This window comes from Monodelphis domestica, chromosome 2 (genome assembly GCF_027887165.1).
Source record: "Monodelphis domestica isolate mMonDom1 chromosome 2, mMonDom1.pri, whole genome shotgun sequence".
NCBI classification, from domain to species: domain Eukaryota; kingdom Metazoa; phylum Chordata; class Mammalia; order Didelphimorphia; family Didelphidae; genus Monodelphis; species Monodelphis domestica.
The window spans coordinates 43625430-43683773 of record NC_077228.1 but is presented as its reverse complement, the minus strand read 5'-3'; the positions used below and the strand labels follow the sequence as shown (position 1 = coordinate 43683773).

At 36.8% G+C, this 58344-nt stretch overlaps 1 protein-coding gene across 1 annotated transcript; it reads left to right on the top strand.

Moving 5' to 3' along the window:
• Positions 1-5236: 5236 nt before the first annotated feature.
• Positions 5237-52566, top strand: CLCA1 (chloride channel accessory 1). Its single transcript, XM_001365327.4, has 14 exons — positions 5237-5395; positions 9939-10079; positions 10243-10390; positions 17943-18048; positions 19519-19696; positions 20854-21075; positions 21315-21542; positions 24506-24680; positions 30151-30257; positions 35233-35448; positions 39097-39358; positions 48993-49157; positions 50898-51131; positions 51965-52566. Exons 1-14 carry the CDS (start codon positions 5237-5239, stop codon positions 52309-52311), a joined length of 2688 nt encoding a protein of 895 aa, XP_001365364.3. The 3' UTR covers positions 52312-52566.
• The last annotated feature ends 5778 nt before the right edge of the window (positions 52567-58344 follow it).

The following is a 58344-nucleotide window of genomic DNA, read 5'->3' as shown; positions in this document are numbered from 1 at the left end:
AACCCTGGGAGGTAGATGCTTCAATTATCCTCATTTTTCAGATGAGGAAACTGAGGCAAACAAATTAGGTGATTTTCCCAGGGTCACACAACTAGTAAGTATCTGAGGTTGGATTTGAAGTTGGGTCTTCCTGACAAAAGGTCCAGAGATTCTTCAGGTTAAAATAGAAACTGCATCACTTTTCTCTTTACCTTCCATGTGTTATATATATTGATTTATAAAAGTACATGAGTATATACACATCAATATGTGTGTACAAATACACACTTTCATACACATATAGATACTAAAATATATCATTAACCATCATATCTTATTAACACATGAATAGGCCCATTGTTTCCATTTCATGCCCCACATCTTTTTCATTATTAGACTTTTTTGTAGCTTTATAATTCATATCTATGCTTTAACAAACTGGGGATCAAACTGTATATAGATAAGTGGATTCTGGACTGACTCCAATATCATGGAGTCTTTTCTTCTTATCTGTAAATACCTGTAAAATATATCAATTTCATTTTTTGTAATATATTTATGTTGACTATATGCAGTGCCTAATAATCCTTTTCCCATGGTGTACATGCATGAGGCTTCTGTGTAGTATCTTGGCTTTCTCCCATTCCTCTTTCCTTGTTCCTATCCTACTTTTTCCAATAGATTTCTTGATACCATTAACTATTTCCACTTTTGTATTGAAGTCGCTGAGTACCAAAGACTATGTTGACTTAATTTGGAGCATCTTATTAAGTAATTAGTAGAATTGCTCTACTTTTTCATCCTCTGACATGAGTAGAGGCTTATAAGCCACAAGGAGTTTCATGGTGGTCCTTTTGTAAATATCCCATGAAATTGTTATTGCCTTCTTCAGGCATATGGTAAAACCATCTCTGCCGACTGCTTTCTTTGTCTGTCTAAGGAATATCTGTGAGGCCTCTTTATATCTAATCAAACCCTTCTCAGAAAAAAAATAAGAATAAGATAGTTCTTTTCTCTGCTGACAATTATTATCATCCCATGTGGCTGAACATGGACTCTCTATGTATTATCTCTATGTATATCTCTTTTCTCAAATATAGCGACAACAGAAAAGTCCTTTTAGGTTGCCCTTAGGTCTCTTTTCCAACTTCAGATCATTCTGAACTTTAAAACAACCTCAGGCTTTAGTACTTCCTCTTATTGGCAGGCAAGTTCTCTAAATGTTCATATTCACATATTACATTGTGCTAATTACATTAATTCCTAGAATACTGCAAATATTCCTCAGCAAAAGACACAGCGAGAAACTATTGGTCTAACCAAGTATAGTCGATAAACAAATTGGATGAAAAACTCCCATTTCCCAGATGTGCTGGTGGATTGGCAGTCCATTAGTGGAATTACTCCATCAACTTGTATATTTGTATATGTCTGATAGAACAACAATAAGCTCTTCCCTAAACTCAACAAGCTTATGCTCATTTGAAAACAGGTGATTTTTAGAGATCGCCAATTGTTTGCTATAGTGAAAAGCAATTTATATAATGTTGTATTTTCTAAGTAACTGTCAATCATAAAGCACCATGATCTCAGGAGAATTAGGATTAGAAATAGCCCAAAAGTTAATAGACATGTAATGACAAAATAGTTAACATTTAGATAGTACCTACTATGTGTCAGGAACTGCACTAAGCACCTTGCAATTATTATCTCATTTGATTCTCACAACAACCTTAAAAGGGAAGAACTATTATTATCTCCATTTTACAGATGAGGGACCTGAGGCAAACAGAAGTTAAATGACTTGCCCATGGTTACAGCTATTAAGTGTCTAATGTCAAATTTGAACTTGCGTCTTCCTGACTTCAGATCTTTATCCATTGTGCCACAGAGACACAGAGCAAAAAATAAGTAAATTGAAGCTTATTCCCAACATTGAATTCAAATTAAGAAGGGACCTAAAAGATATCATGGAGGACTTGGATGACCAAAACCAAAGTTAGGAATGAGTGATAAAAGACAGGCTGTCTAAATAGTACAGTGGTACTTCTGAGGGATAGAGATCCAAATTGGACCTGCCATTTCATTGGTATAGGGAACTACCAGGTGAAGTACATATGTAGTCGGGCACTCCCTCTGCAACTTACAGTCTTAGAGAGTTGCCTAGAGCACTCAAAATTTACATGTCTTAACCAGGATGACACAGTCAGGATATGTTAGAGGCAGAATTTTACCTCTGATCTTCCTGACTCTGAGGACTGTTCTCTATCCATTATACCAGGTTGCATCTTGTTACTACAAAGACATGAATAAATTAAAAGGAAGGTTTCTAGGATGCTAAATAGATTTCTTGAGGGATTTGTGGAAAACTTGTAAAAGAATAGCACAAAATAGGGAGATGTGGGGGACTATAATCTGCATCAAGGAGGACGCACATACAATCTTTCCTCCTGAATCCCAAACAACTAAATTAAAAAAAGGAATAATTGTCAATCCATTAAGGTCCTTATCTTTAGAAGGCAATTAAATTCTGATTTTGAATTTCCCTGGCTCACAAATATCCCCTAAGAATCGATATTCTCTGTTAGTGCTTTAATATTCTTATACTTTTGACTCATTTATTGTGTATCTTCCAAATCTATAAGACTTTTACCTCTGGAAACAAATAAATTATTCTTGATAAACTACACCACTACATCCACAAGCCATTCCTTATTGACCTTGACAACTCTTCCATCATTGTTGTTGTTGATCCTTCATTTCAAAGAGGACCAGTGACATCACAGGGCAATTTCTTTTGACTCCTATGTGAATTGGGTTTAAATAGAGCAGAGTTGCACAAAGTCATTGACCTCACTTTCTCTTTTCCAAAATCATTGAAGTCCAATGGCAAGACAAAAGTCAGGATGACTCCAATGGCCCAGGATGACCATCTCATGTTGGATGTCTAACCAAGCTCTAAGCACTCCACAGCACCTGTTTCAGCCAGTTTCATGACCATGGGTATACGGGGTGTTCAGAGAGGACTAGTCCACCTCTGGTGTGAGCCAAGCCCTTTCAGAGATGTTCATCAACATTTGATAACTCCCTGTCATGCCACTCTCATGTGCAGCTCAAGAACAGTTTATATTGTAGCTGTAATAGCATGAATATTCTGGTTGGGGTTGTATAGTAACAATCTGTTTCAATCAAGGCAACATCATGTGATTATTGAGTCTATCAGTGCTATGAAAAGCCCAATGGCAACTATGTATAGGAACGAATGAAAAAAAAATAACTTAGTTTGAATGTTGGTAGAAATAGTTTCCATATTATTGCTCATCTTTCTTTTTCCAGTTAGTTCCTAGTTGTGATTCAGGAAAACTTTACCAATTTTAGGTAGTTCTCTTATCTTATTTGTTATGGCCCCATATCAGTTTATCTCTTTTTCAGACAAAACCCACTAGGTAAATGTTAGAACTTCTAGTTATGGCACCTAAGAGGTGAACATTTAAAATATGTCCATAAATCATTTATTGCTATTATTTTCATGGTATTTGCTCATAGCTTCATTTCAACTAGAGTGAATTGACTGATAATAATAATAATGACTAGCATTTATGTAACTATTTAAGGTTTGCAAAGATTTTTTTTATCTGTGCTACCTCGTTTCAACTAAAGGTAATATTGCAAAGGCCATTAGTCTTGGGTTCTTTCTGCCATTAACTAACCCTGTGACTTTGTTCAAGTCACTTAACCTATGTTAAGGGAAAGTGCTGGAATTCAGGTTATAGTCCTCCAACTTTCCCTTCCAGCCAGTTCCTCCAAAACTTTGGTCAACTGAACAATAAGATGCCAGCAGTGGACTAATCCCTGAAATAAAGTATATTTGGATTTCCTTAAGAGGAGGGAAATTTTGAGAACTGAGATGGAAAACAAAACCTTATAAAGTCTGGAACCATTTTCTTCTTTTATGTAATGAAGGAATGGAGAAAAGTATGAGATTCTCTGAAAGCAGCTTAGGGTCAGTGTGGTCTAAGGATGAGAGGAGGGGCAGAGTTGTAATTTGGAGGGAGCAGAGAAGAGTAATAATAAGATAGGGCTGGTAAATAAAATGAAACGAAAGCTGTGGACAGCTTTCAATGCCAGCAGGCATTCAACCAAGCACTTGAACATTATCAGTTGGAATGCTTTGATCAGACAGGGTTGACAGAGCCAAAGATTTAGAACTTGATTGGAAATTAGAGACCATTAGATCTAACCATTGTAGTTTACAGCTAAAGAAACAGAGGCACACAGAGATCGATAAATAGATATTAATAATAATATTTAGTATTTCTTTGGCACTCTAAGGTTTTCAAAGTACTTTACTAATGATAGCTCATTTGGTCTTCACAATCTTGGTGCTACTATTACTGCCACTTTACTGTTGAGGAATCTGTTGCAGAGAGAGGTTATATAGATAGATAGACAGAGAGACAGAGAGACAGACAGACAGACAGACAGACAGACAGACAGATAGATAGATAGATAGATAGATAGATAGATAGATATGGATAGATCGATAAAAGCAAATAGACAGAGAAAGCATTTTAAGTACCCTGCTAAGTGCTGGGGATACAAATACAAGTAAGCAAGAGAGGTCCTGCCCTGTTTTAAATCTTATATTCTAAAGGGGAAAGACAACACGGACACTGATGTCAAGAGAATTAATGTAATTCACCCAAAGCCTCAAGGAAGTGAATGGGGGGGGGAGGGGCACAATTCAAACCTAAGTCCCATAATTCCAAATTTCATGCTCTTTCTACTACATCTTTTTCACCCTGATAACTGTTAGTTAAATTCAGCCAGACATCTTTGGGGAGGATTCGAGGTCCCAGAAAGGGCAAACAGTTGTAAGAATAATATCTGCCTTGGCTAACCAGATGTTCTGATTGTATATGAGTGTGGGTACCTTCTGGTGAACTAGGTGTGGGACTCCCACACCCTCAATCCCAACATATGGGTGGGGCATATTGGTTATAGCACAATGCCTTGTCTGAAGTGAAATATTTGAGTGTACACAAAATTTGGGGCCATGTTATTGATCCCTGAATTTGAGACAAGCATAATAGTGATAAAAATGTAGAATATTTAGCTGGAAGAGGGTTCAAAGGGCAATAATAAACCAACATTGAAAACTTGGGAAATGATATATATATACATATATAAAGACAGAGTAAGAGAAGGACACCTTAAGAAAGGGGTCTCCTAGATAAATCTTTGCTGGCATGCAATGATGGGGTCCTTTAAGAATTTTATCTTTATCCTGTCTTCATGCCTACTGCAGGGGGCAGGTGCTTCCCTGATTGAGTTAAATAATAATGGCTATGAAAATATTGTCATTGCTATTGACCCGGCTTTGCAAGAGGATGATAAACTCATTCAGCACATAAAGGTAAGAGAATTGAAATAATACATGTGTTCTCATTGGGAGAAGTTTTGCTTTCAGCTAAAGAATGGTTTGGGAAGATGTAGTTGGTCATAGGAAAAAGAGAAGACCTGGGTTTTCCCTCTATTTGTTTATTAACTCCTCAGAGCATCATCAGTTGTATCAACCACAAGACAGGGATAATAATGTCCATTGTGCTTTCAGGCAGAGATACAACTTCTTTGGGGACACCACAGTTTCAGGGTTTGCAAAGAGAGATTATTGCCTACTAGAAATATTTCCTTAAAGAAATGAGGGATCCTTGGAAGTGGGGCATCTGTTGGCATCTGAGAGAAAGCCAGACACAAAGGAAGGACATTTGCTGGTTTTGAAACTTCATCCATAATAGAGCAGGGATCATATACCGCTTATCCCACTTTGTACTAAGGAATGTGAGGGTCAAATGTGAGAACAACACATATAAAGTGCTTTGCAAACCTCTAAGCATGGTAGAAATATTCATTATCATTAGCTGAACTGAGTGACTGGCATGGAACAGGATCTTGGGTAAGATGTCTCCACCAATGCCATTGGTGCCAAGAACACAGAGCAGAGGCACCTCATTAATTAAAAAAATTTTTTTAAGTCTTTTCCTTCTATTGATCATCTCTTTACCTTTACTTCCTGGTTTCCTTCAATAGTCAGCTCAAATCTTACTTCTATAAGAGACTCCCCACCACCACCTCAACTCGAAGTGCTTTCTCTATAAATTTATCTTTCATTTGCACTATATGAATCTTGCATGTATTTAATTGTTAAATGTTTTCTCCTCTGTGAGAAGAAAAGCTCCCTGAGGCAGGGGCTGTGCTTCTGTTTTGCTTTGTATCCCCAAATTTAAAGTTTAGCATATAGTAATAGCTTAATAAATACTTGTTGACTGGCATATTCATCAACCAACCCCCTTTGATTTGATCTCTCAGCTAGGCATATTTTTCTGGGAACAGATATTGCTTTTCAAATGATTCAACTGATTTCATTTTGCAAATCAGTTTCACAAAAGTTTGAGGGTTGCATGATAGTTGCCCTAGAGGAGCTGACCCTCAATATTCTCTATCTCTAGAAGTCGAAAGTCAAACTCTGACACCTGCCAACAGCTCTTGACCATCAACTTCATTCACTCACTGTAACTTCGTTCTTTTCTGTCCTCTGATATTACCAGAAAGATAAAAGCCTGAAGTCAGGGTGATCACTAGAGTATTCCCATCAGTGAGGGAGCAAAAAGTTCAGCTGATGGAGTTACAGAATCTACTACAACTTTTGACAGAGGAAAGTAGGAAGGGTACTATGGGCTTCCCAGATACATTGAAGTACCTCTAAGAGTAATCTCCTAAATTCATTCAACCTTTGATTTATTAACTTACTTAGCAAATATTGAGTTCCTACTATGCTCAAAGGTCATTCATTCATTCATTCAGAGCATGTCACAAGCCTAAGAGTCATCTCTCTTTCAATTGTTCATTCACTCATTAAACACCAGTTAAGCACCTAATCAGTTCAAGACTCTAATCAGTTCAAGACTCTCTCATGGGAAAATGTAGCTTTTATCTAAGGCTTCCACACTACCAGAGGTAGGTATTGCAGGAGACCATGGACATTACTCTCTTTAGCTCTTTAAGGAATGAACTCCCCACTGTAAGCATTTGATCCGTTAGTTGTCATCATTCACCTCTACTGGTTTGTTCTTGTCCTCCTCTAGAAAGGACATAGAAGGCAGCCCTTCTGGTCCCCATCTAAAACCTAGATCACTCAATTAAGTTTCCTGAATTGTTTTCTTCAGTACAAAATCCCTCTGTTGCGCATTCACAATATGGATCCAGTCTACCCTCCTGGGTTTATTATGCTTTAAAGCTTTCTCTGAATCTCTGTTCTAAACTAGTTGGACCAATCTGATTTTCTCAAATCCTATTTCCTGTCTTTGATGATTGTTCCCTGTCCCAAAGATGTGCTACTTCTTCTCTGCTAGCTCTTAGAATACCCAGCTTCCTTCAAAGCTCACTATATGGTAAAAGAAAGGTAAAAGACAATTCTTGACTTAGAAAAGCTCACCATATAATTGGGACAAACATCATACAAATAACTATGTACAACATAATGGGGGAAATGGCAGGGAATAAATAATAAAGGAAAGTACTAGAATTAAGAGAGATTGGGAAAGCTTTCTTTTTTTTTTTTTAAACCTTTACCTTCCATCTTGGAGTCAATACTGTGTATTGGCTCCAAGGCAGAAGAGTGGTAAGGGCTAGGCAATGGGGGTCAAGTGACTTGCCCAGGGTCACACAGCCAGGAAGTGTCTGAGGCCAGATTTGAACCTACGACCTCTCGTCTCTAGGCCTGGCTCTCAATCCACTGAGCTACCCAGAAAGCCTTCGTATGGAAGGTAAGGTTTTAGTTGGGATTTGAAGGGAAGCCAGGAGGAAGAAATGAGGAAAGAGGGTATTCCATACATGAGGGACAGAAAGTAAAGCTTAACAGATATAAAGCACTTTACATATCTTAAAGTGCTATATGAATACTTGTGTTAATATGTTATTACATTATTATATTAGCTTTATAGTTATTGCTATTATTAGTACTATGTCTTTGAATCTTTAAAGTTTAGAATAGTGCCTAGTACATGTAAATTATTCAATTAATGTCTCTCTATAATTGATTTCTGAGGACCAAAAATATCTTATGGTAACAATTCTAATTTCTTAGAGAACATGAAATATTTCCTTTCAGTAATTTAATATAAGAGATTCCTATCTCAAGGAACCAATACATTTACTGTTTTTAGTGTCTGTGACTAATTTTTTCATCAAAAATAAATTATCTCATTTCAGATTCTTGGATTTGGAGGCTTTGGGGATGGAGAGTGGTCCAGATGAGTGATTTCATAAGTATAGGGAATTCTTGGTGGGAAATCTCCCTCTACAAAGATACTCCTAATTAATTGTTTCTGTCTTGCAACCTTTATTAGTGTGATAAAATCAATGGATCCCCTTTTAGAATAATGTTTTAAAATACACAAAATCCATAGAATTTCAAAAGAAACCAATTATAGCAAAATACAGTCATCAAGGTGTTTTTTTTTTAATTACAGACTCTAGGACCCTGATATACCAACAGAGATTGTCATCTGTTCTCTAATGGTCTTGGAAAGTAGCTAGGGATAGTCAGAGGTAAAATGATTTGTTGAGAATCACACAACCAAAGTCACCTCCTCTATGAAGTCTTAGATGGGAGGGGTCAGGACTCACATTTCTCAAAATACACTGGGTGCATTGGGTACTTCATTACATTTATGCCAGATTCACTTTTATTCCAGTTATCAATATTCCCTTGTACTCTGTATATATGGTTTTCCCGCAACAATTAGATGGCACACTTCTAAATAACAGGGTCTGTGTGGTATCCATCTTTGAACACCTAGTGGTGTTTCCAAATGTTAGGTACTTAAAGTTATTTGTTGAACTGAGTTTAACTGAATTGTGTCATATTGATAGCAAAGTCCCTTAGTGGCATTGAGGGTGGAGTAAAACCTCAGGATCCCACTGGGATCTCACTAGGAAATGTATCAAATCTTGGATGGCTTAGAATTTAATTTCAAAGCTACTAAGTTTCACAAAATAGTCCAGAGACTCTTGAGCAAAGATCCTAAAGATATCCCAAAAAGTGAGTCCTCATTAAAAAGCTATCTAATTGTGAGGCAAGCACCTATTATGGTAATGAGAGGTAGAGAGCATACAAATACAAAGAATGAAATAATTCATCCTCTCTAGGAGCTTCCATTCAAATAGATGATGAGAGTTTACAAACTACAAGATTAATGGAAAGCTTGTATGTTCTATCAATATTCCATCAGAGTTCTAAATAAGAGACCTCTACCATATTGGGGGATGTTCTGAAGAGAATGTATGGGAAGGTTTGGACAAGAGGCACACAGAATGAAAAGACATGAATGGGTTGTATAAATAGATGGAGAGAATATTCACATCAAAGACATCAGATGCATTAAAATATGGAAGTTAACTATAACAAAGCTGTAGACTCACTCATGATATAACAATGGTGCTCTGATTTTTTTAGAGAAATCTAAACTTAAGCACAAGTTGTTTTTTTTTTATTCTTATTTTGTCATGATTTACCCCTTATTCCTAGTGGGTTTGTACATGCGAATAGCCTAAATATGTATGTATTTAACATAATGTATACAAGAGTGAGGATAGGGGGAAAGTTTGGTTTGAAGTGCTTTCTATGGCCACAGTGCTGGACAGGAATGCTGGGAGTCCATTAGGAGGAACATTGTACTCTGATTTTTTCTAAAATAGCATGTATGACCGTGACACAAAAGAAATAATAGTGTAAGCCATATTGAATAGTACAAGCATTTTCACATTTCTCCATTTTCACTTGGTTAAAATACGGTAGTCTTTTTGTAGCATGAATCTTTATGTAAGGTTAAATGACTGATTGGTTTATCCCTCAGCCAGCTCTCAGGTATTTTGATGGATTTCTTCTTTTCACATAGGACATGGTTTCAGAGGCTTCGAATTACCTATATGGAGCCACAGAAAAACGATTTTACTTCAAAGGCATCTCCATCTTGATTCCTGAGACATGGCAGAAAAAACCAGAGTATGAAAAACCAAAACTTGAAACCTACAAAAAGGTAAGATCGTCAAACTCCCTTATTTATTAAACCTTTATTGTGACTTTAAAAATTTTTAAACATGATTCTCTAATAATTAAATTTGGGGAGAAGCTTTCAATCCAAATATTGCGGTTTTGGTTTATTATATTCTATATAATAATTCTTTTAAAAACATTTCTAGGCAGATATCGTCATTGATGTTCCTAATCCCCCAAACAATGATGCTCCACGAACTGACCAGTTTGGACAGTGTGGAGATAAGGGAGAGAGAATTCACTTAACTCCTGACATCATACTGGGGAAAAAGCTGAAAGAATATGGACCACAAGGTATAGTTATTGATGAGAGTCTAATATTTCATCACATCTATGGTATATTTAATAACCTGTTTCACATCATAAATAGATATGATTCCTTTATTTGAAAATAAAGCTAAGCTAAAAAGATGGCAGAGTTACTTTAGACTGGTGATCTCAAACGTTTTTGATTGTGCTCTGTAAAGATTAAAATTTAGGGGAGATGGGGAGACTGAGGCAGGTAGAAATTAGTTTCTCTCTGCAAGGAGTATTATATTTGTTAGAGGTTTATTAAAGGATAAAGATTAAAGAATATACAAGTAAGAAACATGTGCCTAGGCCAGAGGCCTAGACAAAATAACCTCACATCACGCAAGAGACCTCCTGCTCCAAAACGGAAGTCCATAAAAAAGCCAACGGCCCCTCAAAAGCCTTTGAATCAGTCTGTTTAGGCTGGGCCAAAAGGCCCAAGCCCTTAGATAGCTGGGGCAAAGAAAAGAGATCAGTCCCTATTACTCACGTGACCAAAATGGAGAAACAGTCTCAGGGGCCCCCACCTTCAGGTTCCTTCAGAGCAAGCTTCTCAGAGTACACTGCCACCACTCCGACCAACTCCTCAATCTTCAGACCCCCCTGATCTTTAAGGAAACCATCCAAGTTGCCTCCCCTCAGTTCTCACATCTACCAATCACTGTCCATCAATTTCCCTGGGCCAATGGAGGCTCTAGCTTAACCCAGGACCGCCCAGAGGCTTTGCACATGTCTGTTGAAGGTCATATTTTCAAATGATTAAATCTTTGCTCCTTTGCTACAGCCCTTTCTAAATCCTGTTAACCTGAGTAGGGTAGAGATTGGAATAATTAAATTTTGATCTAGGCTGCAGCCCTTACTCAATCCTGTTAGGACTGAATAGGGTGGAGATTGATTCCAAGTATCTCCATTGTATCAATTCTAAAATCAATCATGACTCAAAGAAATTCCTGTTCTATGCTTAAGCATAGGTCAAAGTCCTTTCCATTGTTCAGCAAAAGGTTTCTGTCCTAAAGTAATCTGAAAAAGGGAAGAGAAGGAACCTCCCATGCCAATGGGGTTCACATTCCTATAGTCAAGACCCACTATCAATAGGAAATTTTTCAAGTATGAAATTTCCCAATGGTGAAATTTCCAACATTTATAAGTCTAAGAAAATTTGAGGTTTACAATCCCCCCTGATGATCATTGGGAGACTAGTCTCCCCATTGATCATTTAACATAATCATTTTGTAGTTCTAAATTCACTTCTAACTAAAGATATACACAATATTCAATTTTCTAAGAGAAATTAGAATAGTGAGAGAGGAAATAGAAAAGAAAAGAAAGCAAAACCAATATTTTGCTAGGCGCATTGACAGAAAGCCAAATTAGGGGCAGTCCCTTTTGGCATAAATGTGTACAGTTACAATAAATGTTCAATCAAAAGTTCAGTCCAATCAATCACATCCAAAGTTCATTCTTGATCTTCTTGATGAAGTGTAGGTTTTCGGCATCTTTCTGCAACAGTTCATTCTCTGGATATAAAAGTTTCAAGCTTCTTTCTTGAAGATCTTTTCTCGAACAAAATCAAAATCTTTGAATTTTTTTATAAAAGTAAAATCTTAAACAAAATTCTTGGATTTTTTCAAAAATTCAATTCAAAAAATTCTTAGATTTTAAATTAAAATACAATCCCCCCTGAAGTAAGTATTTAAAAAAAATATCAAGTTTAGCTCAGAATGCAATGTTCAGTTATGGGGGTGTATGTGTCAATTATCAAAAGAATAGAAAAATAACGTAAGAAAAATTCAAAATAGACCTTGTATAGGTCCAGTTTAAAGTAATTTCTATCCCACAAGTATGTAGGACAGAATGCAGTAATATTTCACTTAGCCATTTGTAGCCAAGACTACAGGAAGTTGCCATAATATAAGAAGAAAAGAATTAGAATTCTATTTTGATGGGGAAATGTCATTCCCTTGTCTGATTTTTTTTTGTTTGTTTGTTTTTAATTATCCATTTAAATGTCTATTGTCCAAAGGTAGAGTAGTAAGGGCTAGGCTATGGGGTTCAAGGGATCCGTCCAGGGCCCCATAGCTGGGAAGCATCGGAGGCCAGATTTTAACTAGAGACCTCCCGGCTCTGGGCCTGGCTTCCAGTTCGCTTGAAATTCTTGATATAAACTTTATCTCCTGGGTTCAGGTCATGCAGAGAAAAGTCTAATGGTCCAGCTTGTACTGTAGCTCCGGATTCATGAAGTTCACGTAGTTTGTGCTGTAACTCCTGTATATAGGAAGCAATAGTAATATCTCCCCCTAATAGCGATGTATAAGCCGGGGAGAAAGGCTTAGCCTGTATAGGCGGATGTCCAAAAAGCATCTCAAATGGTGAAATATGTAAGTCTCCTCTAGGCCTGCTTCTAAGATAAAATAGGGCCAGAGGGAGAATTTCAGGCCATTTTAAATGGGTCTCAGTGCATAATTTGCCAATCATAGTCTTACGTTCTTTATTCATCCTCTCCACTTGGCCTGAGCTCTGGGGGTGATATGGAACATGGAATTTTGGAGTTATCCCCAAGCAAGAATATATTTGATTTAAGACAGAATCGGTAAAATGACTACCTCTATCAGAGTCAATACGTGCTGGTAGGCCAAAACGAGGAATAATTTCTTTTAAAAGTATCTTTGCAACAAAATCTGCTGTGGCTCAGGTCGTAGGAAATGTTTCCGGCCATCTGGTTAGTTGATCTACAATTACTAGACAAAATTTATATTGTCCAGCCTTTGGCATTGTTATGAAATCTATCTGTAGATGTTCAAAAGGTGTGTAAGCCAGAGGACGTCCCCCAAAGGCTTTTCCACGATATGCATGTTGGTTATATGCCTGGCAAATAGGACAGGCTGAACATACTTTAGAGGCTACAGTAGTTATACCAGGGGCTATCCATACTCTCTTGACAGAGTCCACGATGCCCTGGGTGCCAAAATGACCATTTTTATGAATAGATTGGCAAATTTGGTTATAGAAACTTCTAGGGAGCAGGGGTTTTCCTTCAGATGACACCCAGACTCCATTAATCTGTTTTGCTTTAAATTTTTGTTTCCATTTTTCCACTTCCTTTTCATTATAGGAGAGTGATAAATTTAAATTATCAGTGGTTGTTAATGTTAAAATTAATCCAGGTCCTTCTATGGCTGCTAGTTTTGCAGCGGCATCTGCTCGGTCATTTCCTCTAGAGACAGGGTCAGAGCCACCTGTATGGGCAGAGCAATGAACTACAGCTAGGGCTTTAGGCAGTTTGAGAGCAGAAAGAACTTCATTAATAATTTCTGCATTAGCTATGGATTTTCCAGCTGAGGTTAAAAATCCTCTTTGGAGCCATAGCATCCCGACTGAGTGACAAATGCCGAAAGCATATCTAGAATCCATATAAATTGTTGCCTTTTTATCCTTGGCAATTATACAAGCTTGTTTTAGAGCTATGAGTTCTGCTAAAAAATAAATAAATAAAAAATTGAGCATGACTCTGAATATGCCCTCATTTACAAAGTGTATATATATATGTATATATATATATATGTATATATATGTACAACTATACAAATTATCATGTACACTCAAAACCTCACACAAAACAGACATTTTTAAAGAATGAGAAAAATGAAATAACTTTTGATTCTAGAGTGAATAGGGAGCCACCAGAGCTTACTGAGTAGGTGAGTGACATTGTCAGACCTGCACTTTAGAAAGATCACTTTGAGAGTTGTGTGAAGGATAAATTAGAGCAGGGAGAGCTCAAAAGCTAGGAGACAATCAGAACAAGTATCTAAATCAGTGTCAGCTGGATTAGTAGAGAGAAGAAGATAAAAAGGTTTAAAGGATGAATTAGTTTGGGAGAAAAGCTAATATAAGGAGCCAAATCATAGTTGACCCATACCAACTCATCCTATCAAAAATGAAAGGAGGGTCTTGAGGGTCATTCACACTGATTATTGTCTCCAAATGGGGGTGAAGATTGGGGGAGGGCCAGACTTTTTCCAATGATATCTGAACAGCTGCTGTGGGTAGCCAAGTTATTTTAGCTTATGACTTCTTGAAGGTTTGGACACCTAGCCCAGGAAAGAGAAGGTTGGGAACTTGAAGGCAGAGGAAAAGGGTAGAAGGAGGAAGTTTTAGAAAATTAGGGTAGGTATGGTTGTGTTGGAAACTAGCAAAAAGGGTGGACTATGGCTTATCTCCCCACCTTTGAGTTGGCTGATCCCACATGTCTTGGGGTCAGACACAGTTCCTCCTGAGTTAGTCTTATTGTCTACTGTATGCTAGGCACTGGAGATACAAAAAGAGGCAAAGAACATCCCTACTCTCAAGAAGCTTACAATCTAATCTCAAAGACAACTATCAAATATGTACAAATAAGCTATATGCAGGATATATAGGAAATTATTAACAGAGCAAAGGCACTAGGATTAAGAGGATTTGAAAAAGACTTGTAAAAAATGAAACTATAAGTCAGGAAGGTTAGTAGCCACTGTGGAAGAGGGAGAATATTCCAGGCTTGGGTAACAGCTATAGAAAGTACTTGGGAGTCAAGAAATGGAGTGTGTCATTCATGAAAGAGCCAAGAGACCAGTGTCACTGGATTGAAGAGAATGTGTTGGGGAGTAAGGTGTGTAAGAAAACTGGAAAGGTAAGAAGGGACCAGGTTATGAAGAACTTTGAATGCCAAACAGATGATTTTGTATTTGATCCCAGAGAGGGATAGGAAACCCCTGGAGTTTGGAAAACATGAGGGGAGAGAGAGGGGAGACAGTGACATGATCTGACCTGTGCTTCCAGGAAATCACTTTAATGGCTAAATGGAGATTGAATCGGACTAGGGAATGATTTGAGTTAGAAGACCCCACCATATAATAGTCCAGGTATGAAGTAATGAGGGCTTGCTCTAGTGGTGGCAGCAATACATAAAAGAAGGGATCATATTCAAGAGATGCTGCAAAGATGAAATCAACAGGCTTTGGCCAAAGATTAGATGTTGGGGGTAGACATAATGAGGAATCCTGGGTGATTCCTTGGTTAAGAGCCTGAGGGGCTGGGAGAATGTTGTTCTCCTCTGTAGTAACAGGAAGGAGGGGGGAGGTTTAAGGGGAAAGATGAAGAGTTCAGTTTTGGATATATTGAGTGTAAGATGTCCATTGGTTATCAGTTAAAGATTTCTGAAAGTCATTTGGAGATGCCAAAGTGGAGGTTGGCAAAGAGGGTAGGGAAGGATAGGTTTATCAGCATTGAATAGAATTAAATTTATGGGATCTGATAGATTACCAAGTGAAATAGTTTTGAGGGAGAAGAGGGCCCAGTTTAGAATCTTGTGGGATGACTCTTGGGTTAATGTCTTGACTCCCTAGAGGGACTAAGCCTCTACTTTGGAGACCACTTTCCTTGAGAATATATTCAGTTAGTTAAAATATTTCTCACATAAAAACTTTATGAATCAGTGCAGCACCCAATATGAACACAAGGTTTTAGGCATCTAAGTAAAACATGTTATTAAAATGATTAGAGTCAAACAGAACCAATTAGATGTTTGTGTTTTTTTTAATTCAGGAAGTACCTACTGAACATATATGTATAATGTACTGTGATAGTTGAAGAAGACACAAAAATGAAAATGAATCATTCTACCCCCAATTAATCCAGAGTCCACTGGAAGGATACAAGATGGACCCAGAGAATTAGAAAACCAGGCAGGGAGTAAAGAGGTAATAAGAGAAATGAGCTAAAGGGCTCTAGAAATGTCTGAATGGAGGATGAAAGTGGACTAACAGGTAGTGGGATTAAAGATGACTTCAAGAAAAGGTGGTGCTCCCCAGTGGAATTGTGAGTCAGCTATAGGGGAGGAGGGGAGGGACATGTGACAATGGAAAAATATTCTTAATTAATTAATTAAGCATTTCCAAGAAAGAAAGAAAGAAAGGAAGGAAGGAAGGAAGAAAGAAAGGGTATTAGAATTGAATTTTGAATGAAGATAAGAATACTGAAAGACACATGATAAGAAGGGGGTGACTACTAAAAATGGGCCAGAGCTTGGGTAAATATATACACAGGAGGTTGCATGCTGAACTCTGGGAACAGCAAATTATTCAATTTGAGTGGAAAATAAAGAATACAAAGGGAGGTAATAAGAAATATATAAGCTAGAGTCAGAATCTGGAAGGCCTTAAGGATCTGATTGAGTAGTCTGCATTTTATCCTAGTAAAAGAGGGAACTACTGAATTTTTTTAAGCAGAGAAGTAGCATGTTCAGATGAAAGATCCTATGCTCCTATATTGAGAGCTGGAGGGGACCTTTGTGGTAAGCGAGTCCAAAGATTTCATTTAACACATGAGAGCCCAGGGATATTTTGTGATATGGACCAAGCCATATAAGTAGTTGGGATTTGAGTCACTGTTCCCTCTATGACAACATATTGCCCATCAACATTTTCCTAGAAAATAATAGGGTTATCTAAGGAGATGGAGAGCATTAGCCATCAGGGAGAGAGATCAGAGAAGGTTTTGTGGTAGAGAAAGGGCTTGAGTTGAACTTTTAAGGTAGATAAGGATTTTGAAAAGCAGAGATAAGGAAAGGGTACATTGTAGACATGGAGGACTACTAGTATTAAATGTAATAAATATACCAGGGCCTGTCACTGAACACAAAATATTCAAGGGATAAGCAATATGGAAATCATGTAGCAAGTGTTGAATGTAGGAAAATAAGGGAGAGTCCATTAGTATTTATAGAATTCTGAAAAATTTATACAAAGATACATTTCTCCTCAAGTGAGGGAGGAAGGAGGAAGGGAAGGAGAGAGGAAGGAAGGAAGGAAGGAAGGAAGGAAGGAAGGAAGGAAGGAAGGACGGAAGGAAGGAAGGAAGGAAGGAAGGGAGGAAGGAAGGAAGGAAGGAAGGAAGGAAGGAAGGAAGGAAGGGAGGGAGGGAGGAAGGGAGGAAAGGAGGAAGGAAGGAAGGAAGGAAGGAAGGAAGGAAGGAAGGAAGGAAGGAAGGAAGGAAGGAAGGGAGGGAGGGAGGAAGAAAGGAAGGAAGGAAGGAAGGAAGGAAGGAAGGAAGGAAGAAAAGTGCTAGACACTATGCTACAAATATCATCTCATTTGATCCTCACAGCAATCCTAACTGGTATATATTGTAAGGACTTCCATTTGAGGAAAATGAGACAGAAGTTAAAAGACTTGCCTAGGATCACACAACTAGTCTGAGGCTAAATTTGAACTTGGATATTCCTGACTCCAGCCAGGCTCAGAACTCTAGCCACTGCACCACCTAGATTGCATGAGTGTTATACTGGTAGCCAAGGAATATAAAATATCTAAAAGAAGGATTTCACTGCCAGGAATAGTTTCTCTACAGATGATATAAGGAAGGTCATGAATAAGAATTTCAAAGAATAAGAAAGCATGAGTAGGTACAATTTGCATTGATGAAGACATATACCCCCACATAGATCTGCCGGGGTGCCCCCTAAACCACTGAATTGTATAAATAATAATATGTTTGCATTCTAAATATATTCCAACAGGTAAAATTTTAGTTCATGAATGGGCCCATTTTCGATGGGGAGTGTTTGAGGAATACAATGAAGATGAACCTTTCTACCAGTTTAATGGAAAAAACATACCAGTAAAGTATGATTATCTTCTTTCAACTTTTTCTAAACCACCTCAGCCTAAAATCATCTTCTAAGTTAATTTTGAAAAATATTTTAGTTGTCTAGGTTGCTTTTCTTTTCATCATTAGACTACAATAGGGTGTCTCATAAATTTCACAACGATTTTCTTCATATAAAGCTCCTACCCTAAAATACTTCAAATCAGAAGCAGTTAAATCAAAGTACAGAAAATTTTCTGAATCTGAGGCTCAAAATGATCATAGACAAACTCTTTGACATTGCTACACATGACTGGAATACAGAGAGACTTGGGACCCTGGCCTCAAGATACAAGACACCTCTAGAGATACACCTTGTATGTGGACTTGTTGCTTCCTCAGAACCCATTGACAGAGACAGAAAAATCCTGAAAAATGTCAGAATATCAGACCCTGATTGCACTAAAGGACCTATTTGGTCCTTTTCCTCTTTCTCCTTCTGCACAATCATTCCATTTCCTCAGGGTACAAATGATTGAGGAGGAAGCTCAAGTAACATTCTATTACTTCTCAATGTATGTTGTCGATAATTATAGCCATCAAGGAGGGAAAATGCCAGTATCCTTGTTTTTGTAAGCTAGAAATGTTCTTTTCCTGTCCCTGCAGGAAACCCACATTCTTCTCCCTGTTGAGTTACCATGTTCGCATCAATCATCCCACAAGCTTTTATGAAGCACCTGTTATGATCTGAGTGCTGCACTCGGTGCTAGGAATACAAAGCGGGAGATGAAACAGTCTTGGCCCTCAAAGAGCTTATATTTTATTGGGAGAAACAACATGTATTCATATAAATAAGTACACAAAATAGATATGAAGTAAATGCAAAAGGCAATTGGGAGGGGCACAATTCTTCACTTGCGCCCTTGTTCCCTCTACAGGAGAAACTAACCTTATGCTTGGCTGGGCCAGAGAATTTTAAGAGACTCTGTTGAGAAATTTTTAATCTATCAAATGAATGAAACCTTAGGAAAGAAGTCATAGGGAAAGCACATTGGATAACTGAGAATACAGATAAAGAACTTTAGCTGTCCTATGTGTTAGTGGAGATGACAACCCTGAGGAGCAACTACAGTTGCTGAGAACAAGGAAGATTCTCTCTTAATTCCCACAAAAATGACAATAAGGAGCCCAATGCCCATCCCTTTGAGCAACACAGTTAGCAATACCAGTAAATCAGCCCTGGCTCCCTGCAGACAGTCTAGCATTGAGATGTTCCAAAGAGCCCGCCTGAAATTCCCTGCAACAGAAACTACCCTTGCTGACTGCATGAGACATTGCTAGTTGAATGGAGTGCTTAATATCCACCCTCTGTGATGAAGAAATGATCGACACGATAACATCAGGGATGCACATAGGTTGGGGTGGTTTTATTTTGGGTGATTTTAAATAAGGGTGACTTCAAATAAGGTAAATAAGGCTCTTAAGATCTAATCCTGCTATGTTTTCAGATGTTCTGGAGCGATCACTGGTACAAATAAAGTAAATGCATGTTCTGGAGGAAGCTGTTCCGTCAGAAATTGTCGGACAGATCCCCAAACAGGAAAGTTAAACAAAGGCTGTAAGTTCATACCTGATGAATTTCAGACTGAGAAAGCCTCCATCATGTTCATGCAAAGCATCAATTCTGTAAGTATTTGGATCATCAGTTTTGAAGTTTGTAAACAGAAGACCTAAATCCTGTTCCAACCCTTAGAGCTCGCATTTATTTAGTGTTAAAGTTTATAAAACATTTTGTTTAGGCTTTCTTTGATGCTTAGAATGACCTCATTTCTCATAACCCTCTTTCTTTTTCACACATGAGGATTTAATGCTGGATCTGGAGCTGGAAAAACCTTAGTTTCAATCCCCTCAGAGATTTTCTAGATGCATGACCCTGGGAAAGTCACTTATCCTCTGTCTGCCTCAATTTCCTCATATGTAAAATGACCATAATAATAGCTGGGTAATTGTGAGGTTCCAATGAGATAATAATTGAAAAAGGCTTAGCAAAGGACCTAGAACCTAGTAGATGCTTAATAATTGCTTACTTTTTATTCCCTTCATGAACTCTTTTTTAGACACATCGTCTCACTGTATACTCATGATTTTTTTTTCTTTAAATGTTATTTTATTTAGTCATTTCCAGACATTAATCATTGGAAACAAAGATCATTCTCTTTTCCTCCCCTCCACCCCCTACCCACCACCTCTCTCATAGCCGACGCACGACTCCACTGGGTATCTCATACTCATGATTTTTAACTGGTGAAGGATTCCATTTCTCCTCAAGAAGTTTCATTTCCCTCACTCCCTGTTCCAGTCTGCTGAGGTTTTAGATACTCTCCATTACTGCCACCCAGTGGATTAGCTATCCCAAATTATTTTGTAAATGGGTGTGAAAATCAGGCACAGTTACTTTTTTATTGTCTTCAACCTAAATAAACAAAAACTGTTAAGCTAGGGAGGTCTCAATAATTTTTAAGTGTAAATGAATCCTGAGACCTACTGATCTAGTTCAACCTCTTCAATTTGCAGGTAGGGAAACTAAGGTAAAATGACTTGATCAAGAAAGTGGAAGGGCCAGGTTCTTCTCTCTCTTTGTGTCGTGAACCCATTAGCTATCTGGTGAGCCTTCTGACTCATAATAACTGAGTTTTAAATGCATAAAATACTCAGGATGTCAAAGACAATCAATTATATCTTAAAAGTTATGAAAATATCTCTTCAAAATTGAGTTCATGGGTCCCAGGTTAAGAATTCTCTGTTGATGGTTTTTGTATTTATTATGCTGTTGTTGTTTTCAGGTGGTTGAATTTTGTACAGAAAAGAACCATAACAAAGATGCTCCAAATGCTCATAACCAAAAATGCAACCTCAGGAGCACATGGGAAGTGATTAAAGACTCAGAAGACTATAAGAAATCAAATCCCATGACAGCAGCACAGCCACCAAAGCCCACTTTCTCACTGAAGCAGATCAGAGAAAGAATCTTGGTTTTAGTTCTGGATAAGTCTGGAAGCATGGCGGTAAGCCAAAACTGCCCCATTCTCTTGAATGTGTTGGGTGTGTTGATGATATAAGCCTAGAATACTCCAAAGTTTGTGTTCCACTGTCCTAGCCTTGGAAAACAAAGAATTTCCATCATGGAAGCCAGAGCCCCAGAAGTTCCTTATCTCTTCTGCTACTGATCTTTCTTCCTTTCTTCTGCTACTGCTTGCTCATAGATAATCATTTGCCATTTTAATTTGTGTTTTTTTTTACTCAGAGTGGAGATCGGCTAAATCGACTGAATCAAGCCTCCAAACTCTTCCTGCTTCAGATCATTGAAAAGGGATCATGGGCTGGGATGGTCACATTTGACAGTTCAGCCACTATTCAAAGTGAACTGATACAGATAGAGACTGATGCTCAGCGGAACACACTCATTACAAGGTTACCTACTGTTGCTGGAGGAGGAACATCCATCTGCTCTGGACTCAGAACAGCATTTACGGTGAAAGCAGCTCCCCTCCACTGTCTCTATTGTAGTGGATATTTCTAAATTGAACTTCTTTCCAAATGTCTCTCACATGCCTACTAACTAGAACCAATTTGATGCATGTAAAAAGTGAATGTATTTCCAGCAGGGAAAAAGAATATTGACAAATATTGATATGGAGAAATCCTAATCAAATTCAGTTCCACAAATATTAACTAAACATTTAGTATGAGGAAGTAAGTCAACCTTAAGAGTTTCCTGAGAGGCAGTATGGTATAGTATATAGAACAAGCAACTTGGAGTCAGGAAGAGCTAATTTCAAATTCTGCCTCAAAAATTTAACTAGCTCTATGATCCTGGGCAAGTCACTTAATCAGTATAAGTTTCATTTTCCTCATCTATAGAATGAAAAAAGTATAGCTGATGATCTTTGATGTTCCTTCCAGCTCTAAATCTATAATACTCTGACCCATACTGACTGTGCATGATATACACAAAGGTACAGAAACATGCATAGCAACCAGGATATACAATCTTGAGCCCAGGATTCATTCTGGCAAAGCCAGATATTTCTGTTTTTGTCGATTTAATAGACACATTGAGACAAAGATTTATTTATTATTTACTTAGGAGATACTACAGGTGATGAATTGATTGTTTGACTCCCATTCCTAGGGGTCTTCCTCCTTTCAGTACACTAATAGTGTTTAAAGATTGAAGTTCTTGATATAAAATAAAATTAGAGAATATCTTAGTGATCATTCAGTCCAACCACCTCATTTTACCAATGAGGTGCTGAAAAAAAAGTAATGGCAAGTTGGTGGGTGGGAACTGGTCATACTATTTATGCTATTTGTATAATTCCTCAAAAATTAAATTTTAAGCCTAGAGTCAACTTGAGTTTTAGATGCTCATCAAAGAGAGGAAGTTATAAACACCAGGAGTGACTCCCACACTTGTCTCCAGAGGGAATGGGAACTTTGAGTACTTAGTCCACCCAGAGTGGATCTGAGCTTTTGGATCTGAGTAATTCGCACCCATTTTTATTTACCCCATCAATATTTCAGAATCTGAAAAGCTCAACTTGAGATTTGCAGTCAGCTATAAACCTTGTTCAGAATGCAGTGGACTAAATTGGAGAGAGAAAAAAGGAGAATCATAAACATACTTTTGGGGAGTGTCCATGCTGAAAAGGTGGAGAGGAGGTAGTGGAACCAGAAAAGAATCCAATATAAATGTAAGAGGAGAATAGGAATGGAACAGAGTAATAGAAGATAAGAGAGAGAAGAATGTATCAAGAAGGTTGGGATAATGGTCAATTAAGAGTGACTAAAAGATCATTGATGACTTTGGACATACAAGCTACAATGGTGTGGTACAGATGGAACCTAGATTGTAGGAACTTGAGTGTTATAAAAGAGAGGGTCATGAAGTTTAATAGTGAAGAGAAAGAGAGAGCCTGAGCCTGTGGTCCAGGTAAAGTTAATTTGCATAGTAAATGACAACTAATCTTGTTTGTAGGATTGGAGGAGGAAATTAGAACAGAGGGGAGACCAAAGATATATGAGGGAAGGCAAGAGTGTCTTGGCTTTGACACAGCAGTACAACTGTTTCCTCTGAGACAAGAGGAAGGAAATGGGTGAAAAAAGAGAAACACGTCAGATGACTTCAATTTTTTCAGCAAAATAAGAGATAATGTAATGTTCTGGAGTTGGGAGATAAGGATGAGAAACAAGGGTCTCAAATAGTTAGGGAAATGGTTGAACGTATATGAGGAAAGTGCTAAAGAATCAAGAAAGAGTGAATGGAACAATTGTAGAAAAGGTCTGGTTGAAATCCATAAAGGGCACATTCCTAGGGCAACTGGACCATGTTCTTAGGACTTCCTGAACCAGTTTTTCATTGCTCAAGAGCAGGAACAGAGATGTTGAGAGTTAGTCAGTGTTGGAAATTAGTAGGATGACAAGAATGGAAGAATAAGAAGATAAAAGATTCCTGAGCATTGGTTAGTGAAGTAAGAGAGAGATTAAGAGTTAAGATGGCCACTATTTTTTACTTTAAGGTTGGTTTGAGAGCATTCTCAGAGCAGTCCCAGCTTTTTCTGCTACTAAGCCATCATCCAGTGGCAAAGCATTTGAGAAGAGCAGGGTTAGGAAGAATGAATGAGAAGGACAAGAGATTGTGGCCAGCCAAGAAAAAAATGTACAAGATCAACACCCTAAGATTTATCATCTGGTTTAGTATAAGGAATCCCCACCATGGGAGTTATATCATATTCCCTGAATTGAGTGCCATTAGTAATACCTTTGTAAGAGTCAGGTTTGAGGATTTAAATAGGGAGTGGTTCCCCAAAGCCTCTGCTGGAGAGCATTCTTTATTGTGAAGTGGTTTAGGCATGTGATAGGGATCATGAAGGCATAGAGTTAGAGCTGAAAGAAGTCACCAATATCTTCCTTTTACAGAGAAGGTAACTTGAGAGCCAGAGTGTCAGACTCCAAAGTCACTGCTCTCATGAAGACATAATAATGTCTTCTCTAAGGCTGATACACTTCCTCCTCTTTAGACTTCTCAGTAATAACAAAAGAATCTGAAATAATTATTCACACACACACTGGATGCTCAATTTGTCTAGTGTCTCATCAGCATATTAGTATTCTGAAAAAACAGACACCCTGGCAGAGATCAGATAACCAGGGTACAGAAGCTGGATCTTTCAGTCTGTCCAGAATAGCCCTGCTTCCAAATGCCACCACTGACACATCCTCTGACATTAGAGCAAGAGAAAAAGATCTTGGTTCAGTTTCTAAAGGTTCCACATTTCATATTTGAAGACTGCAAGACAGGAAGATCCTTCTGGGTTTCCTGAACTTTTTCTTTTATTTCCTTCTTTAATACCTGGCTTGCTCCACTCACTCAGGGCTATCTGGCAACACTAATAAGTCTATTTATCAATACCCGGGATAAATCTGTGCTTTCAGGTAATTAAAAAGAAATTCTCAACTGATGGTTCAGAGATCATCCTTCTGACTGATGGGGAAGACAATACAATCAGTACATGTTTTGATGAAGTGAAACAAAGTGGAGCCATTATCCACACAGTCGCTTTGGGACCTTCTGCAGATCCAGGCCTAGAAAAGCTGGCAGAGATGACAGGTAAAATATAACCTGGAGAATATGTTTCTTCCGTAGGCATGGAATGATCATTTCTATATAAAGCTCCCCTCAAGTTCACCTCTAAGATCTGCAGGTGATCTAGGATTTCTGAAGGCTATGGAAGTGGGACACAAGCTCAGAAGGTCAGTTAATAAGTCAATCAATAAACATTTAAGCACCTACTATGTGCCAGGCACTGTGTTAGGTGCTGAGAATACAAAGAAAAACAAAAAGCAGTCCCTGCCCTCAAGAAGCTCACAATCTAATGGGAAAAGGGACAGTTAAACACACACAAAAGAAGCTTTAAGTGGGGGAGAAAAGAGGAGGACAACCAACATAGAGGCATGATGAAGCCCAGAAGACTGGTTAGAAATGAGCAGATGATTCACTTGGGCACCATACTTAAACAGAAGGTATTAAAGGAACTTTTTGCTCTCTACTTTCTGCTTTCCACATTGCCCCCTTCCAATCAGAAAGAGGCAGGGACCTGATGAAGTAAGTATAAGTTTCAGTGTAGAAGTGACTTTGCAGGATGATGGGGCAGGATTGAAGAAGTCCAGAGGAGGGCAGGTGGGTAGAAAATTTAAAAAAAATGACTGGTATTACCAAATTGGAGAAACTTCAAATAAAGTCAATCAGCAGCACAAGGGTCTGTCATCTGAAAATATGCCAAGATACATTCAGAGAAAGGTTCATCTCCATGTTTGCGGCGGTATATTTTTTTTTTCTAAAGTAAATCTTAAAGGCTGTCTATACAATGCCATATTTTTTAAATCCTTACTTTCTGTCTTCATAGCAATACACAGTAACAATTCTAAAGAGAAGAGCAATAAGGGTTAGGCAATTGGGATTAAGTGACTTGCCCAGGATACACAGCTAGAAAGTGTCTAAAGTCAGATTTAAAATCAGGTCTTCTTGACTCCAGACCTGGAGTTCTATGCACAGCACCTAGCTGCCCCTCCAATTCCATAATTATGACATCTCATAGCTGAGGTCTATCAAAGACTATATAGTACAACCCATAGCTAGGAAAAGAATCCTACAATAAACAGTCATGTGTTTTCTGGTTTCTTAGATTTTTCAAAGAACACCACAGAATATTCAATTCAATTTAAGAAAATTGAGTAAAAGCTTATTCAGAGTCTACTCTGTTTAAAGAACTATGCTAAGAGGTATAGGTAGACACAGATGAAAAATGATACAGTCATTGCCATCAATAACTTAGTAATCAATGGGAAGTGGTGGTGGTAAAAAAGAGAATGAGACCTGGACACTAAGAGGCCAAAAAGATCTTATTTGTTATTTATTTCCAAGGGCCAAATCATTCCCTAAATGAGGAGAAATCAACAGTAGATACTGAACATAATGGGCCTTGCCTCTTTTCAGTAGATCAATGCCCAACACCATCAATGGAGAATAAATTTCAAGGCAGCTAAAGTTTATCCCCATTGAGAGATCATGTTTTTGTCAATTTGAAAGAAAAGCTGTCTGAAATATTTTATACACTTTCCCAAACTTTGTACTGATGACTCAGCATCATCACTTATTATATTGTACTATTTTCAGGTCCTATGAAAGTATACAAAAAGGAGTATACTGGAGTTAGATTGTACCAGGTTGTGAGATCCCATTGTTAAATTTTCAGTCTATTTATGCTTGAGGAATCAACAAATGCTATGCCATGCCTTGAGTTGTTGATTTCTAGACCTAAGAAAGTAATGGAGAAATGCTAATAATGAGGATTTCGCTTCAAAGTATGTCATGAGTACATATATTTTGAAGTCAGTTGTATTACATTTACTAGCACATTGTTGTATACACAACTTTGCTCATACAGAAATGATCTTTAAAAATCAACTAGTCATAGATTATAGGATCATAGGACATGTCCAACCCTCTAATTTTACAGATGAGGAGACACGGGCACAAAAATATCTGTTGAAACCAGGTCTTTCTGTCCTTGGGTCTACTGTCTTGTTCATTACACCACAGAAGCCAAAGGTCATAGAGATAGAAGGAACTCACCTTCGGTCAAACAGCTATTAATGATAGAATCAGCTCTAGAAGCTAGGTGAAGGGTTTTTCGTCAAGCCATGCTGCTATGGCTATTGTATTCTTTGACTTCTTGTGTCTCCTTTTTCATAAGATTTCTATTCCCAACTTTGATGTCATTTCCTGATGCTACTAGTGGGACTGCCTTAAGAAAGACCTACCTTCTTTCTTCCCCATCACTATTCTAATTTGCCATTTTTATCATCTGTGGGCTAGGAAATCAAATCACTAAGCTCATGAAATTTTGCTTAAAAGAAAGTTTTTGGTTAAATTCCTATTCTTAATCTTCATTCTGAAGGTGATCCTAGGATCTCAATGGCTATGTCAGTAGAGCACAAATCCAAACAATCCTAGTAAGATGAAAAGGTTTTGAGTAAGGACATGATTATAGGTAGTGTCCGTTGCCCAAAGATTCTTATTCCCCAAGATGCTAATGGCTCTCTCTCTCTCTCTCTCTCTCTCTCTCTCTCTCTCTCTCTCTCTCTCTCTCTCTCTCTCTCTCTCTCTCTCTCTCTCTCTCTCTCTCTCTCTCTCTCTCTCTCTTTCTCTCTGTGTGTGTGTGTGTGTCTTTCTCTGTCTCTGTCTTTGTCCTCTCATTTCCCTTAATTTACTTACCCATGTATGTGTAGTTTCTTGTCTCCTCCCTCACTCCCACTTCTAGAAGGGAATACAACATCTTTGAGACCTGGAGATGACTTCTTTGTAGAGGATATTGCTTGAAAATAATAGGGGCTTGAAAAATAAAAACAAAGAAAACATTTAAAAATAGTAGGGGCTTAATAATTGTTAGTTATAGTCTATCAATAGTGCAGATAAGAAGCCTTCAGAGGGCAGGAAAGCTCAATCTCCAACAGCCTTCCCCCATCGATTGCACTGACAGCCCCCATAAGAATCCTGCTGACTTGGATCCCAGGGCAAAGGCTGCAACTGCAACAGAATACTTTGATAACAGGGCAGGAAGCACAGCTCCCTTCAGTCTCCACACCTTCACCTACACTTTCAGCTTCTGCTGCCAATTGGGAAAGATCTGACCTCAAGGCTCATTAATACTCCATCAGTCTAATCTAGTCAATCAGCAGAGCAAAGAAGAAGCCCCTTCAGGACAGAATAGCTCAAACCAACAGATCCAGCAAATAATCAGAGGAGCAAGATTACAGCCAGCGACAGGGGGAAAGAAGAAAAAATATGAGTAAACAACAGAAAAAGAAAAAAAGAAATTACAATCAACAACTTCTATCCAGGTAATGAATAAAGAGCAAATGGAACAGAGGAGGACCAAGGAACAACGAGAAAAAACATAGAAACTCAAGCAAATTGGACTCAGGCTTTGAAAGAACTCAAAACACAATTCAAAAAACAATTAAGAGAGGCCAAAGACAATTGAGAAAAGAACATATGAAGCAAAATAAGTCATCTGGAAACAGAGGCACACGAACCAAAATAAGAAAATAGTGTCTTGAAAGCCAGAATTGACTAGCTCGAAAATGATGCAAAGAAAGTGAAAGATGATCTAGAAAGAAAAACACATCAGAAGGTGAAGGATGACCAAAAAGCCAGGAATAAAATTTAGTCTTTAAAACTTAGAATCCAATAACTAGAAGCAAAAGGCTTCACAAGGCCAAAAGAATGAAAAAAATTGAGGAAAATATGAAACTCCTCTTTTATAAAACTACAAACCTAGAAAATAGATGCAGAAGAGACAATTTAAGAATTATTGTACTACCAGAAAATGATGACAAAAGAAAAATCCTAGACATCACTCTACAGTAAATTATCCACGAAAACTGTCCCGGTATTCTTGAACAAGAGGGAAACATGGAGATTAAAAGAATCCACAGATCACCTCCTACATTAAATCCCCAATTGACAACACCCAGAAATGTTTTAGCCAAATTCAAGAACTACAAGACAAAGGATAAAATATTATAAGATGCTAAGAAGAAGTCATTTTCATTCAGATATCATGGAACCACAGTTAGGATAACACAGGACCTGGCTGCATCTACACTGAAGGGCCAGAAGGCATGGAATATGATATTCCAGAAAGCAAGGAAACTGGGTCTAGAACCAAGAATCAATTAACTATACAGCAAAATTGACCATATTCTTGCAGGGGAAAGTATTGTCATTTAATAAAATAGAAGACTTCCAAGCATTCACAATGAAAAGACCTGATTTAAACAGAAAATGTGATGCCCAAGCACAGAACTCAAGAGAATCACCAAAAGGTAATTAAGAAAGGGGGGACTTTATTTAAGGGATCCAATAAGTTCAAATGATTTGTATTCCTATAAGAAAAGATGATACTGTTAAAAATTGTGATTATCATGAGGGTAGCTAGAAGAAGTATACTTAGAGGGAATAGTGACAAACTGTATAGGATGAAATGTCAAATATATATATATATATTTGTGTGTATATATATGTATATACATATATAGGGGTAAAAAAGAATATAATCCTAAGAGAAATGGGGAAAGAAATAAAATGGGGTAATTTTATATTTTACAAAAAATCACAGGGGAGGAAGGCCAATACAATGGAAGGGTGAGAGGTTGGAGATAGTCTCCATGAAAATTTTAATTATTACAGTAGGAAGGGACAGAAAGATTCAAATGGAAGGAAAATTTCCAACTCCAAATTCAATCATCATAAGCATCATCAACATCAACATCAACATCAACATCATCATCATCATCATCATCATCATCAACAACATCATCATCAGATACATCATAATCATCATCAACATTAACATCTAATTATCCATCTTTTCCTGGCCTAGGAAAGATTTTTGCTGAGTGGCCTAACTTAATAGCATACTATACAGAGTACTGAATGAGAACTAAAATGCTAAACTCTAGGCTTGAGTGACACTATGTGTCCTTTGGAGGTAAAAAGAAAGCATCCTTTTTTTGGAGTCAAGTTTCCTCATTTACGTATGGAGTGAAGCTTACCTGGACTCTGCATTAAGTTAATCAATTAAATCAAAGAATAAACCAAGTATAAACAAGAATAATTGTTAGTAGAACTGAATTGTATTGACCAGCATTCCTAAAATTGGAAAGGCAAATCACTAGAAGATTGCCCACTAAATGATCAATTTTTCTGGCCATATGAATTCATTAAAACATCTATGAAAGCATGGAGAGGCTATGGTAAAGGAGGCTATGGTAAAGAGAGCTTTGGTAAAGGAAGCCCTTACATAATTGGATTGATATATTCTTGAAGGAAGGATCCAAGAAGCAAATAATTAATAAAATGCATGAACTTGTTTTGTCATAGACTTTCTGACATTAATCTGGTTCTTCATCAGGTTTTATTGTCTTACCATGGCCTGGGTTGTGTTCCAGATAGTGACTAATTTTTTGTATTCTCTGCCAACAATTCAACTTTCCTTAATGTAATCCTACTTCAGGAGGCTTGAAGACAACAGCTACAGACAATGCTCAGAACAATGGACTCATTGATGCATTCAGTGCCCTCTCATCAGGAAATGGAGCCATCACTCAAAGATCCATCCAGGTCAGTTTCAATTTCTCATTTCCAACATTCATGTTATATATTAGATCACATTATTCCAAGATCCTAGATTTAGAGCTTAGAAGAACCTTTGAGGTTCATAGAATAATACATTCTTGACATAGAATTGGAGGAATCTTCAGAGGTTATTGTCCAAACTCCACATTTTATAGGTGATGAAATTGGGCACAAGCTCATCCACATCCACATATGATTATCTACTATGTGGCTGTGCCAAGCATTGTGCTCAAAAGTGGGTAGCATGGCCACGGTGATGCATAAAGTCTTGAGCTGGCTACATTTAGTACATTTCACTACTCAAGAAAACACAGCTACTGGCTGAGAACTCTCAAAATTAGTAGCTTAGTTTCTCCAGAGCATGTTAGATTTAGATTTAACAGCCATTTATGAAGCACCTGTCATGTGCCAGAGATGTTGCAAGTTAAAATTGACAACAAACTAGATATGGAAAGTGAGAAAAAATGAGAAATCAAGGAAGACACCAAAGGTGTGAACTTGAATGACTGGAAGGATGACACTCATTAATACAATAGACATGAAGAATGGAGACTTTGGGGGGAAATGAGTTCGATTTTATGTGTGTTGAATTTCAGATATCTATGAGATATCTAATTGGATATACCTAAAAGACAGCTGAGGATGCAAGTCTTGAGATCAGCAGAGAGATTGGGGTGAGATAATTAGATGTGAAAGTCATCACTATAGGGATAATAACTGAATTTATTGAAGCTTAGGAGACCACTAAATAAAAAAGTATATATAGAGAAGAGAAGGCCCAAGACAGTCCTATGATCCACAGTTGGTAGGCATGATCTGGAAGAAGATTCAGTAACAGAGATGGAAAAGAATTAGGAAAGAAGAGCATCTTGGAAAACCAAACAGAAGAAAATATCAAGAAAGGGTTGATGAAGTGTCAGGGGCTATAGAGAGATCAAGAAGGCTGAGCATTGAGAAAGGCTATTAGAATTGGAAATCAAGAGAGTGATGATCATATACTAACTTTGGAGACAGTAAATTCAGTTGAGTGATGAAGTTGGTAGTCAATCTATAGTGAGTTAAAAAGGGAATGAGAGGAAAGAAAGAAGCACCTATTCTTGACAGACTTCTCCAGGAATTTAGCTGCAAAAATGGGAAGAGGTATGGGAAAGCTAGTGGGGATGGACAAATGAAGTAAAGGATGCAGGTGACATGTGCATGTTTATAGTAGAGAAACAGCCAAGGAGACCAGGAGAGACTGAAGATAAAAGATAGCGGGGAGATAATGGAGGGGGCAAACTGCTAGAGAAAACATGATGGAACTGGATTTCATCTGCATGGGAAATGATTCTTTCAGACTCGCTCTCTCTCTGTCTCTTTCCCTCTACTCTTTTTTCTACTTCTATTGTCATGTATCTAACCTGTCTTCTCTCCTCTCTCTTTTTTATTTCTCCTATTTTAGCTCTCTTCTACTTTCTCTTTCTCCTTTTCTCCCTATCAGTCTCCCCTTCCTCTTCTCTGTTTCTCTTTTTTTTTGTCATGTTTATTTCCCCTCTGTTTTCCTTCTTTCCCTTATCTCTCATTTCTCCTTCCTTTTCTCTAGCTTTGCTTTAATGGGAGAACATTTTGCCTCAGCAAGAAGGGCCACCTCTTCATGTGAGACAGGGGTGAAGGAAAAGTAATAAAAAGCATCTGGGAGATATGAAATGAAGAGGATGAGGGTGAAAGAAAGAACTCTCAGTCAATGATCTCAACATTTTGAGGCAAGATTCCCAGGTGAGAAGGTAAGGTAGAGAGAACTAAGTGAGACATAAGAGGAGGTAAAAAAGTTAAGAAGAGCCTCTGTAGAGAGTGGGATAATGAGTTAACTGAGGAAACAAAAAAAGATTACAAGGCAGGGCAGGGCAAACCATTGAGGCAAGGTGGTTCAGTGGAAAGAAATCTGATTTGGAATCTGCTGATGCCTTTCCTCTGAGATTATTGTCAATATCTTCTTTCTCAATTTTTATTTGAAAATTTTAATTTAATTAATATATTTGGAATATTTTTCCATGGTTACATGATTCATGTTCTTTCCCTCCCCACCTCCCACCCAACCCTTCTGTAGCCAATGAGCAATTCCACTAGGTTTTACATGTGTCATTGATCAAGACTTATTTCCATATTATTAATATTTGCATTAGGATGATCACTTAAGAGTCTACATCCCCAATCATATCCCCATTGACCCATGTGATCAGGCAGTTGCTTTTATTCTGTGTTTCTACTCCCACATTTCTTTCTGTGAATGGGGATAGCATTCTTTCTCATAAATCCCTCAGAATTGTCCTGGATTATGGCACTACTGCTAGTAGAGAAGTCCATTACATTCAATTGTACCACAGTGTATCAGTCTCTGTGTATAATGTTCTCCTGGTTCTGCTACTTTCACTCTGCATCAATTCCTGGAGTCGTTCCATTCTAGTTCCCATGGAATTCCACCAGTTCAACATCCCTTTTAGCACAATAATATTCCATCACCAACAGATACCACAATTTGTTCAGTCATTCCCTAATCAAAGGGCATCCCCTCATTTTCCAATTTTTTGCCACCACAAAGATCTCAGCTATAAATATTTTTGTACAAGTCTTTTTCCTTATGATCTCTATGGGATATAACCCTAGCAGTGCCATTTCTGTATCAAAAGGCAGACAATCCTTTAAAGTCCTTCAGGCATATTTCCAAATTGCCATCCAGAATGATTGGATCAATTCACAACTCCACCAGCAATGTATTAATGTACCAATTTTGCCACATTCCCTACAACTATTTTCCTTTGTTGTCATTTTAGCCAATCTATTAGGTGTGAGGTGGTACCTCAGAATTGTTTTGATTTATATTTCTCTAATTATAAGAGATTTAGAACACTTTTTCATGTGCTTATTGATAGTTTTGATTTCTTTATCTGAAAATTGTCTATTCATGTCCCTTGCCCATTTGTCAATTGGGGAATGGCTTGCTTTTTTTTTTTTTGTACAATTCATTTAACTTCTTATAAATTTGAGTAATTAGACCTCTGTCAGAGGTTTTTGTTATAAAGATTTTTTCCTAATTTGTTACTTCCCTTCTAATTTTGATTGCATTGGTCTTGTTTGTACAAAACTTTTTAATTTAATGTAATCAAAATTATTTATTTTACATTTTGTAATTTTTTTTTCTAACTCTTGCTTGGTCTTAAAATCTTTCCTTTCACAAAGATCTGAGAAGTATACTATTCTGTGTTCACCTAATTTACTTATAGTTTCCTTTTTTATATGCAAGTCATTCACCATTCTGAGTTTAATTTTGGTGTAGGGTATGAGGTGTTGATCCAAACCTAATCTCTCCCATGCTGTCTTCCAATTTCCCAGAAGTTTTTGTCAAAATAGTGGATTTTTGTCCCCAAAGCTGGGATCTTTGGGCTTAACATATACTGTCTTGCTGAGGTCACTTCCCCCAAGTCTATTCCACTAATCCTCCCTTCTGTCTCTTAGCCAGTACCATATTGTTTTGATGACCACTGCTTTACAGTACAGTTTAAGATCTGGTACTGCTAGGCCCCCCTCCTTCACATTTTTTTCCATTATTTCCATGGATATCCTTGTTCTTCCAAAATGAACTATGTTATGCTTTTTTTTTCTAATTTTTTTTCTAATTCAGTAAAATTTTCTTGGTAGTTTGATAGGTATGGCATTAAATAAGTAAATTAATTTAGGTAGGATGGTTATTTTTATTATGTTAGCTTGTCCTATCCATAAACAATCAATGACTTTCCAATTCTTTAGATCTAGTTTTAATTGTGTGGAAAGTGTTTTGTAGTTGTGTTCATATAATTCTTGTGTTTATCTTGGCAGATAGATTCCTAAGTATTTTATATTGTTTAGGGTGATTTTAAATGGAATTTCTCCTAACTCTTACTGTCAGGATGTGTTGGAAATATATAGAAATGCTGATGATTTATGTGAGTTTATTTTGTCTCCTGCAACTTTGGTAAAGTTGTTGATTATTTCCATAAACTTTTTAGTTGGTTCTTTAGGATCCTTTAAGGAGACCATTGTATCATCTGCAAAGAGTGATAGCTTGGTCTCCTCATTGCCTATTTTAATACCTTCAATTTCTTTTTCTTTAATTGCTGCTGCTAGTGTTTCTCATACAATGTTAAATGATAGAGGTGATAATGGGCATCCTTGTTTCACTCCTGATCTTATTGGGAAGGCTTCTAATTTATCCCCATTGCAGATGATGTTGGCTGATGGTTTTAGATCTATACTGTTTATTATTTTTAGGAAAGGCCCTTCTATTCCTATACTTTGTCATTTTTTTTTGCATCTTATTCTAACATCTTAATCAGAATGTGAGCCACTTGTGAGCAGAGACTGCTATACATCTTTGTGCTTTGCTTATATCCCTTCTACCCAACAAGAATATTGCCTGTCTTTACTGATGAGAAGTTAATTCAAAATCAAGGAGTTGAATTCAAGAAAATGGCTTAAATGACAATTTTATCTTCTCTCCACCTATAATGGAGGGAATCTGATTTAGAAGAGAAGTGGGGTAGAAAAAGGAGACAAAAGGAGGCAGGACAGAGTGAATAAGTGGAATTTGAATTATTACCCTTAGGCTAAAACTAAGGGATTTCATTCCGGCCCAGCCTTTCATGTCCTTTGTTCCAGGAATATTATTCAGGCACATTTAGATAACCATGAAACATGTATTCTCTCTTGACCATCCTATCTCCTAATAGATACTGACCACAGGGATTGGGAAGGACCTTCTTTTATAATTCATATAGGGAACTCCCAGTTGAGGAAATTCTCTCTACCAACCAATATAAGTTGGGACCTTCTCTGCAATTTATAGTCTTGTGTTCATTGGCATGTTCTTCAGATTAACTAAAATATTACTTATTGATGACTTTTTTCTTTGCTCAATCACTAAATGTTTTATTTATTTTCTTAACAGCTTGTGAGTAAAGGAGCTACTGTAAAGAATGGGGAGTGGATGAATGGCACCGTTATTGTTGACAGCACAATAGGAAATGATACTCTATTTCTTGTTACATGGACAGCACAACAACCCCAAATATTTCTCTCAGATCCCAGTGGGAAAACATATAACACTTTTTCAGTGGATGCAAATTCCAAAATGGCACACCTTCAAATACCAAATACTGCCAAGGTAAGGAATCATTTTTGACTCATTTTTTTTTAATTTTCAGAAAAATGAGCTAAGATTTTAATACCATTATTAGAACTTTGCAATTATTCTTGAGTGATTTTTTTTACTAAAATATATACTCATTCCATGTATTTTAGAAATGTGATAATTGACTACAAAAAGGAAAGGCTTAAATAAATGACATGTAATTTAATACAACAAAATTATTTATTTTATATCTTATAATGCTCTCTCTTTCTTGGTCATAAATTCTTCCCTTATCCATAGATCTGAAAGGTAAACTATTCCATACTCCTTGAATTTGCCTGTGGTATCATTCTTTATATCTAAATATGTATAGTTAAGAGGATTTATATGAACAACCAAGATTAGAAGGAAAGCAGAAAGCTGAGGGGAAATTTTACAGCAAGTATCTCTGATAAAGGTCTTATTTCTCAGATATATAAAGAACTGATTCAAATTTATAAAAATAAAAGTCATTATCCAATTGGTAATGGTCAAGAGATATGAATGCATTTTGCAGATGAAGAAAGCTACTTATAGTCATATAAAACATGCTTTAAATCACTCTTGATTAGAGAAATGCAAACTAAAACAATTCTGAGGTACCACCTCACACCTATCAGAGTGGTCAATATCATAGAAAAGAAAAATGATAAATGTTGGAAGTGATATGGGAAAATTGGGACACTGATACACTGCTGGTAGAGTTTTGATCTGATCTAGCCATTCTAGAGAATAATTTAAAACTATTCCTTAAGGGTTATAAAACTGCATCCCCTTTGACACACAGAAATATCACTGCTGAGTCTGAATCCTAAAATGATCAGAATAAAGGAAATGATCTATTTGTACAAAAATATTTATAGAAGCCCTTTTTGAAGAAGCCAAGAATTGGACTTTGAGGGACTGTCTATCAGTTGGGGAATGGCTGAATAAGTTGTGGTATATAATTGTAATGGAATACTATTGTGCAATAAGAAATGATGAGCAGTATGATTTCATAAAAATTATTTAAAAAATTTAAATCTCTTAATATTCAATGATATTTTATTTTCCTAATTACATGTAATAATTTTAACATGTTTTCCAAAATTACAAAATCCAAACTGCCTCCTTCCCTCCCCTCACTCACAGGTGGTAGCAATTCATATCTGGGCCATACATATATTATCATGTGAAACACACTTCCATATTGGTCAGTGTTGCAAGAGCGCACTCATAGAAAACCAAAACTCCAAAATAAAACCACAAATATACTGATGTGAAATAGAACATGCTTTGATCTTCATACATCTGAATTCAACAGTTTTTCTCTGGAGAAGGATAGCATTCTCCATCATAAGTCCTTCAAAATTATTCCAGATCATGGCCTTGCTGAGAGTAGCCCAGTTATCACAGCTGATTATCATACAATATTGCCGTTGCTCCTGGTTCTGCTTATTTTTCTCTGCATCAATCCATATAGAACTTTCTGACTTTTTCTGAAATCATCATTCCTATCATTTCTAATAACACAATAGTATTCCATCACCAACATATAACAGAATTTGTTCAGCCATTCCCCAATTGATATTTCCAAATTTCCAAAACTTTGCCAGCACAAAAAGAGTTGCTATAAATATTTTTTGTACAAATAGGTCCTTTCCCTTTTTTATTATCTATTTGGGATACAGACCTAAGTAGTGGTATTACAGGATCAAAGGGTATGCTGTTTTATGACCCTTTGAGCACAGTTTCATTTTGCCCTCCAGAATGGTTGGATCAGTTCAGAACTCCACCAACAATGCATCAATGTCTCAATTTTGCCACATCCCCTCCAACATTTGCCGCTTTCCCTTACTGTTATATTGGCCAATTTGAGAGGTGTAGGGTGGTACCGTAGCATTATTTTAATTTACATTTCTCCTATAAAGAGTGATATAGAATATTTTAATATGATTATTGATAGCTTTGATTTCTTCAACTGAAAATTGCCTGTTCATATCCGTTGATTATTTGTCAGTTGGGAAATGGTTTGTATTCTGGTAAATTTGACTTATTTCTCTATAGATTTGAGAAATAAAATCTTTATCAGAGAAATTTGTTTTTAAAATTTTTCCCATTTTTTGCTTCTCTTCTATTCTCGATTATGTTTGCACAAAAGCTTTTATATTAAATGTAATCATATTGTTAGTTGTAAATCTTATAATGTCCACTATCTCTTGTTTGGTCATAAATTCTTCCTTTTTTAATAGATCTCCCAGGCAAACTATTCTATGTTCCCCCAAATAACTTATGGTAACACTCTTTATATCTAGATAATATACCCATTTTAATATTTTCTTGGTATAAGGTGTGAGATATTAGTCTATATCTGGTTTCTACCATACTGTTTTCCAGTTTTCCTAGCAGATTTTGTTAAATCATAAGTCCTTATCCCCAAAGCTGGGGTGTTTCAGTTTATCAAACACTAGGTTGCTAAGGTAATTTACCCCTGTATATTATATATATAATCTATTTCATTACTGTACCGTTCTATTTCTTACACAGTTTCAGAGTGTTTTGATGATTACTGCTTTACCATACAGTCTTTGAAGTACAAATTTTGGAAAGACTTGCATGAACTCATTAGTATCATTGAATACAGTGACAGCAATATTGTTTGATGAACAAGTGTGAATGACCTAGCTATTGTCAACAAAACAATCCCAAGGACATATGATGAAAAATGTCATCTGCTTACAGAGAAAGAACTGATCAAAATACATCATCTTTCATTTTCTTCTCATTTTTATTTGATATTTCTTCCACAAAATGACTAATATAGAAAACTGTTTTATGTGATTGCATATGTAAAATCTATATTATAGATTGTCTCAGGGAGGATAGAAGGGAGAAAGAGTATCTGTTATTAAAACGTTTTAAAGAATGCTTAAAAATATACTATAGCAATAAAATGACTGTCAAATGAGGTATCAGAAAGGCAGGATCTTGACTAAAACACAAGAGAAGTTAGGAAGATAAGCCAGGAAGTTATAGAAACCCTCTCTGATTGGTATGAACATAATTATGATATTCAATTTCCCAATCCAGAACTTTAGAACCCATGTGTTCTAGTCTAAAGTCTTTGCCTTGCTTTTGAGAAGATAGGACCATGACAGGGGCATACCTTTTAAGTCACATTTTTTATAACAAAGGTTTCAAGATTAATAGGTATTATGCATATCCCGGAGAACATTCTAGTCTAGATATCCCACTTATAGGGAAGACTAATTTGAAGAGACTATTAAAGATGACAGAGAAGTAAAGACATATAAACTCTCTAATAGATGGTTTTCTTGAATTTTACTTGTATAAATCTGATATCACCTTAAGATAGTGGATGATAGAGAATGTAGGTAGGACAGGTCTTAACAGAGTTTTTTTTTTTTAAACCCTTACCTTCCATCTTGGAATCAATATTGTGTATTGGTTCAAAGGCAGAAGAGTGGTAAGGGCTAGGCAATGGGGGTTAAGTGACTTGCCCAGGGTCACACAGCTAGGAAGTGTCTGAGGCCAGATTTGAACCCAGGACCTCCCGTCTCCAGGCCTCGCTCTCAATCCACTGAGCTACCCAGCTGCCCCCAACAGAGTTTTGTTTTAAGGAATTTCTATTGCTTTTTTCAGGTTGGAATGTGGAGGTATAGCCTTAAATCAAATGCGCAAACCTTGACCCTGACAGTAACCTCTCGTGCTGCAAATCCTACTGTACCCCCCATTACAGTGGACTCTAAAATGAATAAAGACACCAGCAGCTTCCCTAGCCCAATGATTGTTTATGCAGAAGTTCGCCAAGGATCCTTGCCTATTATAGGAGCCGATGTAACAGCCCTCATAGAATCAGCAGATGGAACAACAGTGACATTGGAACTCCTGGATAATGGTGCAGGTAATATATCCCCCACAAAAACCTCAAGCTTCTTTTTCTTTTAAGAAAGAAGTATGATACCTTTTTATTGCATGCAAACTCCAAAATGGTGCATCTCCAAATACTAGATGCTGCCAAAGAATCAGCTTTGTCTCTTTTCTCCTAAATTTCTTTAGAAAATGACTGCCTCTCATGAAATCTAGATTAGTATTGCTTTCTGAGAACATTTTTTTGGACAATTATATTTAATTAATTAATTTAGAATATTTTTTCCATGGTTACAAGATGCATGTTCTTTCCCTCCCCTCCTCTCAACCCCCTCCTGTAGCTGACACACAATTCCCATGGGTTTTACATTTGTCATTGATCAAGAACTATTTCCATATTATTGACATTTGCACTAGGATGATCATTTAGAGTTTGCATCCCCAATCATATCCCCATCAACACATGTGATCAAGCAAGTGTTTTTCTTCCATGTTTCTACTCCCACAGTTCTTTCTCTAGGTGTGGATAGCTTTCTTTCTCCTAAGTCCCTCAGAATTGTACTTGATCATTGTATTGCTGCTAGTTCAGAAGTCCCTCACATTTGATTGTACCACAGTGTATCAGTCTCTGTTTATAATGTTCTCCTGGTTCTGCTACTTTCACTCTGCATCAATTCCTGGAGGTCATTCCAGTTCACATGGAATCCTTCCAGTTCCTTGTTCCTTTAAGCACTATAGTATTCCATCACCAATTTGTTCAGCCATTCCCCAAATCAAAGGGCATCCCCTCATTTTCCATTTTTTTTTGCCACCACAAAGAGCACAGCTATGAATATTCTTGAACAAGACTTTTTTCCTTATTATATTTTTGGGGTACAAACCTAGCAGTGCTATAGCTAGATCAAAAGGCTGACAGTCTTTTAATGCCTTTTGGTCATAATTCCAAATTGTCATCCATAATGACTGGATCAATTCACAACTCGACCAGCAATGCATTAATGTCCCAATTTTGCCACATGCCCTCCAACATTCATTTTCCTTTGTTGTCATTTTAGACAATCTACTAGGTGTGAGTTGGTACCTCAGGATTATTTTGATTTGCATTTCTTTAATTATAAGAGATTTAGAACACTTTTTCATGTGCTTATTGATAGTTTTGATTTCTTTATCTGAAAATTGCCTATTTCTGTCCATTTCCCATTTTACAATTGGGCAATGGCTTGATTTTTTTGTACAATTGATTTAACTACTTATACATTTGAGTAACTAGACTTTTGTCAGAGATTTTTGTTATAGATTTTTCCCAATTTGTTGCTTCTATTCTAATTTTGGTTACATTGGTTTTGTTTGTACAAAACCTTTTTAATTTAATGTAATCCAAATTATTTATTTTATATTTTGTGATTTTTTTTCTAACTCTTGCTTGGTCTTAAAATCTTTTCTTTCTGAAAGATCTGAGAAGTTTCTGTGTTCACCTACTTTACTTATAGTTTCCTTCTTTATATTCAAGCCATTCACCATTCTGAGTTTATCTTGGTGTAGTGTGTGGGATATTGAACTAAATCTAATCTCTCCCATACTGTTTTCCAATTTTCCCAGCAGTTCTTGTCAAATAGTGGATTTTTGTCCCCAAAGCTGGGATCTCTGGGCTTATCATAGACTGTCTTGCTGAGGTCATAAGATATCCCGTCTTACCCACTAATCCTCCCTTCTGTCTCTTAGCCAGTACCATATCGTTTTGATGACCACTGCTTTATAGTATAGTTTGAGGTCTGGTATAACTAGGCCACCTTCCTTCACATTTTTTTCATTATTTCTTTTGATATTTTTGATCTTTTGTTCTTCCAAATGAACTTTGTTATAGTTTTTTTCTAATTCAGTTAAAAAGTCTGTTGGTAGTTCAATGGGTATGGCACTGAATAAGTAAATTAATTTGGGTAGGATTGTCATTTTTATTATATTATCTCATCCTACCAATGAGTAATTAATGTTTTTCCAATTGTTTAGGTCTAGTTTTAATTGTGTGGAAAGTGTTTTGTAGTTGTGTTCATATGGTTCCTGTGTTTGTGTTGGCAGATAGATCCCCAAGTATTTTTATATTGTCTAGGGTGATTTTAAATGAAATTTCTCTTTCTAACTCTTGCTGCCTGGATGGGTTGGAAATATGTAGAAATGCTGATGATTTATATGGGTTTATCTTGTATCCTGCAATTTTGCTAATGTTGTTGATTATTTCCACTAGCTTTTTAGTTGATTCTCTAGGATTCTTTAAGGAGACCATCATATCATCTGCAAAGAGCTTGGTCTCCTCATTACCTATTTTAATACCTTCAATTTCTTTTTCTTTTCTAATTGCTACTACTAGTATTTCTCATACAATGTTAAATAATAGAGTGATAATGGGCATCCTTGTTTCACTCCTGATCTTATTGGGAATGTTTATCTAACTTATCCCCATTGCAGATGATGATGGTTTTAGATATATACTGTTTATTATTCTTAGGAAAAGCCCTTCTATTCCTTTACTTTATAGTGTTTTCAATAAGAATGTTGTATTTTGTCAAAAGATTTTTCTGCATCTGTTGAGATAATCATGTGATTTTTTTTGTTGATATGGTCAATTATTTGAATGGTTTTCCTAATACTGAACCATCCTTGCATTTATGGCATAAATCCCACCTCATTATAGTGAATGACCTTCTTGTCACTTTCTGGAGTCCTTTTGCTAGTATTCTATTTAATATTTTTTCATTGAGGGGATTGCTCTATAGTTTCTTTCTCTGTTTTTGACCTGCCTGGCTTTGGAATCAGTACCATATTTGTGTTATAAAAGGAATTTGGAAAAACTCCTTTGCTTATTATATCAAATAGTTTGTATGGTTATTAGTTCTTTGAATCAGAATTCACTTGTGAATCCATTTGGCCCTGGGGACTTTTTCTTAGGGAGTTCTTTTGATGGCTTGTTCAATTCCTTTTTCTGATATTGGATTATTTATGTATTCAATTTTTTCTTCTGTTAATCTAGACAAGTTATATTTTTGTAAATATTCATCCATATCACCTACATTGTCATATTTATTGCCATATAATTGGGTAAAATAGTTTTTAATGATTGCCTTAATTTCCTCTTCATTAGATGTTGTCTCCCTTTTCATCTTTGATACTGCTAATTTGGTTTTCTTTTTTCCTTTATTTTATTAGATTGACCAGTACTTTTTCTATTTCATTTGTTTTTTTCTCAAAGTATCAGCTTCTAGTCTTATTTGTTAATTCAATAGTTCTTTTAATTTCAATTTTATTAATTTCTCCTTTATTTTTTTTTTAGTTTCTCTAATTTAGTTTTCATTTGGGGATTTTTAATTTATTCACTTTCTAGTTTTTTAATTTGCATGTCCAATTCATTGACCCGTCCTCCCTAGTTTCTTTAATATATTCACTCAAGGATCTAAAATTTCCCCTGAGTACTCCTTTGGCTGCATTCCATAGATTTTGAAAGGATGTTCCATCATTGCCCTTTTTTCTGCACATGTCTATTGAAGGCCATTCCTTAGATAATTAAATCTTGAGTTTGATGCAGACATTCCAAATCTTGTTAAACTAAAAAGGGAGGAGAAATGTAGAGTTTCCAAGACCTGATTCTGTTATTCCAAGTATCTCTATTGTTATTGATCAGTATATCAGTAAAGGAGTTTCTTTGTGTGAGAATTCACTATATCAATTAAATCACAAATATAATTTATATCCTACTATATTGATTTTTTTCTTTCACTAATTGATTTTGGAGAATCACATTATTTAATTTCTAGTTTTTTATTTGCCTCTCCATGTACCCTTACTAATTATTTTTTTGAGAACATTTCATTAAAGAGAATGTAACAAAGATGTTAGAACTCTGGAGAAAACTGAATGAGAATAGAAGAAATATATACTGTTTTCTCACTGGTAAATGGTACCTACAAACAAATTTGAGTATGTAGTAAGGCATAAAAATCTTTCAAATGTATAACTCCACAGCCCTTTATTAATAATGCAATTACTATTTTTGCTTTTGGTAGAAGAATTTTTCTTCTATTCCCATTCAGTTTTCTCCAGAGTTCTATCATCTCTAATTTTTCTAAAATTCTCTTCACCTTTTTCTTTCTTACTTATTTTTTGGCTAGATTTATCTATATCTGAGAGGGCATTCCCCACTAGTATACTTTTACTATTTCATCATGTAACTCATTTAACTTTTAAGAATTTTGATGCTATCCTATTTAGGGCATATATGTTTAATATTGATATTACTTCATTGTCTATGATAACTTTTTGCAAAATGTGGTTTCCCTGCTTAATTCTTTAATCAGACCTATTTTTGTTTTTCCTTTGAGATCATAATTGTTATCACTGCTTTTTTTTAACTTCAGCTGAATCATGAGATACTTTTTTCTCTTGATTTTGTGGAGAAAAAATATAATCATAATATGTATTATTCTTATTCTCTTTTCTTGTCTTTTCATTTCTTCTTATTTTCTTAATATTTCCAATATCTGTCATTTCTATTAACAGAATACAATACATTTCATTCACATATCACAATCTATGTAGCCATTTTCCTCAGTCATTGCTTTTGTGTTAATTTTGAGTATTTTGTCATTACAAAGCTTCCATGAATATCTTCATACATAATAAAGCTTTTTACCCTCTCAATAATGCCCAGAGGGACTAATCCTAGTAAAGGGATCCCTAGAACTCATCAAATCTTTCTATCTCTTCTTGACTTGTTTTCCATTGCTATGGCATATAATATCAGATACCTTGTTTTATTCTATCTTTTCAATCTTTTGGTTCTAGTATTCTGGTATTTGTTGCTTCTCAGAGAGATATTTATTTTTCAGGTCCATTCTGGTTGTCAAATAGTCCTTTTCTTGGGTAAAGTTTATCTAATCTCTTTAAACTACTTATTCTTTCCATTTTTCCTTCAAAACTTTAATTTTTTTAGTCACTTACTTCATTTCTTCTAGGGATTATAATAATTAAAATAGTGGAAGACATAAACTGTTGCAGATAAAAGAGTGGTTTGTTTAAATTGTGACCACAGAAATATGGTTTCAAGACAGCGTCTTGTTTTAAATCAAATATATAAGGTGGTCGCCAGGGAAAAAATTCCCAAATATGAAATATACCCAAGCCAATTGGGTTTTTAATAGAGATTTTAATTCATACAAATGAGGAATTAAAGAAAGGGAGAGAGAGAGAAAAAGGAAATAATGAGAAAAAAGGCTAGGCCAGCTTAGGCCAGCCATAAAAGAGAGAGATCAATCTGTCTTTTATCCACTCACCACAAGATTTGTCCAAGCAAGGATTCTAGTGTTCATAGAGACACCAGTTCAGCCTTGGCCAGCTGCCATCTCCAGAGAGAGTTCCTCTGAGACAGTTCTCAAGGCAGCTTTTCCTCTCCTTTTAAAGGGCATTTTCTCCTATGTCACCTCCCCTAAGTTCTCACATCTATCAATCACAGTAGACGTTTTCCAAAGGACAGACCATTCTGAATTCACATCTAAGAAGGCAAAACTTTTGATTAAGTTCACACCTGAAAAAAAAAAAAAACCTCTGAGTAAGTTCTCACCTCTTTGCTCCTTGTAAATTCACAAGTTGCCTGACCTTTATAGGTACTTAGCACCCTTTTGTATTAGATCTAAAAATAGGCACAGCCTAAGAACTTTTGCCTTACTATAAGTATGGGTTTAAGTATTTTTCATTGTTCAGAAAGGAGTTTCTTCCCTAAAGCAGGCTTAAGTAGGGGTGGAGCAGAGGTCTCACATTCCTGATCAAGTACCTTCATTATTTAAATGGGGAATGGTCTTAACCAAACCTTATGAAGTAGGGTCTGAGAATTTTTAAGATTCACAGGATTAATGCAGTCCTTGTGGAAAATCCAGTTTTCCCTTTGAGCCATTTCTTTCAGTAGTTAGTTACTTGTTCTTTCTTTGGCGAGATCTCTGGATCTTTTTTATACTAGTTAGTGTTTTCTTTGATTTCATCTCTGCTGCAGGATTAGGCCCCTATGGAACTTTGAAGTTCAAAACACTGCATCTTTAGATTCCTTTCTGGCAGTGACAGGAGCCTTGGAACCCCAGGGCCTGGGCTGTCTTGATCTGAGTACTGGTTGGCACCACACTGGTCACTGGTTGCTGCCACTGCAAACTTTCTGACCACCTAGACCTTTTCCAGGGAGCCCTCCAAATCTTGCTATCTCTGAACGCAGAGCTGGGAGAGGTTCCTATTGCCAGTGAGTTTCTGCCTGACTTTTTGAGCTGATCTGGAGTGAAAGCAGTCACTTTCTAGAGTTTCTTATTGGATTTCTGGATCATGATTAGATCTGATGTGCACTTCAGGATTTTACTAGACTAAGTGTGTGGAGCTGGCAGTCTGCCTACCATTCTGGCAGCATTCTTGGCAGGAAGTTATTCATATTGTTTCATTCTGAAAGAAAAGAATTAGGCTTATAACTTTTGGATGAGAAATCTAAAAAAATCTAAAAAAAAAATAAAAATAGCATTGTATACTTGAAAGAGCACTTGACCCTCTCTTTTGAAACATAACTATATGTCCTTGGTTATTGCTAACTTCACTGGGTCTCACTTTCTACAACTATAAAATGAGGGTTGGATTCAATGGCATTGAAGGTTTTTTCTAGCTCATGATTCTTGAAAAGCATGTTTCATTCTCTTTGAAATGATTCTGTGCCTTTGCTGAAGTTCTCCCTACCCTCTTCCATGATTCCTCACATCTGATTCTCAGAATCCATAGATTCCTTTAGACCACAATCAGGTCCCATCTCCTGATTCCTCCTAACAGTTACTTCCATCTGCATCCCCTTTCCCATTAAGTTACTTGGTATTCGCCTTTTATATACTTTATATTTCCCTTTCCACTACCCATCTGTATTTGAGTTGGGTCTGCCAAGTTAGATGTAATCTCCTCAAAGGCAGGGTTTGTTTCCTTCTTGTTAAAGTATCTCTACCTTACTGAATTGAATTAAATAAATGTTAGCATCATTCTATTTACTTGGAACATATGTAGCATCCTGGTTACATAGCAGACGGGTAAAAGCCTTACATCTTGGGAAAAGCATATATAATCTTTGACAACATAAGCAATCAAGGTTCTCTCTTAGATCACAAGGAAATAATATTCCCCCCAGTAACCTGGGTTAGGTGAACCCTTACAATGTAATAGAGAGGGTCCCACAGAAGACTGTAAGCAGCTATCAAACCAATTTAAATTGTATTTAACAAAAAAAAGAATTCAAAATAATTATAATGGAGGGAAAAACTTTAAGGCAGGGGTTCCTAAATTTTTCCATGATCCCTAAGAGAAAGAACAAAGTTCACACTGCATCAGTGTCATCTTGCTTCTGTCCCAAGTTCATCCCTTCCAGGGAATAGTCTATGTGTATGAACTTCAACAATGATGCCTCCTCTATCCTGGAGAATGTGCATTATTTTGCCTCTATATGTGATTAACAAATTTAATATTTAATTTAAAAGTGTGAATAAGGAAGGTATTTATTAAATTCCTATTAAGGTAAGGCATAATATTAGTAGCTAGAGCTACATTAACAAACAGTAAGCAATCCCTGACCTTAAGGAGCTTACAACCTACCTGGTTGAATACAACATATGTACAGTTGGATAAATGAAAATATATATATATATATATATATATATATATATATATATATTTGGTAAATTCAAAGAAATTTGGGTATGTGGGAGAGAATAAGGTAACAAGTAGGGTGTTAGGATGGAAATGACAGAGAGCAAAATTAGTTTGCAGGGGTTGATCTGGCCGCATACTAGGAATCAGAGATTCTAGAGTCCAGAGAGAGGATTTGAAGGGGCACAGACCATCTGAAGGGGCTTGCTTCCTGGTCCTTGGATCTGAGAGGAGGGGAGGTGGTCAAGCTCTGCTGATCCTGCTGTTGTCAAATCTACAGCGAGGTTGAAGGGAAACCTTTGGACCTTCTGGGAAATACCTTTCCTCACTAGAAGAGAGACATCCCAGAAAAACTTTTATAATATCAAGCCTGATCTAATCAAGAGTCAATGTTGGTGTGAGGCTGAGGCCAAGCTTAGGGTCTGGCCCAGTTGGGTTTGATGCAATCATCAAGAGTTCATTCCTGGTCATCTTAAAGAACTATTTCATCTTGTGAAACCAACAAGGAGGATTCATTAGAGTTAAGGAGAGACAAGAAGATTTGGGGAATTAACCAGAGACAGGAAAGGGCTTAGGGAGTGTCAAGGAAAATGAAGGCTTTCCCATGCAGGAACATAGAGGGAGAAGGAAGTGTTAGGGAAACCTTGTTCCTTAATCCTCCCTTCCTAATTAATCCTTTCTTTTTATTATTAATAAATCTTTTACCTTTAAATCAACACGGCTTGGCGGCCTGGTTGCACACTGGTCCCAGCAGGGAAGGCCATCGGCCTTTACTTCACTGAGGAATCCTGAGGGTTCTCATACACCTCAGTGTATCCTATTATTTCAGGGGAATTTGGAAAGTTCTTGTGTAGGAGATGGGAGCTGAATGCTTTAAAGGAAATCTAAGAATCAGAGGGAAGGAGCACATTTCAAAAATGAGACCCCAGTGGGACACTTCTGCAAAGGCAGAAGAGTGAGAGATTCAAGGATATGTATGGGCTTAGTTAGCCCACCAGGCCAACTAGAATGGAAATCATACAAAAAAAGCAATATAAAATAGCACTATTAAAATAGATGGGAGTCAGGTTTATGGAGGGATTTAAGAGACAACAGGAGTTTTTTAGAAATAATAGGGAATAGCTGAACATTTTTGTATAGTGAGGTGTTTTGTTCATATCTGTGTTTTAGGAGTGTCTAATTGGCAGCTTTGGGGAAGACTGACTACAGGGGGAGGATACTGGAGCCAGGAAGACAAATTGGGTTAATTATTCATTCAGGTGCTTGAGTTGGTTAGAGGCTGTCTGAGGAGAGGAAGAGACTGATGCAAGAGATGATATGGAGGTGGAATGAACAAGACTTGACAAATGACTGGATCTGGGGATTGAGAGAGAAACAAGAAATATGGGTTTAAATCCTGTGTCTTACACTTACTAGTTCTTTGGCTGTGGAAAAGTCACATAATTGATCTAAGTTTCAGTTTCTTCATTTGTATAATAGGTATAATAATATTTTCCCTCAGGGCTCTGCTGGTAAATGTTTAAGAATTGGTTCTCTTGGAGGGGGTGGAGTGCATAAAACACACTTCTAAGATTAATTGCCATCACATTTTTTCACATTTTTACATTTAGATAATCAACAAAATGATAAATCAAACCCCAATTTGTAGGTATTTCCAAGGTGTAAATGATGAGACTGAAAACTTAACAATCAGCAATCTCTAGTACAAATTGACTAGCACAACACTGTTATAGTACTTATCTTAGAGAGTTGTTGGGAGATTTCAATATGAACATGTTGGCAATAAGCTTTGAAAATTTTGAGGAACCTTGTAAATATGCGTGTTTGTTTTTAGAAGTGGCAAGTATGTATACCCAGATCTATATGAAGACCCTACTATTCTCTTTCAATGCCCAACTGTATTTTTGAGAATTTACATATTCATTCATCATGGCTGTGTTTATTAACTCCTTTATATCTACACAAAGGTGCTGATACTTCCAAGAATGATGGGGTCTACTCAAGATATTTCACAGCTTATAAAATAAATGGTCGATACAGCTTAAAAGTGACAGCCTTAGGAGGAACAAACACCCAAAGGTCAAGTCCCCAAGTGAATGGAGCCTTCTACATACCAGGCTGGGTAGAGAATGGTAAGGAACATCCCATGACAAAAATACAGTACATATTTTGAGTCGAGGACAAAAGTGGTTATAATTGAACTTTGATACAACTTGAATTTTAAACTAAAATTTGTTCATATCTTATAAGGGATTTGTTGAAGAACTGGAACCGTTTAACCTAGAGAAAAGTAGACTTATCTGCCATGTGTTTGACGGGATCTCCCATGGAAGAAAGGATAGATATGATCTGCTTGGCCCCAGAGGGCAAAACCAGCTCAGTGGGTGCAAGTTGTAAAGTAGAAGACTTGTGCTTAATAGAAGGGAAAACTTCTTTATAATTAGAACTTTCCCATATTGAAATGAGCTGCCTCAGTAAGGAGTTTCCCCCAATAGATGGTTTCCCCATCATGGCAGATCTTCAAGTAGAGCCTGAATGGTTCAGGTTTACTGTTCAGGGTTTTTGTTTTTTCACAAGATATGTAGTAGATGGAGTAGACCCACTTGGGTCCTTGACAACTATGAAATTCTGTAAGTTAGAGGCTACTTATCAAGTGCATCTTACTATAAGTCCATTATACCTGCTCTATAGAAAAAAATTCAACTAAACAGCATAACACAAGAAAGCAGTGCCAGTGTATATATAAATGGAAGAACAATCAGGTTTTTAAGTCCAATATTCCAGGACTGCCTACAATCATAAATATTTGGTTAGAAGCAAAAAAGGTTAGGCCTAGGTATCATAGCTTATCAGAATTGGAAGAGATCTCCACAGCCTTTTAGACCATCCCATTTGTAATGATTAAAATTTAGGGGAGATGGGGAGACTGAGGCAGGTAGAAATTAGTTTCTCTCTGCAAGAAGTATTATATTTTTTAGAGGTTTATTAAAGGTTAAAGATTAAAGAATATACAAGTAAGAAACATGTGCCTAGGCCAGAGGCCTAGACAAAATAACCTCACATCACGCAAGAGACGCTCCTGCTCCAAAACAGAAGTCCAAAAAGAGCCAAGAGACCCCTCAAAAGCCTTTGAATCAGTTTAAATACCTTCTCGATCTCGGCCCAGGTGAGATTACAAGGCATTCTGGGGAAGTGGAGCAAAGGCTCATGGGGATTGTAGTCCTGTATTCGAGTCTATTTTTTTACACATTGCTGGAACAAAAAATCTACCCTACAATGTATTCTATCCATGATTGTCAGGGCCTGCCTGACAACAGTTGGGGGACTCTGAAGGTGGACAGGTAAGAAGAATGATAAAGAAACAGGATCAGGAGGGCAAGAGATGCTGATTGCGATTAAAAGGCAACTTTATTGAGAGTAATCATGATTTTTATAAAGAGAGCAAAACAGGCTGAGGTTTCTACCCAAGCTTTCCATACATATAGCAACAGGCAGTGTTTACATGGTAACAGGCAATGATTAACAGAGACCTTAAGTGATCACAATATATTCTGCCATACATCAGTGATTTATTGGGTATATGTTGTACAGGGGTTCTGAGAGATAGAGGGAGTTTCCATTACCTGATACAACTCAAGGGTTTTCCTAGGTTACATGATGCATACAGAAGAACTTGCCTGGGTTACATACACATACATGGGGCTTCTAAGGATACTGTACACAAACATAACCTAGATGCAGAAGAATAGAAGGGAGGGGGAATGTGACTGGGGACTTTCTACTCTGTGGGCCTGAGCGTTGCTGAATGTCTTTGGACCAAAGGGTCTCAGGCATGAGATACATGATATACTTGATATACTTTTTCTATGCAGGAGACATAAAAATGAATCCACCTAAACCAGACTTTATCAGTGATCTTCAAGGCAAGCAAGTGTGTTTCAGCAGAACATCCTCAGGTGGTTCATTTGTGTTAAGCAATATTCCAAGTGGCTCCATTCCAGATGTATTCCCACCATGTCAAATCACTGACCTCAAGGCTCAGATGGATGGCAATCACATTAATCTGACATGGACAGCTCCTGGGGATGACTATGACAATGGACAAGGTAAGTCTGAAGTTTGGTTTTGATTTAAAATATGAAGGAACAAACTTTTCCAAAGTGTCTGCTCTGTGCAAAGCAGTACAGTAGACACTAGAAAAAGAAAATGTTGCTTTTCCTAAGGGAGCCTGTTTTCTGATGGGGAAATACCACATGAACATAGTTTAGTAAACACCATTGATATACAAAAGATTTCAAATGAATTTCAAGAGGGAGAGAACATTTCAAAGCATTACAGAATATTAGGGCTGGAAGGGAACTCCAAGTCCATCTAGTCCAACTCATACCTAAATAAATGTTTCTTCTATAATACATCCTACAAGTGGCCATCCTGGCATTCCTGAACACTCTCTTCTGAGGGAAAATCTACTTCCTCCTAAGGATTCTGAAGACATGGCAGTTGAAAGATGTAGTTTTAAAACCAAAATTAGTTCTCAGAAATTCATACTTTTATACTAAGAGCAATTAAACTAAACTTATACTAAAGAAAGATGAAAGGTAATTAAAGGGGCAGACTTAGGGATAAGAGAGAAATTTTCTATAAATCGAAGTTACTTCCTTTGGGAGTAATTTTAAAACTTATCTGGGACTCATTCTCTAAATTTATCTAAAGTACAATTTCCCTCTCAATGGAGGAATTAACTCTATTGAGATCTACTAGATTAGATACCAGATTGACATTGCATGAATAAGAACATAAAAAGAGATGCTAGATAAGACTATAAATATGGCTTGCCATTGATCTCTTAGATGGGGACACATGTTCCTGCTCTTTGTGATTTTTATTTTTTCTTTATTAAATCTATACAAATATTATAACTAGTTTAATCTCCTTGTAGCCGAACAATACATTATAAAAATGAGTGAAAATATCCTTGACCTACGGGATAAGTTTGATGATGCTCTCCAAGTGAACACCAGTGACCTGATACCTGAAAAGGCCAACTCCCAGGAATTCTTTATTTTTGAGCCAAAAGACATCAATCTGGTCAATGGCACCAACATCTACATTGCCATCCAAGCTGTTGATAAAGCAAATCTGAAGTCCAGCATATCCAACATTGCACAAGTATCTGTGTTTATACCTCCAGAAGAGACACCTTGTGCAGGCAATAACATCTTTAAAATAGTGTTGAAGTGGCTGGGTGAGTTGCAGCTGACAATCCCCAAGGAAAGCACTACATAAAGAGACCTCAATCAGCACCTGTTTTGTGAAATTAGTATAAATTCCAGTTTTTCTTCTGGATTTCTCCCACCTCATCCATTTCCTTTTTGATTATAAATGTTTATATTTCTGGCTTCTGTATTAGAAGGATATATTGATCTATGTATTATTAAACATGAAACAACTGGATGTATATGTGAAAGAACTATTTAGCCACATGTGACATTTACCATCTTTTTATTCATGATACTGACAAATACTGACAAATAAAGGAAACTCATTTAATAATTTTTAAAATGTGTTTATTTGGATAAGGACTAAAATAGTTTAGAATGGTACTAAAACTTGCTCTTAAAGAAGAAATAGGAAAACATGCTTCCCTCTTTGCATTGCAGAGGTAGGGGACCATGGGAATAAAATATTCCATCTACAATAGGAAGTGGCCAGTTTGTTATTTAGTTTCACTGAACTTCTTAAGAAAATAAACTTTTATTATAAAGGATGGATTGTTGGTTAGGGGCAGAAAGGGAAATATTTTTAGAAACTAACACATAAAAATGAAAAGACAACAACAGAAATAAAGCAAAATAATTAAAATTTAAAGAGAAAAAACAACAATATTAAATGATCACTCATTTAGTGGACAGCTTGAAAAATAATCAGCTGAACTAAGACTTTTAAAGAAATTCAAGAGGTTATAAGTGAATTGTTCTATATATCAAAGATTGGGAGCAAACGATCTATTTTATCTCCCCACCTCCTGGTAGGGAAGAGAGAATCTGTCCTATGTACCCTGACTCAGAACAATCACACTTTAATGCTGCTAGGATGCATCCTTTGCCTGACTATGCATTTTAGCTCCTGCTCTAACCTGGGGATAGTTGTTCAAATTTAAACCAACCCAAACCTACCACCCTGTTTTCTGGCCCTTTAAATGCCAGGCTAGAGAACCTTTACCCTCATCCCTTTGCTTCTCTAGCTCTGGGGACAGTTATCAAATCAGCATCATCATGACTGGAAAGAATGTGTGACTAAGTATCATGTGACATCACCTGTGCTTTCCCAGAGAAACAAACTTCCTGGCCATCATTCCGCTTTATCTGCTGTCTTTCCCTAACAGAGTGGAAGCTCTTTGAGGGCCAGGACTCTAGCTTTCTCTACTAGTATACTCTTAGCACAGTACCTGACCCAAAGTAAATACTTACAAAATCATTTTTTCATCCAAATAAATGTGAAGTGAGTGCTATCATCACTATCATCACTATTTTAGAGATAGCACTATCCAATCTCTAGGATATTGTCCAGCTTGAAATAGTAAAACCCCATGAACTTGGAATCTTTGGACTGAACTTTTTACTTCACAAGTGAAAACTGAGTATAGATTTGTACCCTGTCTTCCCCTGCCTTCACTCAAATGCAAAATCTCTGCTCCCCTTTTTTTTTCACCTCCTACTGATCAATCTTCCACTACTTTTTAAAATCACTTAACTTCAACACCAAACCAGCTCCCTTCCCTTATCTTTGATAAATTTCTTAGCTCCTAGGAGACACTGTTCTTCTGACCTATTACACAGTAATGATTCAGGAATTCAGATAAATTAGCATAATTGGAAAGCCAGGTCTGGATGCAGCAGGATTGATGGAGATTGAATCAGACTTGACTCAACTTCTCATTCTGACTCATTGACAGATGATCTAGTGTTCCAATTGCTGCCTGTTTTTCAATTTTAATTTCCCTAGCTCAAAAACGATTTGCTAGTCATAAGTAAATCATTTAAATGTGTTGAGAACCTTATAAAAAGAAAAGACCAAAGAAATGAATGCATTATATGTTTGATAAAGAAAAAAAATGTGTCTCAAGCTAGTCCTGTCTTCTCTGGCACTCAACTACTTATCTGTAAAATGAAGGGATTGTATTTAGTGACCTCTGAGGGCCTTTCTGTTTCTAAATCTAAGATCCTTTGAAAGTCCAGAACTTGGCTCATTACTTTAGTGTCTACTTTTAAGGAAGCAACTAAATAAATTCAATAATTACATTGATATTTTACTTGCCGATGTTATTATGGCATTGAATACATTAACGACTTGGGATTTCCTCAAACTTCCAATTTAGAATTCCTTTTTCTTCACTCTATTAGCTAATAACTCATTTGTTCTCTAGGTGATAAGGCCTAAAAATTTGCCTGATCCACAAAGACTAACCCAGGATAATTCAGCTAGTTGTCAAGGGTGGGATTAGAACTAAGAGCTTTCTGATTCTCAGTTCTGCTAAAACAAGTGGCCTCTCTCTAATATGTCATTTTATTACCTTAATATATTAAATATTTCACTGTTTTATTTGGTTACAGTCAACATTTAATGAACTAGAAAACCTATTCAATGTGATGTAAATATATCAATTTACACTTAACGATTTTAGCTATATTGTGAAATAAGAATTTGAAAAAGTCTCCCCCAAAACAAGGCTTTCAGTGAACATGCCCAAACATTCGGGGTTTAAAAAACAAATAGTATGGATGGTGGATGGCCTCACAATCATGCCATATGAGAAGGAAGGAAGGTATTTGGGTTCCTATGTTAGGAATGATGGCTGATTTAAGCTATTTGAAGGACAAGCATGTTAAAGGAATAGACTTCTTCTGGTTGGCCTTCAGAAGGCAAAATTAGCAGCAGTCATTTAAAGGTGTAAAAGAGGCAAGTTCAAGTTGACGTAAGAGAAAATACCCTAAGATTTCTTGCCTCAGATTTTGTTGTCATGGGAACTCCTAGTACAATTTTTTAAAATTCTTTACAAATTTACTCTTTACCAATTAGTCAGTCATTTTTAGTCTTGGGGAATTTCCTGAGACACAGAAAGGTTAAATGTTCACCCAGCATCACTCAGCTTTTATATGTCAGAAGTAGGACCTGTGGGGGCAGCTGGGTGGTTCAGTGGATTGAGGGCCAGACCTAGAGAGGGGAGGTCCTGGGTTCAAATCTGACCTCAGATATTTCTTAGCTGTGTGACCCTGGACAAGTCACTTAACCCCCATTGCCTAGTCCTCATTGCTCTTCTGCCTTGGAACCAATACTAAGTATTGATTCTAAGATGGAAAGTAATGGCCTAAAATAAAAAGAAGTAGAACCTGAAACCAGGTCTTTTGGACTCTTTAAGATCCAACTTGTGTCCAATTAGCCAAGCTATCTCTTTTCCTAACAAAAAGAGAGAACCAAGAGTACAGTTGGCCAGAAGTATTAGACCCAAACTTCCAGTCACATGCTGTATAAATGGACATTTTGAACCCTAGACTTCAATCCTCAGAAATCCTTGGTATTTCCCAGAATTCCCTATAATCTCAACTGAGTCTCCACATAGGTAAGATCACAATTGGTATTTAACTGGCAGTAACGCCTACCACACTGCTCTCTGCCATTGCAATGATGTAGGAAGTTAGTGGTAAACTAAGCACGGGGATTCTGAATTGGCTAATCAGCCATGGGCATGTGGTTTTTATTTTGTATCTTCTTTATTCCTTGATTTCTGATAATCCTTAATAAACCTCATAAAATATAATATTTTTATTAGTAGAGGTATAATTTAATTTTTACAATGCAACTGGAAAAAGTCCCCTGTGCAATCTGAACTAGATTAAAATGGAATTGGAAAATGTTTAGTACAATAAACAAAAATTCAATAAAACATAATATTAATTTGTGGTTTTCTAAGTCACTGTATGAGCCTCTAGGGTTGTTTTTTCTATTTGAGCTTGATACCACTAAGTAAGCTACTACCTTGAAAGGTTGTGGGATTCCCTTCATCAGAGGTCTTCCATACCTGTCAGAAGTGTTGCAGAGGGGCTCCTCTTTTTATGCTCAAGTTAGATTTGAAATCCTCTGCAGTTCCTTCCAACTCAGCTTCTCACATTCATCTCCAGACTTTTTCAACAGGATATCAACTTGATAGATGAATAGAAGGTGGCAAGAGAATCTATTTCTTACAAATAGCAGGTTTCCTTACACTCAGATGTTCCTAATGGAGCACAGGGATCAGTTGTAAGACTTCCATGAATCTGTAATAATTAAAATAGTGGAAGACATAAATTGTTGCAGATAAAAGAGTGGTTTCCTTAAATTGTGACTGCAGAAAATATGGTTTCAAGATAGTGTCTTGTTTTTAAATCAAATATAAGGTGGTCGCCAGGGAAAAATTCCCAATTAGTAAATATACCCAAGTCAGCGGGGTTTTATAGAGATTTTTAATTCATACAAATGAGGAATTAAAGAAAAAGAGAGAGGAGAAAAAGGAAACAATGAAAAAAAGGCTATACCAACCTAGGCCAGCATGAACCAGCCTAAAGCTGAAAACCCTAAGAGAGGGATCAGTCAGTCTCTTATCAACTCACCACAAGATCTCTGAGAGGGAGCCCCAAGAGAGACCCTTCAAGGCAGCTTTGGCCAGCTGCCTCCTCCAATTTAGCTTTTCCCATCTGACTCTTCAGCTCCCTTTCTGAGCTCCTTTTAAAGTGAATTTTCTCTTATGTCACCTCCCCTAAGTTCTTACATCTACCAATCACAGTAGACATTTTGCAAAGGAAAGACCATTCTTAATTCACACCTAAGTAGTCTAAACTTTTGGGTAATTCACACCTGAGTAAGTTTTCACCCCTTTGCTCTTTGTAAATTCACAAGTTGCCTGACCTTTATAGGTACTTATAGCACCCTTTTGTATTAGATCTAAAAATAGGCACAGCTTAAGAACTTTTGCCTTCCTATAAGTATGGGTTTAATATTTTTCATTGTTCAGCAAGGAGTTTCTTCCCCTAAAGCAGGCTTAAGTAGGTGTGGAGTAGAGGTCTCACATTCCTGATCTAAGTTCCTTCATTGTTTAAAATGGGGAATGGTCTTAACTAAATCTTATGAAGTAGGGTCTGAGAATTTTTAAGGTTCACAAATCAGAACTCAACTTACTGACACCCTCTAAGAAGTACTTGAAGAAGAGCCAGAGGGGAAGCCCACCTAAAGAATACAGCATCCCAAACAATTTCATTCTGTGGGAAGAGAAGGGGAAGCCAGGTGGCCACTATGGGTCTCTACTAATAGGAGGAGTCCTTTCTTCCTGTGGGCCTAATGGCTGTCAAAGAATTTGTTTTGTTCTCTTTTTCTCCATTTTGAAGACCCACAGACAGATGGCTGTTTGTTTCTCCAGTTTCTTCTTCCTCTTCTCCACAAATAGCATCTCTTAGTTTCTTTTTCTTTCCTTCATATAAGGCAGTCATTTCCTCCCTCTTAATAATAATGGCAATAATGAAAGCTGGCTTTTATATCACAATTTAATGTTTGCAAAATACTTTTGCATCATGAGAAATTAAACCCATTATCTTGTTTGATCTTACCAACCAGCCTGTGAGATGGAATGCTCTGGGCTGAGCCCAAGCTGCTGCCTCTGGTTTGAAGGCACACTCTATGTGCCCAGAAGGGCTCCACTTGGGAAAGCAGGGGGGTGGTGCTGTCTTATAGAACCCTGTCATTTCCCCAATTCATTTCATGATGCTGTTTTAGTTCTAGAGACCCTTAGTGCTAAGCCATTACTGTTAAGGAATGTTTATTGCTTTATTGGCCTCCACTGATTCCTGTAATGTTGAATGTGTAAACCTTAAAATTTCTTAGACTTGTGAATGTTGGAAATTTCACCATTGGAAGGTTTCATGCTTGTAGAGAATTTCCTACTGATAGGGGGAATTCTATTGGAATGTGAACCCCCTTGGCATGGGAGGTTCCTCCTCCTCCCTTCTTAAGATTACTTTAGGACAGAAAACTTTTGCTGAACAATGGAAAGGGCTTTGACCTATGCTTAAGCATAGAACAGGAAGTTCTTTGAGTCATGATTGATTTTAGAATTGATACAATAGAGATACTTGGAATGACAGAACCAGGTCTTGGAACTTACAATCTCCACCCTACTCAGTCCTAACAGGATTTAGGAAGGGCTGCAGCATAGATCAAAATTTAATTATTTCAATCTCCACCCTACTCAGGGTAACAGGATTTAGGAAGGGCTGCAGCAAAGGATCAAGA

Bases quoted from the DNA above. Each gene is read 5' to 3' on its own strand.
- CLCA1 (XM_001365327.4), top strand. From the start codon at position 5,237: ATGGGGTCCTTTAAGAATTTTATCTTTATCCTGTCTTCATGCCTACTG. The intron at 18,049-19,518 runs GTATGATTATCT...CTATGTTTTCAG, and splicing joins GGAAAAAACATACCAGTAAA to ATGTTCTGGAGCGATCACTG. The intron at 19,697-20,853 runs GTAAGTATTTGG...TGTTGTTTTCAG, and splicing joins TCATGCAAAGCATCAATTCT to GTGGTTGAATTTTGTACAGA.